Here is a 71,403-nt window from a genome sequence, read left to right as displayed (position 1 = left end):
ACATCCCTTCAAAGGAAATTCTGACACTGAAATGTGATGCAGAAAATGATTCCTGCAATTTGCAAATCGGTGTTGAAGAGAAAACTCCCCATTCTTGCCTAGTGAGAGCCCAAACATTTCTTAAAGGATCCAGAGCAGTCGTTTTTCCCCCCCTCATATTTCTCAGAATCATTCCTCATTCACCATTTGTGACACACCTATATCCTAGAGCAGGTATGCACAATTGTATTTATTTGCACACACAGAGATGTCCAATACAAGCAATAAGAATTAAAACAAAGTTATGTGGTGTTCAATAGTAGAGGCAAAGAAAACTTCTTATCCAACATGCATGAAAGTGATCCATGCATAAACGGCAGCGAGGAAATGTTCTTTATATATCACCCTCTGCATACAGACTGCATGAAAATGAAATGTTTCCCAAACGACATAAACACGAGTATTTGTCAAATTCCTCGCTCAGTATCAAAACGATCTTTGCCAGTGCAGGGAAAACGCTTCAATCCCTACCAAGGTGATTCTCTGAGTGTTTTCTCGGGCTCTGTTTCTTGGAGACCAAGCCCCAGCGCTGCTCTCCCGCAGGTGGAGGGGCCGCGATCCGACACCTGCGGGACGGGAGCCCCGGGCCGGGCTCGCGTTTCACCTTTGCCGGGGGCACAAAGCCGGGATGGATGGAGGGGGAGGCAGGGAGGGATCATCGGACGCCAGCCAGGTGACTCCAAACACGACACCGCCGAGGAGATGAGCTCCTTGATGACAGACCCCGAAGCTCCTCTCCTGCCACGGCTCTTTCCATGACTCAGCCTCTGCTTTTAATGATGCTCTCTCTCGCTGCTCGTGAGCCAGGAGAAGACATTAATCAAAGCGCTGCTGCTTGATTAAAGCATTAATAATATATTTTTGCAGCAGCAGGGCTGTGTGGTAGAGGGAGGCTAAACCGTCTTTGGGAAGGGAGGTGTTTTCCTTCGTTAAATGCCAGAGGAGAAAAGTTCCAAAAACTGAGCAAAACCAAGGTTTGCCAGTGAGTAAAACTATTCATGTCACGACAGTTCTGCTGGCTCCAAAGAAAAATGGGAAATGCAGTAAATAGGAGGGGATTTGCACTAAATTTTGACAGGGATTTGAAGTGACCTCACATTTCTGACCCCTTTTATTTTTTGGTTTTTGAAAGAGAGGAGGGCTCTCTCCTGCCAGAGGAGGTGCCAGCCATGGGTGACCCAAGTGGGAAGAACTGCTGTGCTCAGTCCTGATTGCTTCCCTGTCCCAGTGGAAACATTCCCACTTGGTTCCTGTGGGATAACTCAGTGGATCTGGTCATTTTAGGAGCCCAACTTTCCTCCTCTGAAAGAGTGAAGCATCTGTCATGGGTTAAAACTGCCCAGAAACAACTTTAATAACAGATAAGTGAAAAAAAACCTTTTCCTTAAAAAGAACAAAATTAGCAACAGTGGGACGAGACTGAAAAAGGATGAAGCAATGAAGAATATTAAGATTGACAGCAGTGTCCCCTTCCATTCATAAATGTGATGATTCCATTTGTTTTACGATGATGATATTTTGCACAAATGAACAGTTTAAAAAAAGAACATTAAATCAAAACGTGACAATGCAATAAAAACGTTTCCAAATCCCTGGCCTGATTTTCTACTCACTTCAATCTCTTTTTGCTGGTGTAGTCCCATGGAATATAACAGTTTTGTTCTTTAGGGGATAAAATCAGATGCAGAGATGAAGTTACAAATGGAAATTATTCCAAAAAGTCCCAGTTTACTCTCCTGCGCAGTGTGTCAGAGTTGGAAACTGCCAGAAATCATATTTTTGTCTAGGTAAAAAGACAAATGAATAGGCAAAAATTAAAGGTCAGTTGTTAATCAGTGTTAAACAACACCATCTGAAATAGTCCCAGATAGATATGACCAAGAAATTAACAGCTAAAACCCAGAAATACCAAAACAATAACTGAGTATCCTTTAATACGTGTCTTTATTTTACCTCCAGACATTCCAAACTCTGCAACTTCAAACACAAAACTGGATTTATTCCTTACTGATACAGGTCCTGAGGCATTTCTGTCCCTTAAAAACTAAATGCTAAATGCCAGGATATCAGAAATACAGGGAAAATAAACAGCACAGCATGGAACTGCTTTAAGAAAATGGAACTGTGGGAACAGTCTCATGTATTTTCAAAGCAAATCTATCAAAATTTTAATTTAGATTTTTTTTTCTCTTTTCTTTATCTGAAAGAGATGTTACAAGGAGATGTTACTGATAAAATCATTGAACTGTGAGGCAGATAACAGAGGTGGCAATGGCTTCTGCATAAAAATGATCAAACAATAATTTAAAAAATGCTAATCATAAACCAACTGGAACTTTTTAGGGCTTTCTTATGATTTTGGCATCTGTAGTGGGTCAGTCGTGAGACTGTGTTTTTGAAGAATCCACACTGCTACTAAAAGATAACCCTTACTAAAATCAAAGCGGTGGATACGGTCTCTTTTTGTCTTCAGGTCAGCCTAAACCAACTAAACCAAAGCCAAATAAATCCAGAGAAAAGAATATTTGCTGGTATTGTGACATCCTAAGCAGGGTGTGACAAAGGACACAAACACTTTTTCTCTGCCAACGTCACAAAAGGGCCAGTAGGAAATCATCATTCTGCATGCCTGGGATCAGCTGTGAAAAAAACTGATACTAAATAAACTCAAATTTGATGGAAATAAAAGGATATGGGAGTGCTTGTATCTCCAGATTGCAGCTCCAACTAGAAGAGCTCGCCCCTCATAATGAATTCACTCCAGGCTCTATCGACTGGCACGGAAAATCAGAACACTTATTGAACAAACAGTAAGTGTTGCACCCAGCTTTTTTATTAGAGCTGTAAATGTAATGAAATTAAAATCTTTCTAAAACAAGGTATTTTGAATCTTTCATAGAGGTGTGTGGCTTCTGACTACAAATCAGCAGCCTGTTCTTGCTCTGAAGGCATCCCAGGAGAGACACACGGTGTGAATCTGGCAGAACAAAGCTTCAGGAAAGCGAGGAACTGGCAGTGGAATTTATTATGAAAGGAAGAAGTTCAAACTTATAACCATTAGCCAGCTAAGTCCACTGCAAATAGCTTCTGGAAGGAATTACAATTCAAAGGACTCGTTAGCTTAAGCTGTGTTAATAGCAGCCAAAGAGTTTCAGTGCCTGCAGTGAATTCCGAGCTGAAGATATGACTGGTGCTGACACTTCCTCTTGCAGACTTTTCTGCACGTGATCTGCAGCTCAGCCCTGCTTCCCTGGAGCCTGGAACATCTCTCCTTGGTGCCCTGAAAACACAGGGGCCTTCCTTTCCTCCAGCCAGGGCTGGCAGGTCCTGCTGGCCTTGTTCACATCAACATTTTCTGCTCACACTCACGGGACACCATCCAGGGGACCGGAATGAACAGAATAACCCTGAAATCAGGATTTGGCCCTTCCATTGTATGTATCAGGCCAGTGGCCAATTAATGACAATCATGGGGATTCACTCCAGAGCTTCTCAGAGACCAGAGACCAAGTTTTGCCTTGAAAATGGGAAATGGGTCAGAGCCTGCCTTAGTCTGTTGCATCTATTTCCAGGGTGAACTTTCCAAGGCAACAACCATCTGTCTGTCTTGTGTGTGCATTAAACAAGAGGCTGTTCCAATCTTACTCCTTGGGTTCCTAAGCTCTGCTGCAACACCACTAATGAACAATTGAAGGGAAAACAATCCTGTCTGAGACCCCAGAGAGCCAGCATTGATCTCTGGGAAATATCAAAGTAAGAAAACACTGGGGTTTGCTGCAAATCATAATCAAAAACATCTCAGAAAGTCCCCTGGAAGGGAGATGTGCTACAGAGGTGATTGTATCCCAACATCCTGAAACACTTCTTCCTCTGAGCTGTAATATAAGTTATGAGGTAATGTCACCTCACTTGGAAACAACAACACTTCTGTAACAGGATCATAATTAGGGGTATTATCATCACACTACCAGGATGTGAATCTGGAATGCACCAGTCCTTCCAAAGCCCTGCAGCCAGCAAAAAGTATGTTGGGATCCGAAGCTTCACAAAGCCTTTTCTTAAAATTTAGATCTCATCCTAAACTCAGGAAAGCATTATAGCACTTCTTATTTTTCCAATCAGCTTTAGTTCTTCCCTTCTTCTGTCATCAGTAATGAAGAATTTACAGTCCAAGCTACGCCCTCCTTGCCCTTGGGTCCCTCAGATCTGGCTCGTTACTGAACTCTGCCTGAACTTTTTGATCAATTCTGTTAACAAGGCAGAAATAGATGATTTAGCTGGGTTTTTTTTTTTTTTTCTTCCCCAAAGCTGGAGGAGAGCAGCAGCCTCAGGATCAGCAGGAGTTCTCAGCCTCTAAGTCCGAGTCTGAATTCTGCCTCTGAGTGAAGCAGCAAAGTGCATTTTCCTTAGTCATTGCTCAGGGTGGGCTGAGGGCCCCAGCGACACCCTCTGCTAATCTTGTGTGTAGATCACATCACCTCGAGCACTCTCCCTGTTTTCACCTGGTGAGGCATTTCCAGGTGAGAGAAGGAAGCATCTGCACTGATTTTACGAGGTTTTGCAGTAAAAGGGTCGAGTACAAGCACTAGCACCCTGTGCTGTCACCCGACAAAGAAACAAATGCACTTTTTCCCTTGGTTCCATCACCATGCTCCAATGCACTGAGAGGACTCCTAGGGATGAAACAGGCCGGGGAAAGTTCCTCTGAAAAGGACAATTGCTGCAGACATAGTGCAAAAATTATTCCAACAAACCCCAGCAGCAACCAGAGTGTGGTGGAGACTTATCCAGGGCATGATCAGAAACCAGGGTTGTCTTGAAGGACTCCACCAAGAACGGCAGCAGGGAAAGCTCACTGCTCACTGCTACTATTACTTCAGGAGCTTAGGGCAATTTGGGTGACTTCATTCTAATCAAAATCTTTTCCTATTTCTAATCCCTTCAGCAGATTAAATATTACTAGAAGGAAAATCGACACCCACACACAAAGCCTGGGCTGGGCCACTGAGTGCAGTTATTTGTTGGAGGTCATTAGGGTTGAAAGACAGGCCCTTTTGGCCAGCTAAATACCCAGAAGGGAAGGACAAGCAACAGGAGAGATCCCTATCACCCTCTAAGTAGTTTCTTTTGCTCTGCTATCGAAATAAATAGTCTGCAATGAATAAAATTCAAATTAGTCTCTGTTCAGTGAGATGGAGCTGTGCCAAGTGCTGCCATTTACTCAAGTCCTTCCACATCACTGCTAAAAAGGAAAGTTCTAAGCAGTGACATCTTGGAGACAGAATTTGTTCTGGGCACAGACTGTGAACAGAATGTATGCACTAATGTAAAATTCCCAGGGACCTGGAGTTTCTGCAGCCCGTGCCTGAACACTACCGAGGGTAAAAACAAATAGCATGACAATTTCTGCTTCCTTCAAGAAAAGGGGTTCTTGGACACGTTTATTCTGTTTTTCCATGCAAAATGGTAAAAATGAACCGTGAAAATTCTGGCTTGAATGCATGGAGAAATAATTGAAGAAACACATGAATACTTCTGGAATGCATGAAGAAATACTGCAGGCACAAGGAGCCCTTTTCCCCCTCGCTTGCTGCCACACATTTCTGCGTGAGGCACTGCCTGGATATTTCCCAGGCAAGCAATAAGAGACCGAGTGGTAATGAAGTTATTTCCCTCCCACGTCAGGAGTGTTCGGAGCCACGGCCATATCTCAGCATCTCCTGTACCTTTCATGTCTTGTTGTTCATCAAAGGAGCAATGAAAAGGAGCCCTGGAATGAGGCGTAGATGAATATGAATTATTGAGAGGGGCCAGGAAGAAAGCGCTGCAGGAAGAGGAGGATCTGTCATTTAAGCTCCAGGTTAGAGGTTTTAAAGGCCAAATGAGAGAAGTGAATGTGAAAATGCTCTGAGTGCTGTTTGTGCTGCTTAACACGGAGTAGGGGGTGGTGCTTTTACAGTTTGCAGCAGTGTGTCTTGTCCTCACTCGAGCCAAGGGGTAAACCACCCTCTCAAACCCCATCCTCTCTTGCTCACACTCATCCAAACCAGCACTGGATGAGGACAAAACTTTTGGGGAGAAGAGGAACCCCACTGGAAAAACTCCTTTTCCTTCAGGAGCCTTCGTGGCATTTTATTCAAGATATTTTCTGTTGTCTAGTCTAAGCATTCAGCAGGAAATTTTGAGTCTTCCCTGAACCATTCAGAGCAGGATTTCCTTTCACTTCATGCTAACAGCCACTCACCAGCTGTGGGTGGATGGTGTCACTCATACTCTTCTAAGTTCTTTCACCTTTTCTTCATGAGACAAAACTTTCATGCCTTCAAATGACTTTGTCAGCCCATTCGTTGCAAATTCTGCAAATCTCTATCAAGCAGTGAAACCCAAAGCTGCAGGAGGTGAGAATTTAGCAGTACTCCCATTTAATCCATGATCCATAGCATCTTCCTTGCAAAAATCTCTACAAGCATCTTTTGATTAGTTTGGTGGATAAACTGAACAAATGGAGTCATTTTATGTTTTGCTGTGTGCAAGCCTAACATGTCATAAAACCAACCAGCATTTCTGCTTTCCAGACTCTAGCTTTTCATTGCATTCATCCCTCTTCCTACTTTATGCCTGGTTTGCTTTGGATTAATCCCCCATAGTGGACACACAGTAATTTCCTCAAGTTCAGCCCCAGTTTACGAGTGCCTTCCATTTTCTCTAATCTCTCCAGCTCTGCCTCTGTCTCTCTATCTATCCTGCCAGACATTTCCCTCGATTTTATCGTTAATTAATGCATCTTTGTAGTGTTTACAACAAAGCTGGGTTATAAACATGACTCACAGATCCATTCCTTGCCCAGTCCCACCTTTGCTGGCTCAGTACAAAGGCAATTTTTAGATTATAGTGAACAAAATATTTGCCGATTATTTTCCCTCTCTGGCCTTTTAGCAGTCACAGCTGATAAACCCTTATGATTAGATAAGAGGAGGTGGGGAATACAGATGGAGAGAGAAGGAAGATCCCTTTACAGGAGATGATGCCAGCTTTGGGCAGGGAAGCTCACAAGGAGCACTTAGACCTTCCTCAACTTCCTAATCCTTGTGCCAAACCAGCTCTAGAGTGCCTTCAAAAGCTCTGGCATGAAGGGGCAAGGGAGCAGCCAGAGATCAGAGAAAAGTGGAATTATTGGCAGCAGGACAGGAACTTGAGCAACCCTGTGGGGTTTTGCTGAAGGGTTTTGCTGCTGAAGCTTGGCAGCCCTGTGTGCTGGGAGGGCTCTGTCCTGGGCTGGGGAATGGGAACTTCCAAGCAAACAGGGAAACACTTGGGGGGGATGTTGGATCTCATCACCAATAATGGGACAAGACGACTGAGAGGCATTCCATGAGTTTTTTTATTTCATTATCAGTCTCAGTGAAGGCAGAGACATAAAAGATGGTAAAACTCACCCCATAACAATAGAAGCCAAAGTTCTCTTTGTTACAAGGCCTTTTAAAAGTTTTTTAGCCAACAGGCTGATGCTAAAGGCTTACAAGTGTCTAATTAAGCTAATCACTAAACACTACACCTTACAGCATACAAGCGTTGCTTGTTCTATATTTTTTTTGTAGATCAGAAAATTTCTATGCTCCAAATATTTCAAGACCTAAAATTCAACTCTGTTTCAAACCTCCGTCTATGTAAGCTTATTGCAATGCTGTGAAAGTCCTCTGCCTTTTTCAGTTCCCACAGCGGGAGGAACGAGCAAACCAAGGGCTCCAAATTCACTTTTGGGACACAAAGCTGCAAAGCTCCAGGATTGTCAGGTGGGCTGAAGGTCTGAGGAGGGGGATGAGGGAAGGGCTGGCTTTCTCTCCTGGTGATGGGGTTGTAAAAGATGTTCAGTGTCAACCTGATAAATTCATCCCCAAAGCAGATGCAGGGACTCACACAGGGAGGAAAAGCTCTCTCCTTCCCTCTCCAAGGGAAAAACGCAACAGCCTTCAGGAGGCAGAGCACGGGCACCTCTCACAGCTCTGCAGGGACTGCACTGCAAGCACAGGCTCTCCTTCTGACAGTTCCACACTGACATGATCAAATAATATCTTTATATTTTAGCCCCAACAAGGCTAACATTTCATGGATTAAAGCAGATACAGATCCCAAGGAGGAGCCAGCCAAGTTATTAAGAAGAGCTCAAGGGTACTTTTTAACAACTGTGTGGTGCTAAATACACAACAATGAGTTTTATGCATATTACTTTTAACACAAGGTCTCAAGGCTTGGGAAGAAGCATAATTGGAATGACTTTTTATGTTTTCTCCTTTTTTTTTTTACATTTAATGCATCATAAATGGAGAACTGGATTTGTATGGTAATTTGAACAGTACGGTATTAAGAAAAACAAGAGGAAGAAATCAATCTCACCAGTAAAAACTAAAAAAAAAAAAAAAAAAAATTCTCAGACCTTCCTTCATTAGTTTTAAATGATTTGAGAAATAAATTATAACAGGAGTGAGGGAAAAAATCAACAGCATTCAGTATTCTAATCTACCTCACCTGCTTAGCAATTCATGTTTTAGCCTGGCAGTTTGTCACAGTAGCTAATGGAATTTTAACACTATTTCTCTTTCTGTTTGAAAACTGAAAGCACTTCTGTGTTTTATTCTTGAGCTACATAACTTTAAATAATTGGTCTTTTTAGTAATTTACCTACCTGTTAAAAGCTGTCTTCTCCAGCAGAATTAGTTGAAGATCAACTTTTTAATACCTCCTGTCCCTCTCCCTGAATGGGAGCCTGTTGTCATATTTCAGTATTACAAACACAGCTCCTAAAGACCAGATAAATTATATTTATTTGATTTATGACTGGGAAAGCAAGGCACAGAGATACTAAGTGATATGGCTGGGATGAAAGAGAGAATTTTACAATGGTAACTGGACTGTGGCCACAATATTACCTTTTCCCTTTTAATTCTGCACCATGCAATGACAGATACTTCAGTGTGCACTGTGAGTCAGGTGTGTGACTGTGTGTACAGGCAGAGCTCAAAAAAAAGCAGTTCGGGTAGACAGAGACACATCCACAACAGAGTCCTTGCAACATCTGGTTAAAATCTCCTGCAGATTTTCTTCCTAGAAAATTAACACCTTCTTCTGTCCATTTGCCTCTTCAAATCCTGAAATGGGTGTCATATTCTCTGACTCAGGGTGGCACAGGGACAATCTCTCTGTCACCTGGGCCTGTGCAGACACCCTTCAGACAGCTTCTCTTCGAATCAAACCTTTTTCTCTCTTAATCATGTCTGCCTTTCCTGACTGTAGAAATGCATGAAAATGTTAAAACCCCCAATTTTGGCACCTGAAGCAGTCGAGCACCAGGCTTTAGAGGGTCAGAGAAGAAGTTATTATCTCTGTGGCTGTATCCTGTACTCTGTATTGGATATTTGTGTTATTTCTGAGCTGCTCCACTGCAATGATTCCCTTGGTATCAGTCATGAAAATGGTGTGATTCAGAAATGCTCTGGAACTGAAATAAAAAAGCACTTGGTAAGAAAAGCGTTTATGTAGCTCCCAATTTTTATCTCTCAGTTTGTGTTGTCAAGATGTTTGCAGCTCTGAGAGAAACATCAAAATGCACAGTCCAAATGAGCCTGCAGTCAGAGAGAAAATGGAGGGAAAACTTCATTTATCAGCAACTGCCTCCTGCTGATTATCACCAGGCCTCTCTTTCAAACCCCTCTGTCTCGAAGCTCTCAGCAGGGCCAAAAATGCTGACCAGATTTGTTTCCTGATGTGCTCAGACAGATGTGCCCTTTGGTTTGGACCCCCTGATGTTCAGAGCGGGCAGAAAACCTTCCCCAAACACCCAGATTGTGCGTGGTGCTCGGGGTGAGCCTGAAATCAGGAGAGCTCTGTTCTGCAGTCAGGACAGACCTGGGAGTGCCTCCGTGTGAATCCTTACTCCCACAGCACCTGGGCATTCCCTCCTGCTGTCTGCAGAGGAAACAGCACTCAGACCCGAGCCACGGCATCCAGCTTTTCCTCTGCCCATGCCACACAACGTTTTAATTCCTTAAACCCTTTTGAGCCTAAGTGATTCATCCCTTATGCAAAATTCATCGGGGTCCATGTAGGAATGATTGTCCCTTTGGGATTCCTTTCCTCAGCTACTGTTTATTAACAGGCATAATTTTCTAGATATTTCTATATTTTCTAGCCCAGAGGGAAAAGAGCACAGGAAACTTCAGCAAAGTTGACTGAACTTCATGCATGTTCAGTCTTTGTGCATGGAGAGGAGTGAAACAACAGAGACGTGTGTATTCCATGTCATGAGCATTATTTTGTATTTACAGAGCAAAGAAATGCCCCAAACTGTTCATTTGCTTCAGTGGTAATTCAGATGTGACCCCTTACAGCTTTCCTCAGACGTGACAGAGAAAAAAAGGAAACTTTTACAAAGGCAAGGAAGGAAATAAGGAATAAAACACTGCCAGTGATTTGTGACTCAGTTTTCCAAGACAATTTGTGGCACAACAGGACCATGGATCATGGCTGGAGTTTCCAAGGGCAGGGATGACCCAGCAATATTTTATAAAGTGTTTAACAAATCCTGGGTACCCACAGCCTGATTTACCACATATTCCTGGGCCATTGCACCGTTATTCTACTGGAATCAATAATGCTGCAACTCGGTAAGACTTGAATAATGAAGAAGTGGATTGAGTGCTTTACTGTCAATTTAATTATTCATACAAACGAGGCATTTGGCAAGAGAGGGGATTTCTATTGCTTCATAAAGACAAATTATGGGGGAATAAACAGGAACATGAAGCAAACCTTGCTGGACTGAATAAAATGTTGGCATCAACCCTTAAAGTTTACCTTGCAATGTGTAATGTCATAATTAAATAGAGAAAAGGAGGCCAAGCTATTCTTTATGTCCAGGGAATAACAGAGGGATCAGAAAAGAGGCTGAATTTCCATGTAACAAGGCTATCTAAATCCAATTAATTCCAGAAGTGCTAACCACCAGTTAACACAATGGAAGCATTTAGATGAATTTTGGGGTGTTTAAATGCTCTTTTCAATCCCATGTATTTTTTTTCCCCAAATAACTGAAAAATTGCTTTATTTATCACCAGCATTCACATTGCACCAACATCACCTGAGAAAGGCCAGGCCTATGCATTTTCCGAGGCCTAAAGGAGAACCAGAGCTCACAGACAACAGGCTGTGCACTCAATCAATATAAGAAACAGCATCAAATAATTTTGTAATGAAATTGCACCCACTGAAGATGCAGCACTGGGCTGATTTCTAAGCTAATGAATGAGGACAGTGCAGGCCTTGAAAATTAATTTCTTTTCCTCATTTTTTCCCCTCCTCTTTTCCAGTGCATTCATATTTCCTTAAATAATTATTGTGATTTACACTTTTGTTTTCCCCCCGACTTTAAAAGCCTGAGATGCATCTTGTGTTAGAGATGCCAGGCAAAGCAATTATCTTGGTATTATACTTAAGCATCACAAAAAGCCTGTTTGGGGAGGGAGGAGGATTGACAACAGTGCTTTTATTAAATTACAAGCTGCTCCCTGCAGGATGATTGGGAGGCTGGAAGCACGGAGCCTTTCCTAGTGAGATTGCCCATTATATACAGACATCATTAGTCTGGAGTGTCTATACATGCACATATGGATAGAACCAGATAATTCAGATCTCTTTGGCTCTCCTGGCAGAGAAATATTGCCAGGTAAATGTTGAATGATCAGCCCAAAGGTGCAGCACCAACCTAAGAGAGCCCAGGCTGCCCTCAGGTGTCTCAGCACAAACACAAGGTCACACCAGCAGCCTCCATGTACAGCATCCGTCAAGAATCTGAGGGAAAAAAGAACAGGAAAAGCATCTACATTGTGCTAAAACATCCCCCTGGTGCCCAGAAATAGGTGGGTTGCAGACTTTCTGTGCCAGACATTGGATCTGCCTGGGGAACCTTCACTGCATAAATGTCTCAGTTCTTTTCTAAATACTTTACACTTTTGGCCACTGCGACAGCACGTGCCCATAAATTCTACAGTTTTATTGTGTGCTCTGTGGGGAAAAAGAGAAAACTGTCTCTTTTTTCTGCATGTATCTGCTCTTTACAGAGGATGCTGGCAGAGAACAAAACAGGAGAGACGAAATCACAGGCAAGTGACAGTGAACACCACCAGCTTTCCCATCTCCTCCAGCATCAACTCTTACCCATCCCTGAACAAAAGCCCTGTGAAGGCTTTCATTGCTGAAATCTGGAGGGAAAATCTGCTCACTTCAAAGGATGGCTGTGCCAGGTTCTCCTGTGCCTGTCACAGGGACGGGATTTGAGCTGCACCATCACAGCCACGAGGTTTCCAAGCACCTCCTGCTGCTCCTTCCTCAGCAGCAGCACCTTGTCCTTGTTGTACAGCAGGGCTGAGAGGGGAAGGGCTGAACCAAATCACAGGAGAATGGCAGAACTGCCAAAGGAGGGAAACAAGGAGGAGAGAGGAATGTCATCCATGCCAAGAAATCAGAGAAGCATATGGGAAACTGCATTTAAGGCATAAAGGGTGTGTGAGGAGTTGATGTAACCAGATGGCTAAAGAGCGAGGAGAGAGCAATTCCAGAAACTGGGAGGGAAACAGGGAACAGAGGAAGAAACTAAGGATTATGAACTTCATATTGAAAAGGGCGCAGAGAATTTAACAGGAAAACTGCAGCAGTAGTGATGAATTTTTTTTTATTTTTTTTAATTTTTTTTTTTATTTTTTTTTATTTTTTTTGTTTAAAGTGAAGAAACACCTCAGCAGATGTTAGAACTGAGGCAGGAATTCGCCTTTCTCACCTGTGGGGAGGTCTCAGTGCTGAGGAGGATCTCCCACAGATGTGACAGAAGGGTCCAGGAGGGCACAAACAGAGCCTGGCCAGGTCTGTCCCAGCTCTGGGACATGTTTAAATCCTTCAGAGCTGGGTTCAGAGCCTGACTTCCTCACACACCAAATTACGCATTTTTCTTTTGTGTCTATTCATCTCCCCTCAATAAAATCCAGAGAGAAATATTTCTATCCATCATCCATCTCTGACAGATATTTGTATGATTCTAAGCAGCAATGAGGCCCTGATCTAGCTGCAGGTCCCAATAAAACAACTATTAGAGTACCCAGTCTTAGAAAAGAAAACTTCAAATTAAAGTACATATATTTCTTGATAAATAAATGTAGAACTTAAATCACTGCATTGCACACAGCATTTCCTCATTGCTTGGGATTTATTCACCTTCTTGTCAGCTGGTTTCAGAAAAAATAACCTTTAACATCGCCACGCAAGGGCTTCACAAGGTGGGAAGGAAATGCTAATTGGTTTTATCCTTTTCTGAGGCAATCCATCCAAAGTTAATTAGAATAGGTTTACTTTTCCTTCGCAGAAATAATCCATAAGAAAGACTGATGGGCAGAGCAAGCTGCATCCTGCACAAAGGTGGTGGGATTTAAGTGATCCTGAGCTGTGCTCCCAGAACTCCGTAGCCTTCAGGCATCTGTCTGGTCTTTCTCTGTGGATGGCATAATTAGGGCTTGAGTGAAAACCCCAGTGGTGAAGCCTGATAAGAAATTAATCCTGTGGGCACCACGTGAGCCCGGAGAGATGTGCCCCAAAAGTCCAATTAGCAAAGGCTTCCTGTCCTGGGTTTTGGCACAGCCTCGCTCAGGGCTGGCAAAGAGCTGAGGAGCAGCAGCTTCCTCAGGGCTTCAGCAGCCCCTCACACATCACAGCCGTGAGCAGCACCTGCACTTTGTCCCCATCTCATTTCTCCTGGTGACCTTCACACTCCCAGTAGGACATTGAAACCCCACAGACTCCCACATCTCTCTGGAAACAGACACAAACCAAGGCTTTTCTCACTGCCTGGGGAGCCCCACAGAGGGCACTTGTCCACAGAACCTGACCCCAGGTTTCCTCTAACACCAAACAAAATTTGTGTGCAAAATTTGTGTGCCATCCCAATTGCAGAACCCAAAAGCGTTACAGCCAGCCCAGCCCCCTACAGCCACGCATGAACAAAGAGAGGAAACGACAAGGTTTGATTTCCCATCATGTGCAAAGGGAAACGGAAAAAGTTCTCGGCTGTTGGAAAAGCTCTGCAATCTGGAAAAGAGAGTGCTCGGCACCTGTGCTTTACAAGCCACAGATCCTTTCTTTTATGGGAGGAAAACACTTCCCTAACAGCCAAAGGAATGCTGAGGCACAGCATCCATGGACCCTCCAAATTCCCTTTTCCATCTGGGGATATTAAAGAGCAAATCCCAGCTTCAAGAGGGGTGCAGGTCGTGGAAATCACTGCTGAGAAATCTGAGTGGTTTCTCCAGACCAAGCCACTGTAGCATGACTATGATGGAAGGAGTTAATAGACACTGAAATTGTTTCATTAAGTAGATTTGCCAGAAATTACTGATTATTAAACCTCATTAGCCGGGGACTTGTACTCCATGTTCTTCCCCAGTTGCTGCCTGCTGCCTGCTGGATACACGGAGGGATGCTGGAGAGATTATTCCTAAGCCCTTCCCCCTCCCCTCTCCCCTCCTCTTCCAGGACCACATTGGCAGTCCCGGGGGAAAGAGAGGAGAGCCAGGGAGAGGACAGGAGCCACCAGCTCTGCCTCAGCATCTTCCACCAGCAAAGCCCCAGGAGGAGAGGAGCTGCCCCTCAGGACCCCTCTGCTGAGCATCCCTTAGCACAACATATGTTACACCAACACACAGGGCTGCTTTCCCCTCCCAGGAAAGAAGAGAAGGAGGAAGAGGGAAGAGAGCCAGCTGCAGAGTGCTCCAGGGATTTTCCATGTAATCAATCCCGGTCCGTACCCCCAGGAGCTGCGGCCGGACCCTGCTCCGTGTGCGGCATGTGAGCAACACCCGCGGGGCAGCCGGCAGCTGCCCCTGCTCTGCTGGTAAGTGACTTCGGCAAACTTTCCTTGCAGTGTTAGGGAAGGAAAAAAAAGTGCTTTTTAATCTCTAGGGGCTACGGGCAAAACCAGGGGTTTGTCCCTGAAAGGAGGCGGGGAGTGTTTCAATCGCTGCCCCGCTCCGAGCTGAGAAAACACTTTCCGCCAGTTTAACAAAGTTTTCCCGGCGGTGGGCAAAGGTTCCCCTCCAACTTCTCAGCAATTTGCAGTGGAACGGGGTCGGGTTGTTCAGAATAGCCATCATTTAGACAGAACTTCCCCACTTTAAGGCGTTCTGTAAACCTCTCCCGGCTAATCCTTGCAACCCCCCCGAGAGGCAGAACGGGCGTGCAGCGAGAGGCAGAGGAACCTCAGCCCGAGCAGTCCAGTGAAAGCAATTAGGAACTTCGCATCCAGCCGATGGCAGGTAATTGACCACTCTATCTCTAATAACTATTAAGCAGCTTAGTTGAGTTAGCGCGTGGTTGAGGGTTTATAGAAATTAGAAAGCGAAGCGACAGCGACCGGGAAATACCGAAATGACGGTGCCCAGAGCTGCCGGGAGAAGAGCCCGAGGTGTTCCCGTCTGGATTTGCAGGCACCCGAGCCCGGGCGATAACTATGAATGAGGCTGTGGCTCTGCTCCGTGTTGCCAGACAACCAATGAGGCTGCAAAGCAAAGCTCATTCACGGGCTGCAGGCTTCAGCAACGAGCACAGAGGTGACTTTTACTTACAAAACAGGAACACTCATTAATTTTGTGACTGAGGAAAGTGGCTGGAAGCACCTTTTCTCTCGCAGTAACCTCTGCTATGTTTTCTCCTCCTCCCTGTGTCTCCTGGCTGACAGATCCCCCTGCTCTGATGCCGCTCTGGATGTCCCGGTGAGAACTCTTAGAGATGCCTATTCTCTCCAGAGGCAGCGACCAAGACTACAGCAACATCAGCTACAACTCCTGCAATTCCTTGAGCCACTTCCTTCCCATCTGCGTTGAAACCCCTTCTGTCAAGGGGGTCCACTACCAGAGAGCCAGGAGGATTTACCACCCCGACCAAGTGTCTGCAGTCGACCTGAAGACAGAGATCATGATCAATGTTGGAGGCATCAAGTACCTGCTGCCTTGGAGCACTTTGGACGAATTTCCCCTGACCAGGCTGAGCAAACTAAAGCTTTGCAGCAGCTACGAAGAAATCATCCAGCTGTGCGACGATTACGACGAGGACACCCACGAGTTCTTCTTTGACAGGAACCCCAACGCTTTTGGGATGATTGTCAGCTTCCTAGCCGCGGGCAAGCTGATGCTCTTGAGAGACATGTGTGCCTTGTCTTTCCAGGAGGAGTTGAGGTACTGGGGCATTGAGGAATCCAACCTGGAGAACTGCTGCTTTCGGAAACTGTTCCAGAAGCTGCAGGAGCTGGCCGAGATCCGCAAGGAAGAGGAGCTCCGGAGGAGCAAGGAGGCTTCGTGTGTCTTGGATGAGAAAACCAGGTTTGGGCAGTTCATGAACAGACTCAGAGACATGGTGGAAAACCCCCAGTCAGGACTGCCGGGAAAAGTCTTTGCTTGTCTCTCCATCCTCTTTGTGGCCACCACAGCTATCAGCCTTTGTGTGAGCACAATGCCAGACTTAAGAGCTGAAGAAGACAGGGTAAGTCAGTCCTTCTTAGCTGGTCTAACCACAGAATTAATTCTGGCACAGTGTGTGACAGAAAACTCAGCAATGGCTCGAATTATTTCTATCATTTTCAAGTGATATCACGTTTAGAATAATGGGAACAAGTATTATGCTGATTTTTAGCTAAAATACAAGAAAGGTTTTGGACAGAGCAGGTATTTCAGCTCTCCAATACAGAGCTGTTTTTCCTTCTTGAGAAGCAGCTGCCACTGTAAGATTAACTTGTTAGCACTGAGACTCTCCAACTGACATTGTGGAGTTTTCAAGATGCTTCACTCTCTAGTTACAGGCAATCTCTCCTTTGGACACATCAGCTGCAGAAATATTTTCCTCTGGCATCTTTACTTTTAAAACAGCTGGGTATCTTCCCTTGTGATAAAACTTTCAGATGCTTAAAGGGGGAGAAATATTCATTGATTTTTATATCTTACATTTCTGTAGTTGCATAAAGATTGAAGGATGAGAGACAGATGAAGTATTTTTGCACATTCTGATACTTAAAAGCTGTGCCTCCAAAAATCTCAATTCCATGCTAAGAGAATTCTGTATTTGCCCCAGATATATGTACATATTGTAGGAGCAATACCAAGCACTGTCTGAACTGCTAACTGCATTTAAACCCTTCCCAAAGAACTCATCCACATTAATTCAGGGCAAATAAATCAAGCCCGTATCACACATGAAGGATCTTCTCTGTAGCATTGTTGTAAATATTTCAGCATTTAAAAGATTTATTTTTGTAATAATGGACCAGAGGAAAAGCAAGAATCCAAAGTTATTTCACATGTGGTAAAGTCCAAATTCATCAAATAACCTTGACTAATCTCTGTAATGAATTCTGCACTTCATTTGCAAATTGCCTTTCCAAAAGTGCTGAGGAAATCTGTGATAAATAAACCCCCTGCCCCAACCCCTGCTGTAAGACAAGACACTCCTCAGAGTGTCACATATTGATGAATAAAGTCATCTTTACATTTATAGCACAGCCTGGTGTGCACGAGACAAAAATCTGGATCTCTTTTACTGCTCAAGCCATTGGTCAAAGCAGCCTTGTCATGGTTAAAATATATCCTGATATTTGATGTCCTGGAATAAAACTGAGGACTGCACATAGGGCTGAAATCTAAGATCATTCCCTGTTCCATTTTCACCCCTTGGATATTAACTTCCATTTGCTCAGGAAGGCTCCAGCCTTTCAAGAATAAGCCTGGTGCTCTTGCAGCCTTCCTCAGCTATTACTTTTTGGCTGAAAAAAGGAAAAAAAAAAAAAAAAACAAAAAACTGTGTTCACAGGAAAAGCTGTTAACACTGTTCCAATTCCTCTTCCAAGGAAGTACTTTAAATATAGAACATCCTTCTTCCACTCGATGTACAAACATTACAAACTCTGCTCCAGCAAGTGCTTCCTACTAACTTTGCTAATGGAAGTGGCTCGATGATTTTTATCGTCATTTCCCAACCACGGCAGGAAAAGCTTTGATAAATAAGCCCCATGCTAAAGAACCAGCCCATGAGCAGAGATCTGCTGGATGTGAGGGGTGGTGTGTTTCAAAAATAATTTACTAAGTTAGAAAGAGGAGCCTGCTGAGGATTGTAAGTGTGTCTGGGAGCTCCTGGATTTCCTATAAAACAAGGATGGCATTACTACTTAGAGATTTGCATATATACCAGTACTTTAAAAACAAGCAAACTGCATCAAAACGAGCTCAAAAGATGGATTGTTGAAAGAGCAGGGGAGAGGATGAAGGATTAGCTTGAGGAAAGGACCACATTTGTTCAAATATTTGGAAACATTCCATAATTTACACCCACAGCCTAATGCACTTTGTCATCGTGCCCCAGAAGACAGAGTATTAAAAGTCCTGTTCTTTGAATTATGGGATGTTCTGCCACAGGAAGCATAGGGGAATCTACGAGACAAAATACTCATGCCTTGTGGAAAAGCAGAGAATCTGAACTACTAACAAGCAGTTTTGGCATCCCTAAATTTCCATCCCTAAATTCTTAGCCTGCAACAACTAAGATTTCCTGACTGGGATCTCAAAAGAGCATTTTAACTAGAGCTGGACAAATAACTCCATGAAGTTAATTGACTAAAATTAGGACTTCTTGGCTGCAGCTGAGTCATACTTAGCAGAATCAACTCTCGGTTGATTTGTAACTCAGAACAGTTCACTGACCTCAGAGTGATTTCAAGATGGGGCTACATTTACCAGCACCTGAGACAGGCATGCAGGACCTGAAATTTTCACTTTTTGGGCTGAACACAAAGATGATTTAATATCTGTTTGCTCAGTGGCAGAAAACAGTCAAATTCCTTCACAAAGTTTCTGAACAATCTGAAATTCCACACCTGAACTCAAAGATGCCCTAATCGTGAGGTATATTCAATTCTGAGTTAAAGCTTGGCAAAAGATCTGAGGTAAATGTCCTTAAAAGTTCTGCAAGGATTCATTTTCCAATGTCACCAACACTTGAAATTGAATTCATCCACATTACCCATTCTGAAAAACAGACAAAAAAAGGCTTTACCTCTGTACCACTCTAGGGTCCTGTTCCTCCTCCTCACAGCCACATTAAGAGAATGAAAACTGGCTGGACTCCAGCTCAAGAAGGATCAGAGTCAAAAAAAGAAAGTAAAAAAAAAAAAAAAAAAAAAAAAAAAAAAAAAAAAAAAAAAAAAAGGGAAAAATAATGCAAGGTGACTTCCACTTGACTCACTTGGCTCAGAGGCTGCTGATCCCACCCTGCAGGCACAGCAGATCCCTCGTCCTTTCAGCAGCTGCTGAGCCAGCTCTGCTCAGAAGGGAGGAAAAGCTGCCTGGGCAGGCAGAAGAGCAACCAGGAGTCCTCAGCATGCGAGGGAAAGTGAAAACTCCCCTCCGTCTCCGAGAGAGGGATGGCGGGGAGCCAAGAGAGAGCATCTGCATCAGGGAAACCCAGTCACCCTGGCAACCAGAGGGGAGGGAAGGAGCCATCGCCAGGGCCAGCACAGGGGGCGGGAGGGGGAGCTTCCAGTCGGGAGTGCAGCTAAAAGCAGAAATAAAGGAGGAGTTGTTATAAGCCACACCGTCCACACGCCCCAGAATATGTCAAATGGCATTTAGGAACCTCCTCATGGAAGAAAAAAACACGGATATCTGAGCAAACATTTCTGTAAGTTTATATAGTCTATGCACACGCTGTGAATTCCAACCCAGAGAGAACAGCCCCCAGGTGAAGAGTGAGCAAAAAGTTCAGCAAAGATGTGGAGTAGCAAAGGAACAGCTCTGGTGAGCTCAAGTTTGAGTCTGACCATGAAATAAATATACAAAAGGTTTGATTATTTATGAGGCTAAGGAAAGAGCAGCAAGGTTATGTTTTTTAGGAATAAAACAACAGCATGATCACAATCTCCAGGGGAGAATACATCCTTGTATATATCCTTGTATGTATCCTAATAATCCACCCTTGCCCATGATACTTGCACCAGTTCTTTATGGAGCTCAAAGTGTCTTTGGTAAAAAAGCACATTTAATGTCATCAATGTGCAGTAATCAAGGCACGTAGAGATAGAAAAAAAAAGGGCATATTTAGAGGTGAGGAAATCTGTTATTGATCTGAACAGGCAGCTTGAGAGAACTGCAAATCTGAACTGGAGACCAAGCATACAGGATAGGCAAACTGAAGTGACAAAATTCACCAGTATCACCCTCAAATGAAGAAATTCAGATCATCCCACTAGAGACAGGACAGAAATCCCATCAAAGCCTCCCTGAAAGTCCCAGTGCCACATGAGAGTTACAATCAGGATCTAAGTGGGGTCACTGAAACAGCCACTGCTCAGCACATCCAACCCAAGGGGGAAAAAAACATCATTACACCAGAAAGCTGCAGAAGGGCCTGGAGAGGGAGAACACTTTGAAGTACTCTTGGGACTTTCCTTAGGACGAGATATTTCGTTTAATAAGTCCCTAAAATTGGCATCCTCTAGAGAAGTGACTCAGCAGAAAGGCTGCAGCAAGGTCTGTACCTGAGGAAGACAGCAAATCAAGGTCAGGGGGAAGAAAACCCCCAGGTATTTCCATTCCCTGACCTTGTTACTACTAATTTTTGTGTTTGCTCTCAGCTGACCTTGAGAAGCTTGGAATTGCTTTAGGTATTTTATAGGACCCAATGAAACAAAATCATCATAAGCTGCAGCCACTGTTGTTCCAGGTGAAGGTCTTATCCTGAAACACAGAATACTCATTTTTTTAAAAGTTTCTTTTCCTGGGATCATTTGGTTATGTGAAAATCGAGTTCCTTTTAAAAGAGTGAGTTTCGAGGCTCTGGTTGCATTTAGAATCCAGAAAACATGGACAGATGAGGAGAACCCAGTACTTAATGTATAGAACCACTTTTAAATTATTTTTTTTTATTCTACACCATTTTTCTGGAGGCCTTGAATAGTTTTTTAATGCTTGATTTGCTGAAGTTGTCTGTATGGTACTAAAGAATATTTGGCTTGCACACCGGGGGAAACTGTCGAGAAACAGGTTTTCTTTAAAGCTGGAATAATTTTACTTTACAGGGGGGAAAAGAACCCAATTTATTTGCCTTATTGTGAAGAGAAAGAAAATGTAATGCTCATTTAAAGTGTAAGACTATAAAGGCATCTCTATACATGCTTATCTATAAATATGCTGCTATATGCATATGACTTGAAATTACTTGGAGCAAGATAATGCTCGATGTGCTTTGGCTTTATTGGATCTGCTCAAGCACTATATTCTGGGTTCTTATCAGGTCACTTTCTGCAGACAATCCCACTCTTAAATTGCCCAAGCATCCAGTGCAATTCTGAGTTTTTCTGACCATTTTGATCAGCAAGGAAAGTAGAAAAATAGAAATTACGGTGCTTCAGTGGAGCACCACGGACCTCCTGGTCTAGCTGTACTCAGCACAGCAGAACCCAGATAATTTGTGTGCTTCATGATCTGAATTAGATAAATTAATAATGATTGAAGAAAGGTTAAATAAAGCCATTAAACAACAGAAATCAGAATATTCAAACCTGAGACTTTGATATATTTGCAAATTATTGCTTTGTGGCTTCTGCCTTTTTTTTGAGGTCAGAAACACCGGGAGCTTTGACCCTGAAATTGCATCATTACGTTAAGACCCTGATTTCAGAGTTCCACGTTATCAGTGACCATTTCCCAGGCAATCATACCCAGAATTGCATAATTCAGCACTGAGTCTGTTATATACAGCCCTGACAGGGTTCATATCCCTTCAGCCCTGCTCTCCAGGGCACAGCCAAAAGGGCACTGCGGGGGTGGGCACTGCCAACCATCTGTGCCCCGGCTCAGCCCCCCTGCCACACAAAACGAGTGTCTGCACACACTCCTGACCTCCCTGCCACACAAAACGAGTGTCTGCACACACTCCTGACTCCCCCTGCCACACAAAACGAGTGTCTGCACACACTCCTGACCCCCCTGCCACACAAAACGAGTGTCTGCACACACTCCTGACCCCCCTGCCACACAAAACGAGTGTCTGCACACACTCCTGATCCCCCTGCCACACAAAACGAGTGTCTGCACACACTCCTGACCCCCCTGCCACACAAAACGAGTGTATGCACACACTCCTGACCTCCCTGCCACACAAAACGAGTGTCTGCACACACTCCTGACTCCCCTGCCACACAAAACGAGTGTCTGCACACACTCCTGACTCCCCTGCCACACAAAACGAGTGTATGCACACACTCCTGACCTCCCTGCCACACAAAACGAGTGTCTGCACACACTCCTGACCCCCCTGCCACACAAAACCAGTGTCTGCACACACTCCTGACTCCCCCTGCCACACAAAACGAGTGTCTGCACACACTCCTGACCCTTCAGGGAGAGAATTCACCCTGCCTGGCTTCCCAAAGCTGGTGTCCAGTGGTCAGAAAGCACAATTAGACATTATTAGTTTGCCTGGTGTTCATCCTCTTTTGGCTGTGTCCCAGCAGGGCCAAGGCTCCCAGCTTTGCACGCCATCCTGGGGGGGCACCCAGCTGTTCCAGCTGTTCTGCACTGGACAGTGCACCAACAGCTGTGCAGTGGGCCAGCACATGTGTCCCTCACTGGGAATCAGGATTTCCTTCCCCTCTTGCTGCTTTCAGGGTGGTAATAGTTATAAAAGCTTGTTTCCTCACCTGACTCTCCTCAAGGGGTTCAGGTCAGTGTTTAATTAAATGCCGTCTTTGGGAAGATGGGTGCTCCCTTTCATGGAGGCATTCCATCTTTGGAAAACTCTGTTTGAAGCTAATTTATCCTCCAAGTTTCTTCCCACAGTGTCAGCATCTCTCAATAGCACCAGAATCTTCCCTCAGAACAGATTAAACCACATTTGGGAAGCCCCTGTACTCCAGAGTTACAATAAGAAGGAATTTCCGCTCTGAAGAATTTACAGTGCAGTGAGAAAAGGAACAAAGAAACAGTAACAGGCAAAATGTACTGACCAGCAGCAAAACTGTCAGTTGAAGGTTATCCCCCCAGGTCCAGATAAATTCCTTGTCATTTTGACTATACTGCTCTTCACAGTTACAAAATTGTCTGTTAGATTTCTTACTAGAAAAGCAAGAAAAAAGTTTACTCTTTCACATCTTTCTGCTAACGCCAACACTTTGGAGTCACCAACTGGTTTAAATCAAACTCAGCTTCTTCAGGCTGACACTCACTGTGGTTGCAGACTAAGGACCCAAGCTTAAAAGTTAATTGTAATATTTTATTTGAGGTACACTTCTGCCCCAGAGGGGATAATTATTTGTTGGACACAGAGCATTAATTTCTTTCTCTGATCTTTCTAATGCCCACATTAATACAATACCAATATTAGTTTAGTTTCCTCAAATGTTGTAGTTGTAGTAATTGTCTCCCTAAGTCCAGGCTTCTTTCCCATCAGGCAGAACAAGTGGGAACTCATTGTGTTCTCAGAATACGCAGCACTGCTTTAACAAGCTCATCATTCCTTAAATCAGGTGAGAGTGTCTTTCTCGGCAGGCTGTAACCTTCTGGTTTTATTGCATCAGGCTGAAAGCATAAATCCAAGAGCTGATGTGATCCATAACACAGGGTTTTCAAGCTCTCCCTTCCCCATCCTTTGATTCAGCAGAGCGAGGTTTAATTATTCAAATAACAGCGTCAATGCGGCCGCAGTGATTCAGCAGTACCTGCAGCACTGCAGCTGGATCCCGGAGCTCAGGTATGCAGGACTGGCACCACATTTCCTAACCGAGCCATCGCCTCACAGCCAAAAGGGATTTCTGCCCTGTATCTGTTCATTTCCTGCTGCCAACGGGATAAGAACAGCCTGGAGCCAGCTGGGTAGCTCAGATCCCTACACCCAGGTCTTGCTCTGCCTCTGCTCCCTCCTCACCCTTCTCGAGACTTGCAGCCCACCCTGTATTCCCACTGCCTTGGGTCTGTGGGCAGGCAAGGGCAAGAACCAAAGCTCGTTTTTTCACCATCTCATTAGTTTGTGTTTTTCACACAAAGGGAATTGCTCAGGGAGAAGCTCTAGACCAGGACGCACTGCCCAGGTATGGACTGAGAAGCGCAAAAGGCTGGAAAACATCCCCCCACCCAGGAAATGGGAACCTTGGGCTTAGAGAGGCCAGTTTTACATCCAAATCCTGCACCTAGAGGGCTGGCTGGTTTTGGCCAAAGGGCCAGGCTGCAGCAAGAGCAGTCCTGCTGGGATAAGTGCTGGACAGCACAAGCTGGCAGAAGGCAGGTCGGGAGCCACAGCACAGGCTGATCCCATCTGCTGCCACTCCCGTGGACACTGGCCTCTGTCCACAGTGCAGCGTGTGCATCACAGCAAGGATCTGAGCAGCAGCCTGGCCGTGCCAAACTAAACCTGCCCCTGCCAGGATCAATTTAGCAGATGTGAACCGTGACCTTGAAGCAGCCACAGAGGCTGGGTGCCATTCTGGCAGCATTCTGCAGTCCTTCCTCTGCAGAGGGATGAGATGGAGCAGGTCCTGTGAGCAGGGAAACTCCTCTAGGACTCCAATAGGATGGAGCATGTGCTCTCTGAGCTCCTGCCCTGCCTGGTTCTGGCTCTGTTAGGTGTGAGTCACTGAGCTCCAGGACAGCCTTTCCTCAGGAGTGATCACTGCTGCAGCTTGGGCAGAGCTGGCTGAGAACAGGGCTCAGATCCCTTCAGCCCAATGCTCATTTGTTTTGCAATGATGAGCCAGCTGGTTCCCACCAACATGCCCTGGGAATAACAATGTCTGCATGTTGGAATTCTGGAAACTTGGATTTGGGGATTTTAGTCTATAGTAATACATATGAGTCAAGATGGAGGATTTGGGGTGTTGTCTTTGTCCTTCTTCTTCACCTTCTTCTTCCTTCTTCTTCATGGGTTTGGGTGGTTTTCAGTAACTGGATGAAAAAGGTCCACATTGCGGGCCTTGGGTGGTCATTATTGGGTCAGAAATATAAATAATAGAGGTGTCACCTCCTTATTGGGTAATTAGGGCTGTAATAACCTTGGAAGGAGTTAGAAGTTCTCCGTTTTACCTTTTTTCTCTAACTTGCTAGTTGGAGCTCCCTCCCTGTGAGTCTGTAAATAGATAAGAAATAATAAACATTCAAGTCCAAACTTGAAATCTACATTTCCTGTGTATTATTCATCCTGACCTTGGCAGAAAAAAAGAAGCCAGAACCTTCACATTTGCATTCAGGGGTTCTGTCATGGCTTCTAGCTGGATTCAAGGACTTTCATCAGCTTGGCTTCATAAATAACATGAGATTCCTTGCTCACAATTGTGCTGTGTAAGCAACATGTATACCCTGTGCTGAGGTATGCATTGATTTCCACTCTAAGGCTCTGGAAATACGACATGATTCTGAAATAATCCAGACACTGATCAAGCTGTGCTTATTAGCAAAGTGTTCTACAAGCATTGGAGGAGTTTTTGCTATTTAACTTGGGAATAGATCATTTGACACAAGAAACATTTGGAATCACTGACACCCTCCTGAGCAGTGTTCCCTGGAAAGAACAGGAAGGACATCATGGGAAATGCTTTATTTTTCTTGTTTTACCTCCCAGACTCCACCCTGTTTATAGATTGTGAGAAATCCCAAATTACGCACCACAGAAAACAGGCTCAGATTGCTGCCAATAAACTTCCACTTAGAGTCAATCACACCCGGGGCAGAAAGTTGGTGCCTATCCGATTTTATCCTCACACAACTGCAGCACTGCACTCCCAACATAATGGGAACAGCAGCATTTTTTTCCTCATTGTACTTCAGATTAAGAGGGAATAAAGGGTAAATACCCACTGCAGAAGGTATTGGAGTAAATGCCTGGCAGTAGGAAACTCACTGGTGGATCAGGTAATGATTCAGAGCAAGTTTTCCAAAGCCTATTTAATTGTCAATTGTCTTAGAGTGCAGACAGGTGGGATACAGGTGATCAGCACAGAGCAGATTCTGAAGGAACAAGAACAGTTCTTTGGTGGCGTCATACAGTTATTCAATAATAATAAAGTTTTTCCTTGTCTAGAGCACATAAAAAAAGTGAGCAGCATCTGGAAACCAGCATGGATAGATGAGAGATGTATCTGCAGGGGAAATTCTGATTCAGTCTCCCGGGGCACAACCAAAATTATTGATGCATGTGAAGATATTATTTTCACTGGATGAGATTCATACCTGTTGTAAGTTAGGCTAGTGCTGCATAACTCTGGGGTCTGATTTTGTTTGTTATCCTAGATGTCATTACACTTTAATTAATGTTTCCTGACAAACTAAGAGGCTGGGTGATTTATCTCTTTTTATCTTGTGAGTGGCACATATCTCAAGCACATTTAGCCGGAATTCACAATTAGTGAATAAATTTCTTTTTTGCTGCCTCATCTCTGGAAGCATCCAAGGGCATGTTGGACAGGGCTTGGAGCAACCTGGTCTTTAAGGTCCGTTCTACCCAAACCATTCTGGGATTCTGTGAGTGGAAAACAGAAGCCAGGAGAGCTCCCTTGAGCAGCTCCTTCCTCTGGCTGTTGAGGGAACTGGGTTAACTGGACTCAGTACAGCTGTTCTTCTATTTTATTATGAACCTACTTCCCCCCCCCCCCCCCCCCCATTTAAAGAGAATTTAACAGAAATACCCTAAAATGAGCAATCTCACTGTAACACCATAAACTCCAGCACATCATCAAAGAACATGGAAAATAAACCACTCTCTTATATACCAGAGGGGGACAGTCAAAAGGAAGCTCGAATTTTTTTACTATCTCTGGTGGTAGAGGAGCTTGAAACAACTCCTTTGCTCCTTTGAGGTAGTTGATAAATCTAAGAAACCACTCAATATTTCAGGCACCGGGCTCAGTATATATCTTTTTACACACAAAATATTGTTTCATTCATTGCTGAGCCAAATGCTCATTTCATGCAGAAGATCAATACCAGGCCCTCATTTTATTACATTTATATCATAGGTTGTAGAATTTCTGCTGGAGGCAAGTTCCATAAATCCTGATAAATTCTTACATTGTTGAAAAGTAAATCTGCAGGATGAATAAAGTATAAAGAGTTACATACTCACTGCTGGGCCTGTCATAACTGTTCTCCCATCAAAGTCAGTGACAGGTTGAGTGCAGATTGATGTCAGGTGGTTTTGTTGAAAAAGCCCTCCCAAAATATGCTGTGGTCAGTTATAAATAAAACCTCATCTTCCTCTCTTGCTCACAGTCAGCACTACACCAGCCTGGAGCTTTTAGAGCTCCCACTCCACCATGAGCAGAACTGCAGCAGGAGAAAGAGCTCAGTGAAAAATTTGACTCAAAGATCTGGAAATAAAACCGCAAAGTTCTACTCTAGTTAATGGTGAGGTCAAGGGAGGGAGTTTATTGTGGTTTGTGTTGGCAGGTGCTGAACTCCAGAATATCCAAATGTGTCGGGTTTGCTCAGAAAGAGGAATTGTATAGAAGTTGTTTTGGCACAGAGGTTTCTTTTTTTTTGGACATTTAGGCAAAAAAAGCCTCTCATGGATCAGGGTATTTGGGCCATTCTGAAAGTAACTAATGGGAATGTGGTGGCAAAAAATTTTGAAATTTCCCACCGACACAGGGGCATCAGTATTTTGGTGAGAGCAGAGATTTGAAGTCAGAGTGTTCTGCTTCCTCTTTGGACAACACTTCTGAGAGCAACATAAAACACTGAGGTGTAAAAATCCTCAAAACTACTGGGAGAAACAGAAATTTGCTTTGGTGCTTGTTATTTCCTTCCCCCCCTTATTTCAATATTTGCTGCTTTTGAGCAGGATGTTCAAAAGGATGAAGAATGTTTGAAGACACTGACATTAGAGAGGGATATTCTATATAAATCAAGTCAGGTGCGTTCCATAATATATACAAATGTTCCTAATATATACAACATCCACATACAAACCCTTGGGATGAAATCCATCTCCCAAAGTGAAGTCAACGAGCATGTTCTCATTATGCTGACAGCACAAATTGCCTTCACTAAGTAAACATACATTTCCATAGGGAATACTGAGGTCACTGAGGGTGGCAGGAATTAAAAGTCTCCCAAACAGTCTCTACATTTCAACACCTTGAAATTCCACGCTCAGTTCAAAAGACACCCTAAATCTTAATGGTTAAACCTTCCAGCAAACAAAATTTCTTTTCTTCTATTTTCTAAGGAAGGAATAGGGAAAAACCCTGTGATGATCTGAGAGCGATGTCACCTGCAAATGTCTAAAGGCAAATAAATAACAGATGTACTGGGAATTCAGCCCAGCTAACAAAAAAATTGAATAAACCTTGATGGGAGCAATGAATAATTCAGAGGCCAGATCACTGGAGTGACCAGAGGCAGGTCTGTACAGAGTCCAGGCTGCACTGTACAAATAATTCAGGGCTCAGGAAGAGTGAGCACTGCATCACACAACTGCTGGTTGCAGGCAATCTCATCAAGCCCAGTCAGCAGCTCTGCAGACATCAATGCACCCCAGCCATGAGTGCAAATGGAGCCACAGCCTGACCCTGCATGCAGAGCCCTGGCAGGGCCAAGCCTTCATTAGCTTTTGTGGTGTTTCATTTTAGGAGTAAAATATGGGCTCGGTAGCTTACTGTGCAGAAAGGAAAAATCCCCAAACGGTGCCGCAGAGCTAAATTGAGCTGAGGGTTGGGGAAGGTAAAACATGCTCCTGAGCGGGAACCTCTGCTGGCCAGTTCTATAGCACAAAAAGACTTGTTACTCCCGAGTGCAGCAGAAAGTGGGAATTATTCAGGACTTACAGCTTGCATGCCAGGACTTCATACATAGATGGGTTTCATTCAAGCAGGTTGGAAGAAGCAACACAGTAAAATGAGGCAGGTGGGTAGACCTGTTTGTTCAGCTGTTTCATGTGCTCAAGATTCTCTGCACACAACTGAAGGACAGCTGCCACACTACCTGTGAGCTGGGGTTTGTTTATCTCTGCTACCAGTGACTCAGGCAGATCCATACTGCTTCTCCCTCAGTGTTTTTTGGATGCCAGCTCACAGACTGTTCTTTTGTTTACTTCCCTCTCTGCTTTGTGCCAGGGTGAGTGTTCCCAGAAGTGCTATTACATCTTCGTCATCGAGACCATCTGCGTGGCTTGGTTCTCCCTGGAGTTCTGCCTCCGCTTCATCCAGGCCAGGAGCAAGTGTCAGTTCTTCAAAGGCCCCCTGAACATCATTGACTTCTTGGCCATTTCCCCTTACTATGCCTCCCTCATCTTCTCCGAGGACGATGTCAGCGAAGAGGAGGACAGGCCGAGCAGCAACACGTACCTGGAGAAGGTGGGCTTGGTGCTGCGCGTGTTACGTGCCTTGAGGATCCTGTACGTCATGCGCCTTGCCCGGCACTCCCTGGGCCTGCAGACCCTGGGGCTCACCGTGCGCAAGTGCACGCGGGAGTTCGGCCTGCTGCTGCTCTTCCTGTGCGTGGCCGTCACCCTCTTCTCCCCCCTGGTGTACCTGGCTGAGAATGAGTCCGGCAGGGTGCTGGAATTCACCAGCATCCCCGCCTCGTACTGGTGGGCCATCATCTCCATGACCACCGTGGGCTACGGGGACATGGTGCCGCGGAGCGTGCCGGGCCAGATGGTGGCCCTCAGCAGCATCCTCAGTGGGATCCTCATCATGTCCTTCCCCGCCACCTCCATATTCCACACCTTCTCCCACTCCTACTCCCAGCTGCGCAAGGAGCACGAGCGGCTGCAGTCACGGCTGAGCCGAGCCAGGAACGCCAACCGCTCCGGGGAGAGTGACACCCTCAACGAGACTGACAGCCTGGGCCTGGAGGGACAGGCCTCCCCCATCAAATACATCTACACAGGGAACTGAGAATGATGTGTCCCCATCAAATACATCTACACGGGGAACTGAGAGTGGAGCACCCCTCAAACACAGGGAACTGATCCCAGGCCTCTCCCATCAAATACATCTACACAGGGAACTGAGGGTGGCGTCCCCATCAAATACATCTACACAGGGAACTGAGAGTGGCGTGTCCCATTAAATTCATCTACACAAGGATTTGAGCCTGGCGTTCCATCAAATACATCTACACAGGGAACTGATCCCAGGCCTCTCCCATCAAATACATCTACACAGGGAACTGAGCCTGGTGTCCCCATTAAATACATCTTCACAGGGGACTAGGCCTGGCCTGGGGAGTTCCCAAAAGCACCCACAGAAACGTGCACATGTGTGTGTCAGCAAAATACACAAAGCAAAGTAACAGTATAGGTTACAGTGCTATCTATCCTCTCTCCTGGCTTAGGTATAAACAGCAGCCGACCCAACAGAGCCAGCTCCAAAAGCCCCCCATGGAGCTGGAGGTTGGAAGAATGTAAAAAATCAGAGTTTATTCAGTGAAAAAATGCTCATTCTTCTCTATGGCTACCAAGAATAAACTTTGTCTCTACCACTCATGCACCTTGCTGAATACCTGGTACTGAATGAGTAACAAACAAACCAGCTTCTGTTGGCACAAACACACTTGTTATTTGATTTGCCTTTGAGTTTCCAGTGTTCTTGCAGTGAATATCCTGAGCCAGGCGTTAGGACACATTCTTTCAGGGCTACACACCAGTGTGGTTATCCACAGCTCATCCATCAGGCATACACATACAAAAACAAATTCTGTATTTAAAGCCAGTAACAAGCTTAAAATTAAACCGCTGTGTGTGACAGCTTTCAAAGTTTGCCTGTAGCCAGACGATCAATCTGCACCTAACAAATTGCACTGCTTCCTATAAAACACATACTGCTTGCAAGAGCATTTGCTTGAAATGCAGTTGTGGTCTGCAGACTGTAAACATATCATACTAGACAGCAAAAGTCTTCAAACTTCTTTTTCATATAACTATTTAAAATAAAAATGAGGAATAAAACAAGCCTAAGCTTACTGACCATATTAAAAAGCTTTGGTGTTATATTTTTTGTTGTTGTTGTTTTTGTTGAATGGTGATGGTTTCTCTGGAAGAAACATGAAAAAAACAGACTTCTTGAAAATGTGAGGATAGCTCAGAAGTATCCAAAGGTATAAATTGTAAAGAATAAGGGGAATGACTGCCTGAGAGGCAGTGGGAGTGGTTTCCTGATGGGAATGGATGATGCCCATTTTGGGATACCCACGTATAGCCAGAAGGAAGCAACAGGGCTTTGCAGAGGTCAGCAATGCTCCTTTAAGGAGCAACTGGATGGTTTTGTACAGTTTGGCCCTTTAGAAGGTGTGAATGTGACCAGTGAATTCCATAGAGGTCACAAGGCCAGGTGTGCACAGACACCTGTGTGTCCAGGGCCCGTGTCAGCCACAGTGTGAGAATCCCCACAGGCCTCAGACACGCTGAATTTCGGGTATGTATTTAAGCACTGAGATTAATCAAGGCCTAAATCAGTTTTTAATCAGATTTTCAGCTTTCATTACTCCATTTCTTAAACTTTGCCAAGGTCCCCATGTCCCTGTGATGGGGCAAAGCTCAGTGAAGGACCATTGACCAGGGCCAGCTTTTGGCAGGCACCCCTCCTACCCAGCCTGGTGCCACAGGGAGCAGGGGACACTGCCACTGGGGACACTTGCAGGCACTGCCCCGTCTCCCACCTGGACATCCAAACCCAGCCACCTGCAGAGTTCTGCAGCTCCCTGCAGGATCTGGGAGCCTTGCTGCTAAGCTGCTCCCCTCCCTCCAGCACAGCTGAGCTAGAGAAAAGCACAGTTGTTGGCACAACTGGGATGACGTGACTGGAATTAATCTCTTGGGCTTATCTTGCTACTGACCTTATGATTCCACCCAGAGAAACTGCAGCGGATTATTCATGGGGATGTTCCAACACAAGAGGAACAAGTTGCCTTTAGATGACAGGCATTTACATTTCCCCCTTTAATGTGCAGTTTCTGCTGGTTTATCCACAGGTCCATCTGATTTTTTAATTTCACAATTTTTTTTTTCTTTTTTTTTTCTTTTTTTCTTTTTTTTTTTTTTTTCCTGGCAATTCTCTGCAGTAGGTCCAGTGAGATGATAAATCAGACAAAATCCTCATCAGGACTATGAACCAAACCTCTCCAGGGTCCTGTGCCTGGTGATGCCACCTGCATTTCTCTGGAGATTCTGGTCTGGCAGTGCCAAATCCAGTGCTTGCTCCTGCTGACTGGTGGCTGCTGGGACACAAATCCTGATGCAGAATTTCTGCAGCTTTTAAAAAAACACTTCTAGCACTGACACACACTTCAGAGATACAATCAGGTAGGACAGCTGGTTTGTTTTTTTCCAAGTAACAATTTCCTTATTAGATTTGGAGGTAGTTCAACACCGTTGCACACAAAACTAGCCCAGCCAAGTGGTTCTAAAATTGTAGATTTTTGGTGAAATATTGAGAGGTTTTGTAACAGCTTCCTGTCCAACAGGTTGTGTGATGTAGGTGGGACTGTGGACTGTGACAGAAACCCAAACCCTGACTCAGCCAAGCGTTTAACCCCGTGTAAATTCCAAAACACAACCCAAGAATGTGCTGAATCACGGAGTTAAACAAACAAACAAAGCACCAGTGCCTGACAGGCACGTGAGTGTTTGCACTTCCAGCAGAATCTGGACCATCACTCGTATTTCTGATTTTAACTTAAATCTCCTCTAATAGCTGGGTCTGGGCTCACACAGAAAAAAAAAAAATCCTGCATGATTCATTGCGTTACAGCGGAGAGAAAAATATGTCAGGAGGAACATTTAGTGCCGGTGTAACTCAAGCGAGTAACAAATTCAGAACAAGCAGTTACAATTAGCAGATACTGCTGTTGCCAGGATCATATCATTATCTAACCAGATTTAATTAAAAGAGCAGTTCAGCTACCTAGCACCCAGCTTCTGTGACTTCAAAGCCTTCTCCCGGGATCTAAATCCTGGAAACAGCAGAGGAGCAGCACCCACCACCCAGGGGAACCACCTTGCGGAGCCCTCACCAATGAATTACATCTCTTTTGAAGCTTCTAATTACTGCTCTGACACAGCAACACCTTCTGTTGTTGTAGGAACCTGCAAAAAACCCTCACTGTGTTGCTTTTTGGGGGAAATCAGGAATATATCCTGCTCTGCAACCCAGCTGTGGACACCAGTCCTGTGAGAACACAACACAGGACCCTTCCACTTGGTCTGACCTGGACACAAAACACAGAGAATGGCTTTTGATCAGGGGCTAAATACAGACTTTCTGTGATGTTGATATCCCGCCGAGGGGTTGAGACCTTTGTTCTGGCCCAATTCTCATTTCCTCAGGGGTTCTGCAGATTGTTCCAGGTCTCTCTGCAGCCCTGGTACCCTCAGCTGTCCTCCCGCTGTTTCTCCTCTGTGACTTTCACCAGCTCCACTGGTAGAGAAGCATTACAGAAGATGGACCTGTTATTTCCTCAGTAATTAACTTCCTTTAATTTCACAGGTTCGGTATTTTATTATTTCAGCCTACTATTAAAACTCCTGAAATTTGCTTTTCACCTGTCGTTGCATCCAGCCTCTAACATTCATAACATAAAGTTACCAGGTTGATTAAGTCACAAATTCATTGAGGGAGCAGTGTTTTATTTTAGGAGCAAATTGCAAAAGAATTCAGGGAGTGGACTGCATATGCCAGGCATTAATTGTAGCAGAACTATTTAAAACTTGCACTGGTCAACGATTTTATTTCAAACACACCCAAACACTGTTGTGCAGTTATTTTGATCAATTAAGCACATCTGCTGACAGAAATTACACTCAGCATGTCCCTTCTGGTGTCTTTCCCCATGAAAGATTTTCTCCATCTTTTTTTTTTTTTTTTTTTTTTTTTTTTTTTTTTTTTTTTTTTCTTTTGGTCCAGAAAATTATTTTAATACATTGCAGTAATCTATAAATAACGATGAAAACCTAGAAGGTCAAGGAGAGGGAGAAGTACAGCACATTCCCAGTTTTTACTTCCACAAGTAATAAATTATTACCCACATGTTGAAGTTGTAACTGATAAAAGGCTGATATAAAAATCATGTTTCCTAAATGCCACTGGGTTTCTGCATGGTGAAATGACGATATTCCAGCACATTTTACTGAAAGAATTGAATTCCCCAAAGTTTAGTATTCCTGTAGTTCTCTTATTCCAGGGAAATGCTCACAGAGAGGGGAAGAGCCAAACCCAAAGCTTGTGCACTGTAAGAAAGACCTGCAAATTTTTGCAATCAGAAAAGCATCACAGGAACTCGCAAAAATCCAAGCCTGGATTATCAGCACTAAGCAAAAGTGCTAAAGGAGCATTTTAGCAGATTATTACAGCAGATCCAGCAAGAGGGATAAAAATCAACTCAGATTTCATTATTTTCATACTCAATTCCTGCCATAACTGTAAAAATCAAGCAGATATCTAAAAGGGAAGAGATCTAGAAAACCCTTCAGGTGTTTCTCCTCTGAAAATTAAATCCTGTTATACCATCAGTAATAAAACATAATCATCCTGAAACAACTCTTAATGAAAAGCTCTAGTGCTTCATACCTGGCAAATTTTGTGTTAAAAAGTCATTTAGAACTTAATATATTAGCACAGAGCTCCAGACATGCATATAATTAAGCCATAATGTCCTCCAAAATTTCTTTCTTTCCGGTTCTAATGTTCAACCAGACATTAACCAGTTAGACGAGCCAAGAGGTTTTGTTTCAGCTTCTTCAAAATAATTTCAGCTTTCAAGAGATTGTTCTCAGTAAGGACAAATGGAGCCATGCAGAATTTCCCTGCTGCCTGAAACTCACGCAGATGAGGAACGATTAATGTTGGACTTGCAGGGCAGTGAAGCCTCTGTGAGAATCCAAGGATGTTTCACTTTATTTCAGATAAAATACAGGAGCAGGATGTTCCACCCTTTGGTTTTAACTCTGCATCCAGGCCCACATCCCTCCCCAGACAGACAGGACACAGAGTAAACCCTGCCCTAGTTCTGTGGCTTCTCTTGTTTTCACCTGCCCACATCAGGAATTGTTCCTTTGCTCTACAGAGCTAAAGAAATTTCTTATTAAAATTCGTCACCTTAAAGGTACTTGGGTAAGAAATGCTAAAGATAATTGGGTTGCACTCATGAATAAAGAATATTAATAAAACTGAGAAAGTGCTTTTATGTTCTTCAACCAACAGCTCTTGTTCTGCCCTTTAAAAGTGTGTTACACCCTCCTTTAAGGAAGTAGCCATTAAAATTTTCTAATTAAGTTTCATTTGCAAATCCCTGGTTTTGAACAGAGCAACAAAGCAGGTAAGAATCAGCAGTTTATGCCTCGAGGATCTGATTTTCCAAATCATTTGTGTTTTCATTGGTCTGATGTTTTACTTTCACCTGACTCTCCCGAAGGTTTCTGAGCTGCCTGGTTCCGCACAAAATTAGTCAGAGCTCCTCCACCTCTGAGAGATTCTTACATGAGAATTTCACAAAAATCAGCTCAGCTCAAAGACAACAAACTCCAGGAAGTGTCAAAGTTTCTGAGAGACAAAAAGCTATGAGCTCAAGATTAAAGAAAAAAAATTATTACACAGTTCAGCAAAGATTAATCAATACACTCCTCCAGCACAATTGCTATGATTTTTAGAGGATATTTTTAGGAAAGAGAGGGTGAAACCCTGCACTTCATCTGTAATTCCAAGCCAGATCCAAGGGTTCATACCTTGAATGAGGCTGGCAGGATTTAGAGCAGTCATTTCCAGAGCTGATCAAGATAACACTATCAGCTCATTAGGGTGTGAGTATGCATGCTTAAACAAATTAAACTCATTTCTTGCCGATAAAGAGATATCTGAGGAAAAATGAAGGTCAAAGAGATTTATCCCATAAGGGATTCAGAGTTTGAGAAATGTAGAACTCCAGAAACAATGCATTTCTGAATAAAACTGTAACAAGGGTCCATTTCTCTGTGTTATTACACAAGTGGCATTAAAAGAAAGCCCAACCCAAAACAATAAAAATACACAGAAATGAATCTTTAGAGCAAGGATATTGAAGAGAACACTACACAGAGGAAAAATAAGTTTCAAATTATCTCCCTAAAGAGCAAAAAATATGTCAGTAGACAAATTTGCTGGGCTTTAATCCTATTTCTCGAAATAAGAGCAAAGTAAAGGTCCATTTTTGCAGGTCCTGGGATAATTCCTGTGCTAAGTGCTTCCAGCTTTTTGAAAGTCTACGGAGCTTCAATCACCTGGTGCACTGGAATCTCTAAAAAGTAAAACTAAATATTATGATAAGGCAGTTAAATTTTATTGCCTGACTATACTTCATTTTATTGAAGTAACACAGATCCTGACAGATGTTCCTCCCTGCCTGCCTCTATCTCAGTGTGGGACAGAAGAGACAGAAAGAAAAGCAGCCCAGATGTGGTGTAAATCTGTGCCCTCCCAAAATCCAGCGGCTCAGTCCAGCTCAGCACCGTGCAGCAGGAGGCTGTGAGCACTTTGACATCACTGCTCTGTGTTCACTGCTGTCCTCATCCTCCCCAGAGGGATTCTGAAATGTCAAAAAATTCAATCAGGAATCTTTTACCACTGAGATCAACGCTCCAGGCTCACAAGTTTTGTTGGGCTGGGAGTCCTGCAAACTGCTCCCAAGGTTTGCAAACCCAGACACAACCTCAAGCCTTCGCATTCCATTTTTTATCTTTATTCCTACCACAGCACAGCGTAGTTTGACAAACCATACTGACTGCCTGTGTCTAATGATTATACAGAACACTTCCAAACACCTGCATTTCCAAAAGGGAGGGAATTTCACAAGGTCTCCAAAGATTTCCAGGATAGCTGATTCTGGTGGGAAAGAGGAATTAAAAAACCCCCATGGAATTCCTGATTTGTTCTGTTGCCAACAAAGAAAAGGGTCCACCAAAGGGCCCTCAACAGCAAAGAATATCCTAACCTGTAAACTGTTAGGCAATATTTGTGTCCCTGTTCATGAAACAGAATATATTCCATTTGTAACTACAAGGAGGGGCTGAACCTGCAGCTCAAGGGCACGTTCATTTTGAGAGAGAAATTGGCACAGACAGAGCTGTTTGCTGGCTCAGCTCTGGCTAAAAAGCACCACCGAGGACTGAAAATATTTATGTGATCTTCCTGTTTTATTCAGAGAGTAAGAAAACACAGCCAAAAAAGTCCTGGACCTGCACGCTGAACGAGGCAGATACAGCATTCATTTCTCATAACTGCTTTTGTGCTGAATAATCAAGCTTGTAATAGTTTGGGAAGTTTTCCCCTTGTAAAACGTGGTGGGTAAGTCAAGTGGCTTCTAAGCTGAACACTCTGCACTGGGCTTAACTCTGCCAAATTCTGTACAAGGAAATTTTCCCGAGGTCCTGTGTTTCCATGCAGGGAAGCAGGTCTAGGGGGGTGTTTTTCCTCGTGGGGGAAAATGAGGAAAACATTTTCCTAATGGAAAAAACAATCTTCTAATGTTTTTTTCCTCGTGAAACCTGTGGGTTTGCCCATAAGAAATTACAACAATTTCTAGCTCATGGCTTTCCACAGATATAATTTCCTTCCTTCCTTCCTTCCTTCCTTCCTTCCTTCCTTCCTTCCTTCCTTCCTTCCTTCCTTCCTTCCTTCCTTCCTTCCTTCCTTCCTTCCTTCCTTCCTTCCTTCCTTCCTTCCTTCCTTCCTTCCTTCCTTCCTTCCTTCCTTCCTTCCTTCCTTCCTTCCTTCCTTCCTTCCTTCCTTCCTTCCTTCCTTCCTTCCTTCCTTCCTTCCTTCCTTCCTTCCTTCCTTCCTTCCTTCCTTCCTCCCTCCCTCCCTCCCTCCCTCCCTCCCTCCCAGCTGTGCTGCATGGGGCCCATCTATTTTTTCTTCACTGGCTGTAGGGGTATCAGTAATTCCAGAGTTCCAAAGCAGGCTCTTTCCAAGCTGGCACATCCCCAGCTGTGACCTGCAGTTGCACTTTTTGAAACCTCTGTGCCCTGGCCTTGGCCCCCCTCCAGGCCAGACCCTCGGTGACTTTTACTGACTGAAGGAAATTACTGAGGAAGTGTCTGATCACCAGATGCTCCAAATGTCCCTGTGAGCACAGCTGAATCTGCAGGAACAGTGCCTTGGGGCTGAGCCAAAATTAAGACATCAGTGCTGAGGATTTTCTCCTGCTCCTCCAGCCTCTCAAGGAGCTGAAGCACACATGGATGGATGTTTTGCTCCCTCTCTAGAGGTTGTGATTCAGCTCTCTTACACAGATCTGAGCCCAAAACTGGGGCCAAACAGGACCCACAGTCAGGTCACTGTGAGGGTCCCCTTCTTGTTTCACATCTTGTCTGTTTTGTTAACATTTGGACGACCAGATCAGAGTCCACTTAACCTGACAAGAAGATCTCTCTGGCCTATGAAACCCCATAGCAGAGTGTGAGCACTCTGCTTCTGAATTAGACTGGTTTGGGTGGGAAGGGATCTTCAAAATCATCCAGTCCAACCCCCTGCCATGGGCAAGGACACCTTCCACTATCCCAGGGCTCTCCAAGCCTTGTCCAGCCTGGCCTTGGACACTTCCAAAGATCCAGGGGCAGCCACAGCTTCTCTGGGCACCCTGTGCCAGGGCTCAGCACCCTCACAGGGGAGAATTTATTCCTTAAGCCCAACCTAAATCTCCCCTCTGATGTTTAAAGCCATTCCTCCTTGTCCTGTCATTACATTCTGCTTTCCAACAACATTTCCAACAAATGCAACTTGTGCTTTTCTAGTTTCCTCCTCAGTCACCAACTGGATTCCTCTGGTCATCGAAATGCTCAGGTTTGCACCAGAATCACCTCGAGATCTTTGCTGTGCCTTTATCTTCAGTTCTCCACTCCTGTAATCTCCTTTCACCTGAGCTTTGCTCAGCATGGTCCCCAGCAGAAGCCAGAACAAATCTCTGAGCTCCTTTGCATGACAAAGTAGCAGAAGCCACATAAACCTGAGCACATTTCCGAGCTCAGCAGTGCATTGCACTCATTCCTAACTAGAGACATCGTTCACCAGGCTCGAGATTTTACAGGTGCTCAGGCTCTGAGAGCTGTGAAATGAACAATAAAAGACTTTGGGTAGCTTAGCATGAAGGCAAAATTGCAAACTAATGTTAATTTTTATTCAGGTTTACCCAGAGGGCAGGAATGAATCCTACTGTTAAGGGATGAAAAATAAAAATGTTTAAGATTTGAATCACAGGGACCTACAAGGAGTCCAGCTCTGAAGTGAATGGGGATCAAACCCACATCCTTGGCATTTTTATCACCACGCTGTAACAAACTGAGCTTATCTCAGAGCCAGATAGGTTTATTCCATTTCTTACCCACAGAACACCAAATGCCTGCAGTGTTTGCCTTTAGCTGCAGGTGCAGGGGTTAATTCCCAGATGGATACTAGAATCTGGGGGGAAAACTCATCACCCAAAGCATGGTTTGCCCCAATACATGCCCTGCTCAAGCTACCACCCGAGGGGCATCAGGCACATTAATTAGCCCAGGGTTCCTGTTGGACAAAAAAGTTGTAAATAGGGTTGGAAGGAACGGGAATTGTGTTCAGCTACTGACATAAGGAAATGGGGCAGCTCTCAGCACACTGGACCTCAGGCCTGCTTTTCCTCTACATTCAGATCGTTCAAGCCTAAGTTAATTAAAGCCCTCAGTGTCTCATGGCAGAGACAACTTGTATGCAGTGTTTCCTTCCAGCACTCAGGAGTACCTGAAACCCTCAGTCAACAAATACTGCAAGAGAAACTGGTTCTAACTTTAAAGATTGAAAGAGAAAACCCAGCTCATTTCCTCCAGCCTGAAAAGATGATTTTTTTTTTTTTGCCCTCCTGCCAGCCAGCACAGTGACCCCTCAGCCCCAGGTGTCAGAATTCCCAGTGAAGGCCAAACTTCTCCTAATAATTGATAGTGTTTCCAGTTGTCCTTCACCCCAAACATGATTAATTAACTCAGAGATGTCTCTTCTCTTGTATCTAAGTCTCTGCTAAAGGGAACCAAAAGGCAGAGGGAAAATCTTTAGCTGGCACTCATCCAAACCTCGATCTTTATGTGAAGATAATCTCCTCAGGGAGGAAAAGTGGCACAGTAAATTTCCCAGGACACAGCTCAGCAGCGGAACGCTGCGTTGGGCATACTCGGGGCTTTTTTTTGCCCCTATTTAGAAGAGTCAGGTTTTGTCATACACTTTATACTCCTTTCACACTTCAGAGGCATCAATGGCAGAGAAAGCTCGGGCCCAGCCCTCCTTCACAATGAATTCGCTCTGAAAGCAGCAAATAGACTTGGTTATTGATGCGTGCCTTTCCAGAATGGAAGCTCCAGCTAAGAAAAGCTTCCTGGCAGCTCCCGGTGAAACAAATCACCTCTCTTTTCATGGGTGAGAACAAGTGGACCAAATTACAGAAGCATTAAAAACTAGTCAAGTATTTCATCACCTACACATGCAAATACAATGTGTGCAAGCTGAGAGAAAGGCCAACAAATTACTCCTGAAAAGGTGGGCTGGGAGAAGTTATGAAAGGAATTGATCTTTACACCTCAGCCTTTCCTCTGCAGATAAATCTCTGTTGAAATTAAACCAGATTAAAAATCTAACCACAGAACCAAGGGAGAATTCAAGTCACAATTTTGATCACCACCCCAACCAGGCCTGTAGAATTTTATCTCACATGAAGCTGCTGAAATGACAGAATCGAAGTTTGACCCAGGATTTCTCTTCACTGCTTCTCTGCAGGTCCAGCAGATTTTCCCCTGAGTGTGTTCCCTGTGGAGAGGAAGGGTGTCTGCCCACAGGCCATGCAGGTGGTCAAGGAGACAGAGTGATTTATTATGAACTTTCTCCTCTCAAAACATATTTCCTCACATAATCAGAAAATATTAATGACATTCTGCAGACCGTTTTCTACCTATTCTTTTTTTCTTTTTACGAAACAGATGTTTTTCTACCAAAGACAACAAATGTTGATTTATGTGAAGCAAGATCAGAACTTTAGATATGAACACCACCTGTAATTAACGGGTTTTCTTTCCTTACTTGTTTAATGACGAAGTGGAAGCGTGGACCTTCAGTTTGCTCTAAGAGAATATAAAATAAAACACATTAAGAGCTGGCCATCTATGATGAAGATGCCTGAAATAACTGGGAATATATGATTAGAGAATTCACTGAAAAAAAAAAGAAGAGGAAAACCCCTCCACATTTCTTTTTTTTTTGTGTAAAAGCAGAAAGTTTGGCTTAAGCTTTTAGCTGGCAGCTAAAAGTAAAACACCAATTGTTTCTTAGGCTGAATTATCACTACATGTTTCATAAGGATTAAGTAGTATGTTGTTATTAGAGTAGTCAGTGATTCAGGATGCCAGAAGATTGGAAGATTAAACAAAAGCTAATCTCTAGAAAAGTAGGACGAAATGCTTTGTTTCTTTTTCAGGAAAAAAGGATCCTCAGGGTCTCAAAAGCTGGCTTGGTAAGGTGACATTTTCTTCAACAGCAATATTTTCCTACCTACCTTTTCCAAAATAATTCATTTTCTAAAAACTGTGCGTCCAGAACAGTAGAGATCAAGAAGCACTGGTGTTGTTAATTTTTTGGACAACTTAGTCCAAATAATAATAATAATAATAATAATAATAATAATAATAATAATAATAATAATAATAATTTTATATTGTAATTGCTCTATATTTTTCTATATTTCTATATAAACCAGGCAACTCCCTGGTTGCACTGGTGATCAGAACTGGAAAATGCTTTGTTTGGAGGGGTTTGCAGAGTTTGAAGAGGTGTCCGCAAAACCACTGACAGAATGCTGTGAGAAGTGATAATTTAGCAAGATATTTAGAAAATGTTAAGGTTTTTTATGTGAGAAAGATGGTGAGTGTAGAGCAAACCTCCCAGCACAGTCCTACATCAGGTTTGCCTTTTATTTTTAGCACATTTTCAGCAGCATCTCCCACCAAGTTCTCTATTGCAATATCAATGGCATTCAGGACTGATAAACAGGTAAAAGTGACATTGATAAATCACTTACATATTCTTATATACGAATATTAATCTTAACAATACATTCTTAGCAATATAAAAACCAGAGAAACTCCCACAAAATGCTTAAGGTTTTGGAAGGTGGCTTAGGTTTTGGGCCTTGTAAAGAGATTGAAGTGCTTGAGGAACTTTTGACAGCTATCAACACCAAAGAATCCCAGGAGTTCAGCACTCAACTCATGCAGAAAGTTCTGAAAATGGTCTAAATTACCCTTTGAAATGTCCAAATATCTATAGTAGCTCTGAGAAATGTTTATTATTCTGCTGTACGACCAAGGAATGGCACATATTGAGTAGATCTCTTGCATACATCCATTAAATATTCTCTGCACAGGAAAAATCTTCTCATCCAAGTGCAGGAGACCGACGTGGAATGGGAGCAGCACAAATATCCCAGCCCTTGGAAGCTTTTATCCAGGAGAGAGGGAAGCTTTAAAACATTCACAATTCACATCTGAGTGATGTCTTACTTGGCCCCGAGGCTCCCTGTTCTGCTGAGAGTCCCAATTAAACAGATGCAGCTGCTAAAATTAGGGATCCTAATGGGTCTGCATAGGGCCATTCCTTGGGATCAAAGGCACCTCTGTGGCAGCTGGGAAGGTCACCTGGGAAGCCCAGACCTTTCCCAGGGCGATGTCTGGCCCCAGAGTTTGGCACTGGGTGCTTTGTGCCTCAGGGAAGCTCCGGCAGGGATGCAGTGACCTGTGAGGAGAAGGATGCTGCAGGACTGAGGGTTTAGGGCTGCACAGAACCTCCCCTTCAGCTTCAGAACCAACCTGGACTTCCTGAATTAATTAATTTCCGTATTCCTTGTCAGTTTGGCAGCGCGCAGCTCTCCGTGCCTGGAGCCCGGGTCTCAGCTCAGGCACGTTGCGGTAATCTGCAGGAGAAAAAGCGTTAACGCCGCTTATCCGAAACAAAGCACGTGAAATATTCCCCTCAACGGGATCAACCAAATTCAAACGGTCTTAGAAGTCCTTGTTCCTTTTATCTCTGTCTGGCTTTGCTCTCTATCTCCTGCATATCGCACCTGCTATTGCCTTGTACCTTCCCGAGAAACACGACCCAAATCGGTGCTCAGGGATTTGTAGTTCCAGGTCGGTGTTGAAGCTTCGCTGCACAAAAAATTGAGAGTCTGAGCTGGCTCTAAATTCGGGATACTCCAGGCTAAGGGCTGGTGCGGAATTTTTATTAATCAGCTCGTGTATTCACTTGCTAACTTATCTCCTAAATTCCTCTAGCCATTCCCTGAAAGTGAGAGAAACCGTTCCTCAGTAATGAATGAGGTCTCCAGAATTTCAGATCTCAAGGTACAAAACTATCAAGGCTACAATATTTAACATCTGCCGCGAGTCCTTCACAGCTAATTATCAGCTCTTCTATGGCTCCCGAATGAATTTCTTAGGGAAAGAGAGGCAAGGACGGGCTACATTTGACCTGCAGTGAGACGAGAGAGCTCATGCTGGAAGGGAAATTTGGAAAATGTTTCTCTGGAGCGAGGAACAAAATAAAAAAAGAGAAAAGCTGTGACGAAGAACTTAGCGGACATTCCTGTTTGCAAACAGCCAGTTTGTGGAAGATTAATATATCCTGTAGTCTGAATAAAAATGGCAGAATTGGGGTTTATTTCCATTGGAAAATAACTTTCCTAACAGACCTCAATTCAGGACGTAGATCTGTTCAATTTCACTGCAACATTTTAATTTCAGTGACAGTTCCATTTCAAAATAAAAGACATGAACAGCACCATTTCCAGGGTGTTTGGGCCAAAATGCACCTGCATATGTTTGGCAGACGGGGCTGAGAGTCCTTCCACACACAGCACATCTCAAAACCCACACAGACAGAAACTGTCATTCACATTCACTAGTGGGTGTGCAGGAATTTGTGGGAAAAATCCAAAGAAATAGCTATGACATCCCCAGGTGATGTAAACCAGCAGAACTGCACTGAAATAGACAAAACCAACTTTAGATTTAAGGTGTAACTTCTAAAATGAACTGTGTGAGGTTGTTTTGTGCTGCTTGTTTTGAAGGGACAAGAACCAGGACAAAACCACATCTTCTTTTTCCACAGGCTACAAAACAAACCTCAGGAACTTACAGAAATTATGAAATGATGAAATCATGAAACAGGAATGACTTCCATCCCAGCAGCCGACCTCATTCTGTGATTCAGGTCTGCTTATCTGCCTGCTCACTTATTTGAATTTTCATTGAATATTCATTTAGCTTGACACCAGTTCCGTTGTATTTTATAATTTTTGAGCTCACCCATTCACTTGAATGAAGAAACTGAAGGATTGGCTATTAATGTCAAGGCTTCTGGAGTGATGTAACAAAGTGTTTTGTTAACTAAACACACATCAAGAGTCAGAGTTATGGTGGCAATTCTTAGTCTTCCTGAGACAGCTGGAAATTGGAAGAAGTAGAATCTGGAGAATTTTATGATCCTTTTAGTGAACATAAATTAGATATGAAAAATAATTTTCTGCATACTGATCTACAGTTACTTGAAAATTCAGGCTTGAAAAATAGGGGTAATTCTTTCAGAGGCAGACTGATTGCTCTTTCTCCAGTCAGCTTGGTTCCCATCCATTACAGCTCCGTGGTGGGCACTTCTTTTTTTTACCCTGAAAGCATTGAGGATTTGTGATGCACTTTTGTCTCCCCTCACAGTTAAACGCCACAAGAAGTTTTTTCTGTTTGCATCCTAAGTTGCAGTGGCTGATGGGGATCTGGAAACACACCCAGGAGGAGAGCAATCCATCAGGAATGCCCAGCAGGGCCTGGAGAAGAGGGAAATATCACAGGCAAAAATCAGTGGCACATCCCTCCACCAAAACCCAAACACAATCTTACACAACTGGAAGCTTTTGGAGTAGATCTGACTACTTAAAAAAAACCAAAAACAACCAAACCCAAAACCCAACACCACGCCACACAACTCAGTTATCTGGGCCCCAAATTGTTACTATTTCCACCAATCCCTTGTGTCTTTGGCATTAAAAACCCTGGACTCCTGTTTGTGACTGTTACTCAGGATGAGGTGCATTAACAAGGCTCAGCCTGAAAGGGCATTAGAAATCAAAAGACCTGGATTTTATTCTTTGCCTCTGTCAGAGGTCCCAATAACGGGGTTATTCTGTACTCAGTCTACTAAATGGACACAGAAGGAATTTCAGCTCTCTTGTTGTGGATGATTGATTACTCTAATTTTTTTCCTGAGTAAATATTTCAAGTCCTGGTCTTGATGCTGTAAAATAAATCATGTTATAATTATACCTCGCCAGTGTTTCAGAAGAAAAAAGCACATGGATTTATTATTTCTGATAAACAGCCTTATAGTAAGAGAAACCTGAGCGAGACAAACAGATTTACAGTTTCTATCAATGCATTCCATTCCAGATTAAAATGTCTAAACCCAGAATTTAAACCTGATCTACCTGACTGTGGAAGATTGTCAGGCTTATCTGACCCAGGATCCTGGAGCAGGACTTGTTCCTTTAGAAGGCAGCTGGTTTCAGCCCACCAGTGTGCCCTGAAGCATCCTGTCCACTGTATAAATGGTTATAAATTGCTTTATTTTACATAAGGGAAGTGCAATTTGTAAAGGCAGTGTTTGGAACTCGAGACACTGAATTTGTGCTGTCTGATTTCTGGCTGTCAAGCTAAAAACCTCCCTGTAGAGGAGGGAAGTCAAAGGCTGAGGTTCACTCCAACTCCAGAGCCAGCTTGCCATGACAGGTTGGACACAAAGTGTGCAGCAGAAGAGAAAACCATTTAATGTTTTGTGATAATTCTGTATGTTTGGAGTGGAGAGTGTGATTTCCCTGTAACCCCATCACTGTGCAGCTCCAGCTTTCTCTCCTTTCTTTGGGCACATCCAGTGCACAAATAGGAGCTGGCCTCAGCCAGCTGCAGAAGCAAAACATTGAAATTTGGGATGGCTGAGAGAGCTCAGATAATTTTGATTTGCTGCCCAAGCTGAAGCGTGAAGGCTTGATCCTGAATTCATCCTCAGATTCAAGAGGCAGACAACACTTACCTTGGATTCTTTCCTGTCTACCCAGCTGCTGGAAAATCTGGGCCTTGTTCACCAGCCTTGAGAGATAATAATAATCGTCATCATCATCATCATCATCATCATCATCATCTCTTTGCCCCCTGACCCAGCCAGAACATACCTGTGCCTGGCAGCAACCATGACCCAGACCCATAATGTCACAGCCATCTGAATTTACTGTAATAAATGAGATATTTCAGTAGATTCCTAATGACTTCTGTCAGGAGAGTGTAAAAGGCAGAGACCTGAAAAACCGAAACCACAAACCTCTCTTGCTATTTCAGTGATAATGCTCTGCTGCCTGTTTGCCTGGGTGAGCTGCACAATGTCCAAGCTCTTGCTGCATTTCTGCTCTTCAACACATTTTTAACCATCAGGGCTTGATCTGGGGGACATCCATGGGGAATATCCTCAGAAAGCAAAGGGAACTGGTCTCCATGCTCTGGACAGCAGGCAGTCTCTCAAGGTGGATTATTTTCAGCCTTCCATTCCTTTAAATTATTTTCTCCTTTGAGAAGTTCTGAATTATACACCAGTATCTTTTTTAGCAGCGGAAAAACCTCATTTTAACCACTCTGCTTCCTAATCTCATTGCAAGTGTAGCATTCAAGAATGAAAGGGTCTCATTACTTTAAACTCCTCAGGAGACACTCTGGGCAATGCTGGTTTAAACATCAGATACCAACCTGAGCCACAGACTCTGAACAATAGACTGTGCTAAGTAGGTATGAAAAAGAGACTTAATTTCAAATTACCTCGTTTAAAAAGACACTTCCCATAATCACCAGACTAATTCTTCAAGGACTCAGATCAGTTAAATTCATGTGATCTACCGAGTGTGGTTCCTGCTGTAATTTATTCCCTGCACATTTTGGAGGGATCATTAGACCAGCTCTGTGAGATTTTTACTAACTACTGTTGGTGCTTCAAGAGGGGAAGGGATGGTGAAAACCAGGGGTTTGCAGATATAAAATAATGTGTTTGACCCAACTCAGATTTCTGGAGTAAACACTCCAGAGTTTTGGCTCAGATTGCATCCGGTTTGATAATGCACATGTTGCAAATGAACTTTCACAAAAATAGAGGAAAATGAAGAAAGTCCCAAAACAACTCTTATTTTGAATGCAACTAATTATAAACATCCATGCAGTCATGTACTGGGAGACTGAAGTTTATTCACAGTGGATTGAAAACACAACACAAAACAACCCAAGGAGCACAGTGATGGTGAAGAGCTTTATGAGACGCCCTTGCTCAGAGAGTTCTTCTCTGAATGCCTAATTTCTGAAAAATTCCTGCTCATCCCAGGCTTTTAAAACTCTAATGATCTCTGAAACTGGTGGCTGGCTTCCATATTCAAATGATTCCCCAAATATCGATTCAATTCTCTTCTGTTTGCCTCAAAATTTCCTGTTTTGACCAAAACTGCCAATTTCAGAGCAGCAATGTAGCGATTGGCATCCCCTAAAGCACAAACAGAATTGCTCTGGTGATGGTCAGACTGCTGCAGTTCTCAATTACAAGGCTCTTATGACTCACTGTGGATGCATAATTGGTTAATTAAACTTTCTATACAATTTATCTACACGAATGTAAAGCCAAAATGCTGATTGCCCTGGGAAAGGCTTAAAACTCAGCTTAACATTAAATAGAAAACAAAGGTAAATGACACGGCATCTGAACGGCCAGAAATGCCAAGAAAGAAAAGTTCACTGTGTGGAAAGGGAATTCTACAAGGAGATCTTGTCTTAGAAAGCTTCTGACTCTTCAAGGATGTTATAAAAAGATTTGGTACAAGCCACTGCTAAGCAATTTAGTTTTGTAGAAAAGCCACAGTGAATTGCAAGGGTTCACACAATGGTCAATGGAAGATTAAAATAATGAAATTTTGACCCCACAAGATATTTTTAACCATATGATTGGGATAAAGGAATCCCATTATCTGGTTCCAAATCTGATCTGACTGAGGAAAGCAGCTAAAAACGTTTCAGAGAGTGGATCAGATGCTGTCAATAAAGACCTCACTGACTGGGGAAAAAACATCCAGAGGGCAGAAATCCATCCCTTGGCCTTTGCAACAGGTCAGAATAAAATAGTTAGGGGGACACAGGAACTCCTACATGCATGGAAGGATGGGAAATAGATGGAGATCCCTAATGAATCCCATAATGACTTCCTGAGAACGTGGCATCCTGTAAAAGCACTGGAACCCACGAGGATGAAGAACACGTTTAGCAACAACCAGCAACAGAATCATGTGGGATAAATAATAAATGCCACATCCTGCGAGCAATCAGACATTCAGAAGTCTCCTTTTCCCGTGTGGGAGCCATTAACATCATCCACAATTCCAAATGGCTTCGCCCAAAGGGAATTTTGGAGCTGTGGCTGCCACACAGACCAGTCCTACTGACTGCAGAGGATTCCCAGGTGGGACACAGAGGTTTTCCTGCCCAGATCAGTTTTCAGGAACACTTATGACCAAAAAGCTTCAAGATGGATGACTCTGAGGCCCATAATACTCAGCGCAGTTTTCCAACTGAGTAAAGACTCCTTCTACAGAGAGTCCCATTAAACAGAAAATCCTTGTCCCAAGCTAATGTCTTTTTTTCTATGGAAATCAGACTCTTAATAACAAAAAAAATAGGTAATAACAATAAAAGAGTTTTAACAAAAAAGGGGTTTTATGATAACAGGTTTCTGGTTCACATCCCAGGCTACTCAAATGCTAGAGGAAAAGGACTTCTCCACAAATCCCATCTGTACCCTCAATGTTTAAAAGACAAAGCAGAGCTGTGCTTACTGAGGAAAGGGAATTTCATGACAAGCCCCAGAACTATTTCTGCTCTCTCGACAGAGACAGTCTGGGGCATCATCTCATGGTTCTTGTTTTCCCTGCTCTGTTAGTAAAGCCCCAGCGTTAACCCTGCCACACGAATGACTTCCATTTAGCTCCGCATTTCAGACAGGACTCATCACCTCGCTTACACATCCTTGGCCAGCACGGACGGAATATCTTCCTTTTCAGTGCGCACGGTGAAGTCTGCAGCCGGCAGCATTGATCATTCCATTATCACTCTGTTATACTTAATTTCCTCTTCATCTTTCAAGTCAAACTCCATCCCAGACCACATCAATAGTGCTGGCAACACCCTGATGGATTGCCCTGGCTCTGGCGTGCTGCAGGTACAGTGCAAAATTGCTTTTGTGTTGCCCCAGCACCACCGAGCGCTCCTAAACTTTTCAGAGCAGAAAATTAACAGGTGCATTGTGATTTTTTAAGCGCCCTGATGTGACTTTGCAACGAGCATTTAACCAGTGCACCAGACAATTTAACAAAGCACCAGAACTCTGCAAATTCGGGGATTCTGACATGAGCAAAAAGTAGGTTTAGCACCCACCTGGGCAGCTCCTGCCTCGGTTTTTTGGTACTTTGTTTGGGCTTTTAAATGATAATATAACGTACACTGCACTTGTACTAATAGAGTGTTACGGTACTAACGATTCTCACGCTTTTTACATTGACACAAAACTCAAGGTTTTAAAGTTCTTGTACGTGGGACAAAAGCTGTTTGCTCTCGGTTATAGTCTCTGTGTCGTTTATGTCTCTGTGCTTGTTTTTCTGTTCTTGGAGTTGACAGCATGCTTGATGTGCTTTACGTTCTTTGTTATATTTTGTTCTGTATTTGTAGAAACATAAAAAAGCCCTTTGCTTTAGGTTGATAAAGTGTACTTTCAGTTTGTCTTAATTCTAGATTTCTGATTTAAAAAAAAAACTGATTTCCTTTTAATTTTCTTTAGATGTACTGATGTAAAATTGCACTTAAAGATATATCTGCTGACAGGTGGCTGCGATCAGTATCTGCGACTGCTACTGATAAGAAGCTTACACAGACTACCGATACTGACTTTTTAAAGTGCTCTTGATGTGACTTTGCAACGAGCATGTAACTGGTGCACCAGGCAGTGTGACAAAGAACTCGGCAAATTCAGGGACTCTGGCATGAGCGAAAAGCAGCTTTAGCACCCACCTGGGCAGCTCCTGCCTCGGTTTTGTGCCTCGGTCCTCTCCTCTCCTCTCCTCTCCTCTCCTCTCCTCTCCTCTCCTCTCCTCTCCTCTCCTCTCCTCTCCTCTCCTCTCCTCTCCTCTCCTCTCCTCTCCTCTCCTCTCCTCTCCTCTCCTCTCCTCTCCTCTCCTCTCCTCTCCTCTCCTCTCCTCTCCTCTCCTCTCCTCTCCTCTCCTCTCCTCTCCTCTCCTCTCCTCTCCTCTCCTCTCCTCTCCTCTCCTCTCCTCTCCTCTCCTCTCCTCTCCTCTCCTCTCCTCTCCTCTCCTCTCCTCTCCTCTCCTCTCCTCTCCTCTCCTCTCCTCTCCTCTCCTCTCCTCTCCTCTCCTCTCCATAGAAATTACAATTCTGAACACTAGTGGACATTAGGGATTATAAGAAATGCAAATTTAAAAATTAAGTAAGTCTCATCTGCCCATTTTTTTTCCTGAGACCCAAAGATTCTTTGAGGCAGGCTGTTCACAGCCAGGATGTCTTCAGCAACTTGATTTCAGAGTTCACCAAAATGCAAACTGTCCTGCACTAAGAGCAGCCCATGGCAGTGCAGCTCTGCAGGCAGAGCAGAGGCTGAGCAGCAGGGGAGAAGCACAACCTGGTGACTCTTCCTTCTCCTGCTGTGGGAAGTTTTTGTGGTCATTTATTCACAGTGGGGTTGAAAACACGACCCAGGAGGGACAGTGATGGTGAACAGCTTCAGGAGATGCCCTTGCTCAAGGCTGAGCTCCTCTCTGAATGCCTAATTTCTGAAAAAAATATTCTGACAACAGGGATTACCTGCAGATGCTGATTTCAAATCTGCACTGCAATCTGCAAGACAGTGGCAAACGACTTCCAAGAATATTCCACAAGTGCCTTGCCACCAGAGCAGAACTTTCACTTGCAAACTGTAATGGTGAAACAAGCCCTTTTTATTGCCATTATTTTAACTCCTTTTATAACATTTTAACTAATTTTCTTACACAATTTTCTAATTGTGTAGTAGTTCAGTTTGACTAATTTTATTACCACAATAATTGTGGCATTACTCAAATGGATAGATGTAAAAATGCAATGGCCAAAGTGCTGAGAGAACTCCATCCCCCATTTAACACCCCAATGCACCATTTTGGTGCCTGCCTTTTCTTAACTGGCCTATCCCCATACCAGGAAATAAATTAACAAAGAATTTTTTTTTTTTTTTTATTTTTTTTTTTTTTCCTGGCAAAGTCAAACCAGTCATTTGCAGCAATAATTCCAGGTGCTTTGAGTCTCCTCCTCTGTGAGCTCCCCAAACCCTGCTGGTGGAGGTCTGAAGGGATAATTAAGAATCTGTCATTATCCTGCACGAGGTTCATGTCAACAGCCAATATGGTCACGAGTATGGGAAGTGCAGGGGAACAGCCACCAGCTTGAGCTGGAGCTTTACTCATGGCTGGCTGAAAAACAAAATCACAGAGTGCACAAAGAACACATTGACAACTGTGTTGTTGATTCACAAGCATCCACCACGTTGTTTCCAGGATTGTTTTCCACCTCCAATTTATTTTCCAAATGGGATTCCTCTCGGTTGCCATCATTCCCTTATTTATGTGGCTGTCTTTTTGACCCTGCTCAAGTTGTGTGTTTTGACATTTGAAAGCAGGAAACTGGTAATGTATTAACCTTAACTCTTCCCTTGGCACTCCTGCATGCCACACACCGTTTCTGAAGCAATACAGAGCTTGAAACTTTTCAGCCTCAGACCAGGGAAATGAAAGATGAGCTCCATGTCCCTTGCAGGTTATGCTCCTAATGGATTCGTTCTACAGCTTAAAATGCACTAAAAACCTTTCTAAGCTAGAGTAACCAGAACTATGAGAGTTGTGAATTTTCCTGCCATGCAATTAGGGTTATAGTTTAATTTAATTTCTTGTTAAACCTGCTGGGTGTTTCATCCCAGTGGGCTGTTGGCTGTGTGATCCTTTCAATACCCTGCTTGGCACAGGCACAGAACTAGACACAACTGCAGTCCTGCAAGGAGATGATAGCAGCAGTCCTGCCCACACTTTGATGGCTGGGTATTGTATATTTTTTGTGCATTTTACTGCACAAAGTATGGCATCCCAGAACTGGAAATAATCATGTACTACCAATGCAGTCTAAAACCAAGCAGTGTTTTAAGGGCCAAGAAGAGCTATGTTCTCTCACAAGCGTAATTCTCATTCATCACATGCTCCAAACATCTTTTAACAGTTCATAACACCAGGAAAGAACCAGTTCTTTTCAGTACTAGCCACTCACTGATATCAGGGGAAAATAGATGAGGGAGATAAAACCAGATCTTCCTCATATCTGGCAAGGGAACAGCCCTACAGCATATTCCTAGCACTGCGTCAGGGATAAAACAACACACTGCATGCAGGATGAGGAGCTGGAGCTTCCCCATAGGAAATGCTTGCTTAGGAACAGAAGCAGAAGAAATTTGGATCCGTGGTCATCTTTTCACAGGCATGAATTAGGAGATTTCCCTGCACACTGAGAGTCTTTATCTTAAGTCCACTGTTAGGACTGACCTGCTGTTAAATTCACATGAGGAAACCTCGCTGCATTGTGCTGGACAGAGGCAGCACTGACACAACCTGACACTGAGCCTGAAATTAAATAATGAGGTGTGGTAGCCAAAAAAGATAACAGGCTTTTCTTGAGTCTGTGCAGGTAGGAGCAAGAAAGGTGTTTTACAGCACACCTGGGGCAGAGACTGAAATGCTCTGCAGGGCTGGTCACATGGAAAGGGACATGGAAATCCCAGGAAAAGCTGGATGAGCAGAGCCTGGAGTGATTGAATTTCACCTGACACGCCGCAAGCACCCACGGAACCAAGTGAATAATTGAGCAGGGAGCTGCTCCGTGCCAAGCAAACAGGTTGTAAAGCAGCTCTGCTCAGAATCCAGGGAAGCAGCTGTCTGGAGCCCAGGCACAGCAGAGTATTTATTTCTTCGTGCTGGATTGCCAACCACATGGCTCAAAATCAGCAAAAGGATGATGAGAGTGGGGGTTTGTGGTTGTTTTTTTGGTTTTTTTTTGGTTGTTGTTGTTGTTGTTCTTGTTGTTGTTGTCCATCGTGAAAATCTCTTTAAGCACGTGGAAACTACCAGCATCCCTTTTGAGGCTGCTAAATGCAAAGCAGCCTGGGCTCAAGCAGGTACATTGGTGCTGCAAACAGGGGAACATCACAATCTCTCCACAGCAGATGAGCCAACTGCAGATTTTCATGTGCTGAGAGTTTGGGCATAAAATGAGGTCATTCTAATGAGCAATTTGGGAAGGTAAAAATGTAAAAATGTAGACCCTTATCAGCCTGGAATCTGCAGTTAGGAACCCTTTCCTTTCCCATCATGACACTCAACAAACAAACGCTGGTTTTATTCACTCCTCAGCTGGGTGGATTTTGCAAAAGAGCTCAGCATTGATCTAAATTGTGACCTGGGGAGTTAAACACCGGGTTCAGGCAGAGCAGGAATGGGCTGTCAGTGCTGCAGTGTTGCAGATTTACACATTTTTGCAAAGCCTTTGGAATTGCCCGTTATTCAGAGTGTGTAATTGTCCCCTTTTCCTGGCCAGGTTTTCTTGCTGGCTTCCATGGGTGTCCATTTGTTTTCCAGATGGCGCCTCTTTATGGTGCCTTCCTCCTGGTTTTATAGAGCTGGCGTTGGAAGGACACGTCTCAAATTTCCATTTGGAAAAAATAATTTCAACCGTCCTTAATTTCAGTCTGAAATTCGTAGTTCTAAATTCGTGATTGATTCGCCAAACTTCTTTTAACTCAATAACAGAGGGGGAACAAACATCTCAGTGGAGCAGGCACTAAGAAGAATTACCTATTCTCCTCCACACACGAAGGATTTATAACCAAATCATCCAGCTTTGTCTATTCAAAACAGCAGAAATGCCAACGGATTCTAAAAGAAATATACTCATGAAATGTCATCCTTTAAATTTCCATCTAATTCTGGGTAGATTGTTAACATTCAAAAGATAAGAGCTACCTAAGCTTAACCACTCATCCCGAAGAAAGCAAGAAATGAAGGAACGTTTCAATACTGTTGATTAAAAAAAAATAACAAAACTGGGATTTTTTTTTTTTGGTGGAAAGAAATGAAGACTTTGGGAACCAAATTGCACACGGAGACAACACCTGTAGTTTAAAAAAAAAAAAAAAGTATAATCCTTAAAGCAGAGAAGATTTTTACATAGAATGAATTAACACCACGTTCCTGGTGTTACCAGCACCACCCTCCAACCAACGGAGCTAATAACCAATAGAAGGCTAATTAATAAGAGAACTTATTAATTCCACCACGCAACTTTCAGCCGAAATGTATAACCAGTGAAAAGCCTCAATAATTGTGCCGGATTTGTGGAGTACCGGGGGATGAAGGGAAGAACTACATCTCCCACAATGCCGCGGGGGGAGGGCGCTTCCGGGAGGCGCCGGAAGTGGCGAGGTGCGGCCCGGAAGTGGAGCCGCCGCCGTAGCCACCATGGCCGAGACCGACCCCAAGAGCGTCCAGGACTTGACGGCCGTGGTGAGGCGCCGAGGGCCGGGCGGGCCGGGAACGGGCGGCAGGGGCTTGGCAGAGGGAGGAGGGGAGGGAAAACCTCTTTCCTGGATGGGCTCTGGAGCAGCCTGGTCCGCGGAAGGGGTCGCTGCCTATGGCAGGGGGTGGGAGGAGATGGTCCCTTCATCCCAGAGCGTTCCGTGACACCCAGAAAAGTTTCCCGGTGTGATTAACAGGAACATGGGAGCTGCTGTCCTGGGTTTGGTCCTGGTTGGGGAACACGGGCGGTTTCTAGGTCTTACAAATGTTTCCTGTGAGCCTCAGCTCACCTCTTTATACGCATACTTAAGTACCGTTTTTACCTGTAGATATAATTATACTGCAGAGGTTTGAGCTTAGCAGCGAAGGAACAGTGTTTGTATTGCATCAGATTGGGTAAGAGCCTCTGAAGGAAACAAAACATTTCTTTTTACTCCTTTTCTATCAGGTGCAGACATTGCTCCAGCAAATGCAGGACAAGTTTCAAACCATGTCGGACCAAATAATTGGAAGAAATATCCTTTTCCAAACTCAGATGGGTGCGGGGTTACAAGTGTCACAAAGTCTGTTTGCCAGTGGGGTTTGTGAGATAAATTTGAAGTGACCATAGATGTTTGATCAAAGCTGTAATGGTAGAGATGGTTAAACCAAGGCAGTGTTGCCCACTTGTAGAGGAATGTTATCCACTTCCAGAAGGAAAGGGAGGATGTGGAGCTGCTGGGGAGAGTCCAGAGGAGGCACCAGGATGAGCAGGGAGATAGAGCAGCTCTGCTGGGAGGAAAGGCTGGGAGAGCTGGGAATGCTCAGCCTGGAAAAGAGAAGCTTCAGCGTGACCCAGTTGTGGCCTGAAGGGAGCCCACAGGAAGGATGGAATGGGGGACTGCTTATAAGAGTGACAGGACGGGGGGGAGGGGTTCAGACTGAAAGGGAGCAGGGTTAGGTGGGATATTAGGAAGAAATCCTTCCCTGTGAGGGTGGGGAGGTGCCCAGAGAAGCTGTGGCTGTTTTCAGATTTTTGGGAGTGTGCAACACCAGGCTGGACGGGGCTTGGACTGGGAGAGTGCCAGGTGTCCCTGCCGTGGCAGGGGTGGGCTGAGAACGGCTGTGAGGTCCCTGCCGTGTCCCCCAGAGCCCGGGCAGGGCTGGAGCAGTGTCCCCTCAGTATCCCCTCGGTGTCCCCCCTGTCCTTGACTCCCTGCAGTCGATGACATGAGCTGCCGCATCGACGACCTGGAGCGGAACATCGCCGACCTCATGATGCAGGCGGGCGTGGAGGAGCTCGAGGGGGAGAACAAGACCCCAGCTCCCAACAAGGGTTAAAGTAAAATCATCTTCCCTTCCTGGCCTTGCAACAAACCCCTGGGGAGGGTTGGAGTGACTGGCTTCAGCAGAGAGGGAGCTTTTCCTTGGTTTGTCGGGGGGGCGTGAGGGGGGGAGTTGTGCAGAGAGGAATTGTGTAGGGAGAGAATTGTGCTGGGGAGAGAGAAAGAGCATGGCCAGGGGAGGGAACAGAGCTGGAGCACCAGGAGCTGCTGGGGGGCCTCAGCCTGGAGAAAAGGAGGCTCGGGGGGGACCTTGTGGCTCTGCACAAGTCCCTGACAGGAGGAGACAGCCGGGGGGGGTCGGGCTCTGCTCGCAGGGAACAGGGACAGGAGGAGGGGAACGGCCTCAGGCTGGGCCAGGGGAGGCTCAGGGTGGACTCCAGCAGGAATTTCCCCATGGAAAAGGGGGGGTCAGGCTTTGGAACAGAGTGCCCAGGGAAGCAGTGGAGCCCCAGGGGCTGCTGAGGAGTAACTGTCCCTCAGCTGTAAATTCCTCCTGTGTGTAACCCTGGAGCCTGCAGGGAGTAGTGACTCCCACACAGCTGCCAGGCTGCAGGTGCTGCCTGTGTGGGAGGACACTCGGGCATGAGGCAATCCATGTCCCAGGGCACTGCTCCCTGGAGAAAGAGATGTACTGAGAGGTAAATTATATTGTTATTGTTATATTATATGTTCTTCCAGCATTTCTGATTGCTAACTTGCCCCTGCATTACAGTGGGCCTGTGTGTTTGGAACAGATAGATTCTTGCTTGTTAAGGTGTCTTATTTTTGTGTTACCTTGTTTAAAGTACAAATTGTTGCTGGCTTCATTGCCCTCAGTGTCATTTCCATTAGCCTGAACCCCAGAAATGAAAACCTCTGATGAGCATGATTCTCTTTAATTCTCACTAATCTCCACTCTTTCTGTTTTCCCCCCAACAGGTTGCCAACAACTCAAGATGAATCATGGAAGATGATTTCTTTTTTTTTTCTACAAATCCTTGGAATTAAAGAATGGCTTTTTGCAACTCCAGTGTGTGAAAGCATTTTTATATTGTTACAGAGCTTGCATTCCTGATGTACATTGTATAGTCGGGGTAGGGTAGTTTCTATTTTGATCTGTGTACTGTAATTTCACTTTTTTGAATTCTTGTTACGAGGATCACTTGGTTGTGTTATTAAAACACAAGATCTTACGGATCTCAACTCCTGGGTGTATTTTTTTGTGGAGTCACTTTTTTCTCTTTCCTGTACTTTTTCTAGGTGTTTCATGTTTGATAGCTCAGCATTTAGTGGCTCCCACCAAATGGGAATCTTGCCTTGTCCTACGTGAGTTTGTGGAGTGAAGCACAAGATTGAAACGTAATTAATTGCATTAATTGTAGCTCTGAGCATCAGGCACTCTCTAGTCGAGGATTGTGTTGTCTTTCATACATGTAATAAAGGTGATTTTTGGAAACAAGAGACACTGAACATCAAAATCATCTCTCCTACTCCTGAGCTGTGTGTTCCTGGAGCATAAACCAGAAATGCAGATTTACCACGAGAGACATCTGAGCAACCACTGCCACCCCATGCAGACAAGGAACTGTTAACTGGGAACAATCTCACTGTGGGATTGCAGGTTTTTAACCCTCTGCTTTGACACTTTGGCATTTGATCAATAACTGGGGTTGGTGCTGGACAGAGCAGGGATGGGACTGTGGGAATGTCTGTTTTCAGTGGCTTTTCAGTGGGAGTCTCTGCCTTGTTGGACGCAGTTTGCCAACAAAGCAGTGGTAAATGAGGAACAAAAAAGGAGAGACTCCAGGTCGATTTTTAAAGCCTTGCTTCTCTTGGAATAACAACTTCAATACATTTGACTTAGAGAAGTGTTTGTTTTTCTAACCACATCCCCATCTCTGGGCCTGCAGTATGGATTTATTACATTTTGGCCATGGAAGGTGTATTTGGGAGAGTCTGTACCGTGTCACTTGTGAGGAAAAATGACCAGTGTCAGCTGTTCCTGACAATCATTGCAATGCTCCTCCAGCTTCAAATGCGAATTTCAGCAAGCACTAGTGGCAGGCAGCAGTTGCAGGTGGGCCACACTTCAACTGCTCCTTAAATGCCACCAAATCAGCACCTGAGTGCTGTGAAGGCAATATGACAGGTCATTTTTCCCAAACTCACTGTAATAAAAGCTCATAATAACGGGAATTTTGTGAACATGAGAAATGTATTGATATATATACTTGTAATACCAGCCTTGGGCCCTTTGTAATGTCGTTTCAAAAAAATCTAAATAAACTGTTAGGTGGTAACAAATAGTCAGGTCGTGTGTGTTAAAGCACAATCTAGCATAAGAATATAATTATGGGGGAGATTATATTTAGTTGTGAGTTATAAGAAGACTTTTAGCACAGCTGCTGCTCACAGAATACAGTCTGAAAATCCAGGTGTGCTCTGTGTAATAAAAAGGTGATGTTTCGTGCCCTGTCAGATCTGGACTTTAGCTGCTAATTAGAATATAGCAAAGTATATTCAAGTGGATAATAATTTTGTATGATGTTTACACATGTACTTTCTCTTCTTATAAATGATGTATCATGTTATAAATCCTCACGTGGCTGTGTTCCTCCCAGGGCACAATTGGCCACTGCTGAATTTGCCTGCACCTTCCCCTGTGCAGCAGCAGCGTCCTTGCTTTCCTCAAGTTTATTCTGGCAGAATAACTTCCAGAAAGACGATTTCAGCTTTAAGAAGCAGCTGCATTTTTCCAATCAGTGGAAAGATCCCAATTGTTGTTCAGCAGGGATATTTTTCCCCTCATAAATGTAAAAGTTCACTGATTTTAATTGCTCTTCCCTGCACCTACAGAATTCCAGCATCCAGGTACCTACAAATTGTAGATGCTCTTTCACAAAAATCTGCATTAGGAACAGTAAATAAAATCAGTGTTTTTCTGTGACAGAAATCAGGAGTGGCATCATGCCAGTGTTCAGATTGTGCAGGCAATCTTTAACAGCAGGGCTGTTTCTGAATGCTGGAATTAAGACCTGAGAAATAAATATCACAGGAGCTGTGATCTTGCACTGGGCAGCACAAATAAATTTGGCACTGCTGTTTCAACTCTCCTGGTGTCTCAATTCCTGTCTTCATAGCAGGAATGTCACCCTGGACAGAGGGACGGTGTTCTAATAAATGCATGTTTTGAAACACTTGGGCCTACTGATAAACCATCCAGAATTATGATATCCTTAAGAGGATTTTTCATTTAATCTCTGCCCAGTGTACACTAAATAAAGACAGTGTCCGGTAAATAAAACTGCACACGCAGCTCTCGGCCAACAGCATCTGGTGCAGGCACTAAATGGAGCTGGTGAGAGCCAGTGACACAGTGACCTGTGACCCTCACCCCTGCAAGGACCAGCTCTGGAACCTCCCTTTGCACAGGGTCCCCCAGGTCCTGGCAGGTGTCTGCCTGCCGGGGGGTTGTTGGGCTCCATCCTGGCACTCTGGTTTTGGCAGGGAGCCTTCGTGCCAGCTGGTGTTTCCTGTTCGTGTCTAGATTTACTCTCTCAACGCCCCCAGAAAAGTCCCCTTGGTGCCCTCCCTGAGGTGGCTGAGCCGCAGGGAGTTGGTTTGCCAGAGGTTCCTGTGGAAGTCAGGTGTGACCTGCCTGTCCTCCAAACCCTGGGCAGGGGCTGAGGCCACTCGCTGGCTCTTCCTCCAGCCTGCGAAGCTCATGGAACTCAGTCCTTCACACTGTGAACACATTTGGCACTGCCTTCCGAAGGGAAATAATTCTGCAGTTTGGCGGAGACACATCCAGCATTTCCCTAACGCTACACCTGAGTCTGCACTTTCCCTGGAGGTGTCCACACGGAATTATCGAATAAAACGCTTCTCTTTTCCCAACTTTCTAGCAGATAGTGCCTTCTAGTGGCGCAGTGACCGCGAGGAGCAGGGCTGCTCACCTTAATTACTCAGTTACCTTCAATCCGAGGGTCAGATTTTGGGGCTGTAACGAGCCACGCGCCGCTGACTTGCGGGTATTGCACAAGGCATGAGGATTGCTTACAATTTAAGGAAATGAAGAGTTAATGTTCTTAACTGTGTTTTCAAGCAAGATATTCACATTAACATTGTTGGTTTTTTTTTTTTTTTTTTTTTTTTTTTTTTTTTTTTTTTTTTTTTTTTTCCCCCGGCCAGAACCACTTTTAGATAAAAGTTAAGAAGGCAGAACTTTAAGGCTTTTCTCCCGAATAACTGTGACCATGAAGTTTGAATTGCCTCAAAGAGATCCCAGACGTGATTGAGGTTTCCTCCCCCACATTCCCACTGAAGGCACTTTGGCATTCAAGGGCACTGATGAGTTTGATTATTAGTGCTGCTCATTAGCAAGAAATGTTGGAAATTGATGTCCTTGCACAATAAAACTCCTGTTAAATTACATTTTGAACACTTCTAAATCAACAGGCATCAGCAAAATATGTTTAGCAGAATGACACCATCTGCCATTTCTAATTTTTTTAATCATCTCTCCAGTGTTTTGGCCAAGAACTTGGTTACAAATGCTGACAATTGCCACTATAAATGATGGGTTTCTGCTCTCTGAATAGCGAGGTGCACAAACAAATAAAGCACAGGTTTAAGAGTCAGTTTTTGCTCATTATTGAGCCCCTGAGATGTGTTCCCAGATTAACCCTCTCGTGCCCTGTGCTCCTGGGAGGGGATTGGACACTGCTGGCACGGACATGCCCTGAGGTTCTGCACTTGGGACAGCTGGAGCTGGAGACAGGGTTCCTGCAGGGGAGGATGGGGTGAATGGCTGAAGGAGTGGAGACAAACCCATCACCTTTTCCTGTTTGTCCACAGTCCCTTTTATGTCCCAGAGCTCTTCCCTCTGAGGCTCAGAGCAGCAGAAGAGTCACACTCACAAACTCCCAGCATGGTTTGGGTTGAAGGAACCTTAAAGCTCATCCTATTCCATCCCTGCCATGAGCAAAGACACCTTCCACTACCCCCGGCTGCTCCAAGCTCCATCCAGCCTGGCCTTGAAGATTCTTGTTCTTGCAAAGATGACATTTATGGAGCCCTGTGTTCTTCCAGAGCAACAAAACAACAAACTGAATGGAAATTTCTACTGCCTGTACACATTTGTAGCCTCGTCAATCTAGAGTGTTTTAGCAAATCCTGCTCCACCCCCTTGGAAGCAGTGAACAAAGTCACTGCTTCACACATCACACAAAATTAAAAACAAAATTTATTGAACCCGAGGCCTGTTTAAAAAACCAAGAGGCTTTTCACGCCATAAGTTATTTTAAAACATCTTTGAAACTACTCCGCAGGCTGAAGTTAAACAATTAAAATGCATAATCACATTTAAAAAGCAGCACCAAAAATGTAAGTCATTTTGTCACAGAGGCTGCTCCAGCGTGGTTTGATTATTTAATGTTATGCTCCAAAACCAATTTGTATCCTATACCCTTGATCTCTGTTTCAATTTCAGGATGTTAATGCATGCACCATTGCTGTATTAGCTGATAGGGCAGAACAAATGCTTCAGAAAAAAAGTCATGATTAGAATTGGAAATCTCTCTCAGCCATGTTTAATCCCCAAACGTTCTCACCTCGCTGGCTTTTCCTGCTGCTTTTGCCCACTGGAACCCCACGTTTTATACCTGGAAAAAGAAATTATTATTTAACATCAGTACCAGATGAATGTGGAGCCCTACAGGGAGGATGGAGGTGCAGCCCCTCCTGCCATGAGTGTTAAAAGTTGCCAGGCATCAATTAAATTCCTTCAAGCTGATCTGTGAGGGTGGGCAGGGAGAGCAACCTCCATGCCACAGGAATCCTGGGATCCAGACAGCTGAGGCTGCCAGGGATCTCTGCTCATCCTCCTCTTTTCCTGCCAAGCCTCCTCTTTGGCTGTGCCCAGCCCTGGGATGAGCAGGAATTAGGGATGGGGTCAGTGGTGCAGGGTTTGCAGCCCCTGACACTGCCCTGGGCTCTGTTCTTTCCCTTTATTCTTTATATTGATCTTTGTTCTGGATAAACACGGACACAGGAGCACCCAGGCAGGGGAAATGACTCTGTATTCCCTGCTCTGGCAAAGGAAGGAGGGGAATTCATGGACAAGCTTATTTGCAGGGATTTAGCTGGCGGGCAATGCTGCCATGCCTGTGTCATTAATGCTTCATTAATTGCCTGTGTGAAGCCCATCAAGTGATCCATTACGTTTTCCTGTCCCAGACACGTTGTGTATAAACACAGTCTGACGTTGAAATCTGCATTCCCAGACCAAGCCCTCGCCTACCAGAGGGGCAGAGCACACACCCGTGCTCCTTGCAGCAGGCACAGGGGGGGATTGTTTGTGTCCTTCCCAAATTCCCTCACAGGGATATTTCCATGGGGCCCAGGGAGGTGGGAGACAGTGAACCCCTGGCTCAAGCCCCAGCTGGATTAGACACAAGTCTTTCCCCTCATTCCTTAAGGGGAAAAATGATGCCTTAAGTTTTACCTTTCATGTATTTCAGGTTCTGTGCTGCCCAGGGGTGCAGTTCTGAGCTCACATTCAGTGTCACTCAGCCCTGCACAGAGCAGGGACACAAAACAAATCCTTTTCCTGCTGCACACCAAGGACAACTCTCAGCCCCAACAGCACAAACAAGGGTGGGCTGGAGGGAGGAACAAGAAGGATGAGACCTCATAATCTAAAGCTGGAATTGGACAATTAAACCCCAAGATGCAAATGGACCAAAACTTATCAAAGTGTGAGAACCCGTGACCGTTTGTCCATTTTGTGACCATTTTGGGTCCACCTTGTGTGCAGCCCTGGTCAGGCCCTGTCCTGCCCAAGGTATACCCTACAGGCCTTTTAATAAATCTCTACTTTATTCTCCAGCTCTGCCCAGTCTCTATTCCAGCTCAGTCTTCTCAAGGCATCTCCCCCTTCAAATGAACACGTGGGGTGGAGTTCAGTGCCCGCCACCCCCGGGGCAGTGCCCATTTCAGGGGGCAGAGGGCGTTGGACTGGAAATGGGATTGATGAGGCCTCGGAGGGGGCAGAAGTGGAGTGTGAAGCTTCACAGTGGCACAACAACCACCTTTTCTGTGTCTGCAGCAGGGCTGTCTCAAAAAACCCTGCTGAACAAGCCCAAATCCCTGTGAAAAGCAGCAGATAATTTGGAGGCAGCTTTGCCAGGAACTAAGTGAGCAGTTATTTTCGCTGCGAACTCCAAATTCGCTCTTAAAGACTGCCTGGTGTTTATATAATGAATCCACACTCCTAGGGCAGAAAGCTTTTCATTTTTGGTATCAGTAAGTCTTTTCCTTACTGATTTACAGCTTGCCTCAGAAAAGGATGGAAATATCTCCTTACAGCAACCTCTCAAAACCCACAGAAACAAGTGGCTCGGTGTATTTTCCAGGGAAGCTTTGCTGAGCAAAGGGACTGACATTTTGCAGAAGTTCTGCAGTTTCTCGTGCACAGGGTGGGAGGGGATGGCAAAAGCAGAGAGCTGTCCTTCAAGTGGCCTTGCCTAAGCAAAATGAACAGCTTGAGTAGCTATCATTAGCAGGCAGAGCACCTCTGCAGTAGGCACACAGCTTGAAACCCCGAGAATTCTGCGTGATTACAGCTAAGCAACTCCTCAAAAATCAAGCAGAAAGTTTTCCTGAGGGAGTTTATCTGGGAAAAAAAAAAAAAAAAAAAGATGTTTACACTAAGGTTAGCACGCATTAACTGAGCCTGAGTAGAAAAAAATTGTTGTTTGGAGATAAACAGAGTTTGAGCTCCGGGAGGGAGGGAGGAAGGGTTGAGGGCACACGGCCTGGCTGCCAGGACTGGGATGATAAATACTGCACCCCAGGGTAATGCAAGCAGTATCCGCAGCTCCGAGGTGATGGGTGAACAAGCACTCAAAGCATGGCAGAAATGTATAATTACTGGAAATTTTCTTTAAAGATGGGAAAGGCTGTGGCCACATGACGCCAGCCAACTCAAAAACTGATCGGTTTTATTCTGTGGGGAACTGGACCTGGCAGCCACAAACTCACCATAGCAGGGGCTCTCTAGATTTTTTTGCTCTAATTCTATCTTCAGAATAATAGAAAAAAAAAAAACCCCACAAAACCAAAAAAACCACAAAAAACCCAAAACCAAACCTAAAAAGTACCCGTAGAAGTCAGCTCCCCCTCAGTGTGCTCTAAAGAATAACTGTGCCATGAGGTCTGACAGGTTTAGTTTAGCTCTTACCATAGAAATCCAAGTGGGTTTGTGATCCTGCTTGACCATCCTCAAGGATGATGCTGATCCTTTAATTCTTTGGGCTTTGGATGGTGCTGGCCAAGGTCAAAGACCAGAAACAGTGAGAAGAGGTCAGGCAGGTCAACTTTTCTTTTTTTTTTTTATGATAAAAACAGCTCCTGTACTTTGTAGGAGATCCTACAGGTTAAGCTTTACCACAAACTAAATACACACAGTGTAATTCCCCAGAATTGTTGTACAAATGTCACCAGAAATTTTATTTAACTAAGGAATTTGGATCCATGACTAAAAATCCTTTAATCTTTGCCCAAATATCTCTTGCTGTTTAAACATCAGTCCATCTTACTCATTGCCATGTTAAATCCTCCTCCTATGGTGATGGGATCTGATTTGATTCCCACTGTGCTCCACTGCCTAGAACTGAATTGTCAACTGAGTGGCAAAATCCTTGCTGACACAGGAGATATTTCTGTAGGTTCAGGAGCAGAAATATTTGGTTTTTTGGGTTTTTTTCCTGAGCAGACTGGTGCTACATTTCTATTACAGGAGCTTACTAGAGCTGAAGCTTTGCTTCAGAATGAAATTAGCCCAGGTTTTTGGGAGTAAACTTGAAGCGCATAAATCTTCCCCTTTAGCCACTGCTTTGGTTTTACCACTTCTCAGGTGCAGCTGCTGGAACTGATTCTCTTCTGAAGGGATCACATGGGCCAGACCCAACCCAACCCTGAATTTTGGAACAAAACTTCCTCTCCTCTACAGCCTTTAGCAAGCTACTCCCACAACCCACAGATGTGCAGTTGTTCCACTGGAATCAGAGCCTTCAATCCGTTGATTTTCCCCTGTTCCAAAGAGCAGGCACAGATTTATTGCCTGAAGGGAAGAAATGGAGCAGCACTGAAACATTTAGAACCATCAACGCCAGAGCCTGTGGGAGAGAAACCTCCCAGGTTACACCAACAGAGCAAATCTCACCCATTTCTCCTTTGGATGGCAGGTGTGTACGGCCTTTAAAAACACCCAGGACAGCACTATTTCATTAATTAGCTACAGAAAGCCTCAGTGTCTGCAGGTTAGAATCAACCTGCGTTTGCTGTGGGATTTTGGCCCACCAAGTTGATTTTGTGTCCCCTTCCTCTCTCAGATCAGCTGTGATCTCTGTGTGTCTCTAACTGGGAAACTTTACAGCCACAATATCTGCAATAATCATTCACAAATCCCTCAGAGTTCAAGAGCTTTACACCTGCAGAACAGCCCAAAACCTGATGGAAATACATGTGATTTGGATAAAGATCAGGCATTTTCTATTAATCCTGTCAAGCAGTCTTCAAAATAACACAAAACCATCGAGGAGAGCGGTTGGGATAATGTGATTCCTAAATTGCTTGTGTGGCTATTGTGTTGTTGGCCATTATTTACTGTCAGGGTGTTCAGCACCAGACAGAGCCCACGGGAGGGCTCAGAAAGTGCTGCCTTCAATAGTCAGCGCGAGGATAAATTGACAAGTGCACCGGCTCCTCTCATATTTCTGCGGCAGGTCCCACAGCCAGGCTGAGTCGGGGCTGTAGATGGCACTGTCCCCTCTGCAATGAAGGCAGCTCGGTGCGGAGGGAGGAACCGGGCTCTGGAATTGAAGCACAGCCGAGATCCCTGCTCCTGGTGCTCATGAGATGCTCAGATCTCTGCTCCTGGTGCTCCGATCCTGCTCCTGGTGCTCAGATCCCTGCTCCTGGTTCTCATTAGGTGCTCAGATCCTGCTCCTGGTGTTCACTGGGTGCTCAAATCCTTGCTCCTGTTTCTCGTTGGGTTCTCACATCCTGCTCCTGATGCTCAGATCCCTGCTCCTGGTGTTCATTAGCTGCTCAGATCCCCTGGAGTCAGTGTCTCTGATGGCCTCAGCAGATGGCCAGGGTGATTTCCAGGCTCAGCAGCCCAGCTGTAGGTTGGGTACTGATGATCTGCCTCCCCAAATTCCTGAGAGGTGGAAATTGGGCCGAGTGGCTGTGCCATGGTTCATTCCCTGTCCTGGAGTCCCTGGTGCTTTCAGTGCCAGCTGCCAGCCCAGCAGTGGGTTGTCCTGCAGGCTGTGCTGGCTGATCTCTGGGTGTGTCAGGGGGGACCCTCTGGGAGTGAAGTGACATCTCTCACATTCTCCTTGGGCTTTGGGGACGTGCTTAACAAGTTACATAATCAAGCAAACGAAGCCCCAACCCTTCAGTTTGCCCCAGCCAGTCTCCTCCTCCTGGTGTGCTTCCCTTTTTCCAGCTTCCTTTGCTCTCTCTGCCCTCAGCCTAAAAGAGGCAGACAGACTCATTTCTCTGGGAGCAGCCCTATGGATGTGCCCCCCTGCTGCACTTTGGGGTCAGGCTGCAGCCAAATTCCCCCTGGTGTTAAAACTGAGCAGAATGGGATCCTTTACAGCAGAGCTCCCACCCAGGACTAGGCTGAACATCAGCTATGGATAAAGACAGCAATCAGGAGGGATTTTCCTTACTGTAAATTTGGTGATTGAAGCATTTAATCAGTCAGAAGCTCAGCAATGAGATTGTGTTGGTGACCAAACGGGGAGCAGCATTTCTGGCCTACTTTGTCCTACAAAAACAGAAAGAGAATGTTTCAAGCTTCTTTCCAAACAAATCAAGAACCTGTATCATCTTTTTGTTCCTCTGGAAAAAAAACAAATTAAAAATCCTCTTGTGTTTTATTATCCCAGCACAAATCAAAACCAACTCACTTCCATGAGGCAGAATCAATGATGTGAGGGAATAAATCTTTTATTCTGCAGGGCTGGCACCGTGAGTGAGGTGGGATGGATGGGTGCATTGCTGATGTCTTCCTCCTCCTCCCAGCTCAGATGACAGTTTGGAATATTAAAGACCCATAACTCCAGGGGTGGTGAGACAGGGAATCCATAGAAGAAAGCCACAGATCACACTGTTATCTCATTTTTGGGTGATATCAGCCTTCTGCTTCCCTGTATGCACTAGAATTTCAAACTTTGTCTTGACAAACACAGGATGAGTACAATTTCAGATTCCAGTGAAAGTGAAATTTATGTTGTACTTTTATACCTGCACTGTGCCACTCTCCTAACAGAATAAGTGATCAAGAGGGATCATGTTCCACCCATCACGCTACTCCTGTTTTTTCCAAGCAAAGCCAGGAAAGAATGGCAGAGTCAATGTTCTTCTGCTGAGAATTCACCGCTGTCCCTCAGGGTTTTGTGGGTTTTGGGGTTTCACCAAAAAAAAAAAAAAAAAAAAAAAAAAAAAAAAAAAAAAAAAGAAAAAAAGAGCAAGCCTCCAGTTTTGAATAGGGATTTTTCAAAGTGAAAACCTCAGTCTGCCATGATTCTTCTCGTGACACTTTCCCTCTTTCTTTTTTTTCCACATCAGCAACTTTCTTATGGCAAGAGGGAAGAAAAGAGCTCCATAGAACAGCATTAAACAAGGAGGCTCGTTGGTAATTAGAGTGGGAATGGAGATAAAGGAACACTGGGTAAAGCCTGCTGCAGAGCCTCTTTGGGACGTTTCAAACAGTTTTTTGAAATAACATTTCTGCCTTTCCGGAGCTAATTACACACGTGCCTCACACTGAGCAGAAGGCTAAATTAATTGGGAGAACAAAGGTAATTTGTTGTGGGCTGGAATGAGGCCATGGATGCTTCTTTTTTTTCTCCCTAGTGGGAGAGGAACTGATGACCTCCCCTGAGTTTGCCACGGGCAAAAAGATGGGATGCAGGAGCTGAGTGTGCATCTCCACGCTCCCTGTGCCAGCCTGGGTGCCACTGAGGGTGGATTTGCAGGTGGAGAATCCCTCTGCCTTCCCTTCCAGCCCTTCTCCATTCTTCCACCATCTGGCAGCAGATTGCTCCCATCAGAGCTGCCAAACCCAGCGTGTCAGTATTAATCACCAGAGCCACAACAGAGTGTTTGTGAAGCCCACACTCACATCGTGCCTGTCACAGTGATCATCTCCTCTGGGCTGGCTCTTCATAAACAGCTGGAGGTTTTTAAACACCTTATTAAAATAGAATGGATCAGCAGCAGCTGGAGTGTTTCAAAGATGAATGGGCTTTATGCCAGTAAATACAGGACTTGCCAAAAGGCAGGTGGCAACTTTAACTGCAACTCCCTACAAGAGTGCTGCCCTTGCTGCTGCATTTATTGATCTGGACAGGCAATACCACGTGGGACAGGTATTGAATACTCATTTCCTTTTCCCAGAAGCTGCAAATGTAAACCATGAGTTCTCAGACTTCCAGAATGTCTGCTGAAATATGAAGCAAATCAGTAATTCCTTCTTCTGATGGGGTAGGGGGAAGTATAATAAAAAACATCCCGCTGAACATTTGCAGAAAATCAATTTCTCTCAGGAACAAGAGAGCCTATACTGCCAAACCTGGAAGCCTTTCAAGAAAAATACACATTTCAGTTTGAGGTGTTAATGCTTTCATGTCAGAATATACACATGCAGTTGGTGTCTTTAAACTCATTTTTGTTCCCCCGTGAGAAAGATTTAATTGGCCTTAAATAAGAAATCATTGTTTTACACAGCACAATCTACCACTTGATGCCCAAGAATCCATGTCAGGAGCTTAAATTAAAGGTAAAATTCTTGCTAATGAGCTAATGTTTTGCAACCCCCCACAGAAATATTTGAACTTCACCACTTTGCTGTCCAACAGGACAAGGTGCAGAGGCAAAGCAGCTTTCTTGGTGAGGAAAAACCATGGTGCTGGTGAGAGATCAGGGCTGTTAAACAGAATTGTGGCCCTTCACTCTCAGCATTTCCCTCTAATTCACTGCTTAACTTCGGGAAAGACACTTAACCTCTACTCGCCTCAGCTCGCACGTCTGTAAAATAGTAGATAAGTCACCCAATTCACACGGATGTTATGGAGATTAATTAACTAACGTCTGGAAAATGTCTCCAGATCCTTCTGTGAAAGGCATTATAAGGGCAAACGATAGCAGTATAGCCATATGCAAAGGGTTTTATCGCTTGGCATAAGACAGTTTGGTTTTATTCTCTCCCCTCTGCAACACCAGCGAGGGTTTTTCACGGGCACCATTGACGGAGAGCGGGCTCAGCTTCGCGGAGCACCATTATCTCCAGTCAAAGGATGTGTTGTTTCAGCCTCGGTAAAACTGTGTTTAGTTACTTCCTGAGCGCGCTCATCCAGATCCCCAGCGAGATCAGAGCCCTGGCAGGCTGGATGCTGAGCACACAGTCCTTGAGAACAGTCCTTGAATATGTAAGAAAGCGGCATCTATTTAACATAAGAGATCTCTCCGAGCTAATTTAATTGAGCTGACAAATGCGCCCTGCAGGCTGCCTTGAGCGGGGCTGCCTCCTCCAGCCCCAGGGAGGGGCAAAGCCTTGGGCTGGGACTGCTGTGAGCCCCAAACTGGCCCGAGCCTGCCTGGCAGGAGAAGGGCTGGGATGGGCTGGGGTGGTGGCAGTGACCCCAAAAATCAGACCCCCAGCCCTGCCCTTGTTTCCAATTGCCATTGCAATTCTCTGACCTGAGTTTGAGCCAAGTCGGACCTCCCATTAATCCCACTTTCCATTAATTCCACTTTGATCTCTGAAACAGACTGGTCAGAGCTGGAGGCCTTTAGGGTACGCCTTGGGCAGGACAAGAGCCTGACCAGGGCTACACCCAAGGTGCACTAAGAATCACAAAAAATGGCTAACCAGTCACAAGGTCTTACATTTTTATAAGTTTTGGTCCATTTGCATATTGGCGTTTAATTGCCCAATTACGGCTTCAGGTTGTGAGGTCCCCTCCTTCTTGTTCCTCCCTTCACTCCACTATTGTTTGTGCTTTTGGGCCAGAAAGCTGTCCTTGGTGTGCAGCAGGAAAAGGATTTGTTTCGTGTCCCTGCTCTGTGCAGAGCTGAGAGACACTGAATGCGAGGCTCAGAACTGCACCTAAGCAGCACAGAATCTGAAAAACGTGAAAGCTATAACGTAAGGCATCAGTTGCTGCACTTTGGCGATTACCACATGGATGGGAAAAAGAAAAAGGTGGGGCAGAGCAAGTGGGGAAATGATCTGCCCTTCAATAGCACAGTCAGAAATAATTCCCAGAGTCCCTCGTGCCTGGGGTCTTTAATTCCCAGATCCAGCTGCTTCCCACCACGTTTCACTGATCCGTCTTGGTCTACCTGCTTTTCTATCAACACTTTCTTGTGTTATCTGATAGAGCTTTGACCCAGGAAACTGAATTCCACCATGTCTCCCTCTCCCCTGAGCTCTGCTTGCAGCTTGCCATGCTCCACTCGCCTCCACTTGATACCTGCTTTAAAAGCCAATTTAAAGTAGAAAAGTATCTGTCACAAACATCTTGCTTTCAGCTGCAGTATGGCACGTTGCAGTAAATTTTCACATTAGGAAGAGATCTGGGTAACTTTGTTTTAAAGCAGCTGTTTTTCTTCCCGAGCTGTTCTGATTCAGTTTCCTCTCTGAGCAGCAGACCTGGAAGGGCAAGAGAGTGGGGAGAAAGAAAGATTTGGTCACAATTCAGAGTCATTTGTTCCTGTCAGAATTTATATGAGCTAAATCTCAAGCCTGGACAAGCCTTAATAACTATCATATTTAAAGTTCAACTTTACGGGGGAAGACTGCAGGGCCCAAGGGGATAAGTAATAGAATACAGAGTAGTTCACCTTTCCCGTGCCCGTTCATACCCAACCCAGCAAGGACAGGCTGGGGCTGGCCTTTCAGAGGATACACGACAGGAATTTAGCAGCCTGGAGCTAATCCCGTTGGACCAAAGTGCTGCTAATTGGGGTCCCTGCAGGATGAAGTCACTCACGAGGTCACTGCCAAAGTCAGGAGAGCCGGCTGCACTGCCAGCCCTGTGCCTCTGGGAGGGACGGCAAAGCTGTGCTTCCCCCTGACCCACCCAAACAAAAGCTGCTGTTCCTGCCTGCTTTATCCTCACAAGGTTTGTTTCAGGAAGATGAACATCACCGAGACAGGAAGG

At 44.5% G+C, this 71,403-nt stretch overlaps 2 protein-coding genes across 2 annotated transcripts; both read left to right on the top strand.

The window, feature by feature from the left end:
- The first annotated feature begins 14,901 nt into the window (after positions 1-14,901).
- On the top strand, positions 14,902-31,063 carry KCNG4 (potassium voltage-gated channel modifier subfamily G member 4). The gene is made up of 3 exons (XM_066194715.1): positions 14,902-14,968; positions 15,812-16,611; positions 29,213-31,063. The coding sequence occupies exons 2-3, from the start codon at positions 15,862-15,864 to the stop codon at positions 29,996-29,998; spliced, it is 1,536 nt and encodes a 511-aa protein (XP_066050812.1). The 5' UTR covers positions 14,902-14,968; positions 15,812-15,861; the 3' UTR covers positions 29,999-31,063.
- Positions 31,064-54,743: 23,680 nt separating this feature from the next.
- HSBP1 (heat shock factor binding protein 1) lies at positions 54,744-58,462 on the top strand. Its single transcript, XM_066194698.1, has 4 exons — positions 54,744-54,842; positions 55,303-55,369; positions 56,056-56,175; positions 57,098-58,462. Exons 1-3 carry the CDS (start codon positions 54,798-54,800, stop codon positions 56,172-56,174), a joined length of 231 nt encoding a protein of 76 aa, XP_066050795.1. The 5' UTR covers positions 54,744-54,797; the 3' UTR covers position 56,175; positions 57,098-58,462.
- The last annotated feature ends 12,941 nt before the right edge of the window (positions 58,463-71,403 follow it).

This window comes from Chamaea fasciata, unplaced genomic scaffold (assembly GCF_029207755.1).
Source record: "Chamaea fasciata isolate MVZ Bird 193981 ecotype frontalis unplaced genomic scaffold, bChaFas1.0.hap1 SCAF_12, whole genome shotgun sequence".
Taxonomy (NCBI): Eukaryota; Metazoa; Chordata; class Aves; order Passeriformes; family Sylviidae; genus Chamaea; species Chamaea fasciata.
The sequence above is the reverse complement of the archived record's forward strand: the minus strand, read 5'-3'. Positions and strand labels throughout refer to the sequence as shown.

Bases quoted from the DNA above. Each gene is read 5' to 3' on its own strand.
- HSBP1 (XM_066194698.1), top strand. From the start codon at position 54,798: ATGGCCGAGACCGACCCCAAGAGCGTCCAGGACTTGACGGCCGTG. The intron at 54,843-55,302 runs GTGAGGCGCCGA...CTTTTCTATCAG, and splicing joins TCCAGGACTTGACGGCCGTG to GTGCAGACATTGCTCCAGCA. The intron at 55,370-56,055 runs ATATCCTTTTCC...GACTCCCTGCAG, and splicing joins GGACCAAATAATTGGAAGAA to TCGATGACATGAGCTGCCGC.
- KCNG4 (XM_066194715.1), top strand. From the start codon at position 15,862: ATGCCTATTCTCTCCAGAGGCAGCGACCAAGACTACAGCAACATCAGC. The intron at 16,612-29,212 runs GTAAGTCAGTCC...GCTTTGTGCCAG, and splicing joins TAAGAGCTGAAGAAGACAGG to GGTGAGTGTTCCCAGAAGTG.